Source organism: Gouania willdenowi, chromosome 13 (genome assembly GCF_900634775.1).
Source record: "Gouania willdenowi chromosome 13, fGouWil2.1, whole genome shotgun sequence".
NCBI lineage: Eukaryota > Metazoa > Chordata > Actinopteri > Blenniiformes > Gobiesocidae > Gouania > Gouania willdenowi.
Window position 1 is genome coordinate 16,446,348 of NC_041056.1, and position 61,611 is coordinate 16,507,958.

The 61,611-nt window shown below is 36.8% G+C and overlaps 4 protein-coding genes across 6 annotated transcripts; 2 read left to right on the forward strand and 2 right to left on the reverse strand.

Moving 5' to 3' along the window:
* Positions 1-1,089: 1,089 nt before the first annotated feature.
* fxyd6 (FXYD domain containing ion transport regulator 6) lies at positions 1,090-15,096 on the reverse strand. 2 transcript variants are annotated; one of them, XM_028464846.1, is made up of 8 exons: positions 14,909-15,096; positions 6,355-6,408; positions 5,381-5,404; positions 4,295-4,330; positions 4,086-4,160; positions 3,859-3,895; positions 3,705-3,754; positions 1,090-1,651 (listed from the first exon to the last, which is right to left on the reverse strand). In XM_028464846.1, exons 2-8 carry the CDS (start codon positions 6,401-6,403, stop codon positions 1,614-1,616), a joined length of 309 nt encoding a protein of 102 aa, XP_028320647.1. In that variant the 5' UTR covers positions 6,404-6,408; positions 14,909-15,096; the 3' UTR covers positions 1,090-1,613. The 2 variants fall into 2 exon arrangements, with proteins under 2 accessions (XP_028320647.1, XP_028320648.1); XM_028464847.1 differs by lacking the exon at positions 14,909-15,096 and adding an exon at positions 14,292-14,373.
* Positions 15,097-15,600: 504 nt separating this feature from the next.
* tmprss13a (transmembrane serine protease 13a) lies at positions 15,601-28,009 on the reverse strand. The gene is made up of 13 exons (XM_028464845.1): positions 27,879-28,009; positions 21,536-21,710; positions 21,318-21,425; positions 20,838-21,002; positions 20,460-20,586; positions 20,203-20,298; positions 20,062-20,105; positions 18,648-18,810; positions 18,355-18,527; positions 16,433-16,531; positions 16,085-16,227; positions 15,829-15,981; positions 15,601-15,741 (listed from the first exon to the last, which is right to left on the reverse strand). The coding sequence occupies exons 1-13, from the start codon at positions 27,894-27,896 to the stop codon at positions 15,727-15,729; spliced, it is 1,479 nt and encodes a 492-aa protein (XP_028320646.1). The 5' UTR covers positions 27,897-28,009; the 3' UTR covers positions 15,601-15,726.
* A 3,517-nt stretch (positions 28,010-31,526) lies between these two features.
* On the forward strand, positions 31,527-35,293 carry il10ra (interleukin 10 receptor, alpha). The gene is made up of 7 exons (XM_028465265.1): positions 31,527-32,103; positions 32,386-32,506; positions 32,620-32,789; positions 32,885-33,030; positions 33,639-33,807; positions 33,951-34,069; positions 34,226-35,293. The coding sequence occupies exons 1-7, from the start codon at positions 32,040-32,042 to the stop codon at positions 35,099-35,101; spliced, it is 1,665 nt and encodes a 554-aa protein (XP_028321066.1). The 5' UTR covers positions 31,527-32,039; the 3' UTR covers positions 35,102-35,293.
* Positions 35,294-44,614: 9,321 nt separating this feature from the next.
* On the forward strand, positions 44,615-60,053 carry LOC114475073 (transmembrane protease serine 4-like). 2 transcript variants are annotated; one of them, XM_028465782.1, is made up of 9 exons: positions 44,615-44,702; positions 55,661-55,718; positions 55,808-55,951; positions 56,799-56,951; positions 57,040-57,166; positions 57,266-57,385; positions 58,543-58,586; positions 59,581-59,743; positions 59,840-60,053. In XM_028465782.1, exons 3-9 carry the CDS (start codon positions 55,840-55,842, stop codon positions 60,036-60,038), a joined length of 918 nt encoding a protein of 305 aa, XP_028321583.1. In that variant the 5' UTR covers positions 44,615-44,702; positions 55,661-55,718; positions 55,808-55,839; the 3' UTR covers positions 60,039-60,053. The 2 variants fall into 2 exon arrangements, with proteins under 2 accessions (XP_028321583.1, XP_028321582.1); XM_028465781.1 differs by lacking the exon at positions 44,615-44,702 and adding an exon at positions 47,456-47,854.
* Positions 60,054-61,611: the final 1,558 nt, after the last annotated feature.

The window sequence follows — 61,611 nt, forward strand, 5'->3', positions numbered from 1 at the left end:
GATTTTGCTTATGTACATTTCAAAGTTAAGCTCTTCTCCAATGGACGTACACCCTATTCTATTGGTAAATGAGTCATAAAATATGAATCAGTGAAAAGGTGATGATTACTAGTAATGTTGCCTCAAGCAGGAAGACCTCATTTTGATTTTTTTTTTTTTTTGCCTTCCTGTATTGATTCAACATGTTGTGCTTTTTTGCCTACAGTTCAAAGGCATATGTGTTTGTTAATTGGTAACTGTGGTAAATTGGTAAAAGGTGTAAATGTGTGATAGACTTAGAACACACTCTTAATACATAAAGCATGTTCAGGAATGGGATGTAAATGGGGGAACAATTATTAAAAAAAAAAGTCATTTGGTGTTAAGACATTTTTATTTATTTATTTATGCCAAAGCACAACAGGTTGTTACATAACAAGGCCTCATGCGTAAAATGCACATAGCAGTTGCATTAAAACAGGAAAGGACTTGGGAAGTGTGTGAAAGCCTGACCTGCTCCTTTCATAACTTAACTCTCTCTTAGGTTTGGACTTGCATTTAGATATTAAAATGCAATTCGCCTGACGTGAAATAAAATTTGCTTTTTTTTTCTCAACCTCGCTATTGTGCAGTCACCCAAAACGCGATGATTTAAAAGAAACTGAATGCAATGGTCATTAGAAAGAAGAAGAAGAAGAAGAAGAAGAAGAAGAAGAAGAAGAAGAGAAGAAGAAGAAGAAGAAGAAGAAGAAGAAGAAGAAGAAGAAGAAGAAGAAGAAGAAGAAGAAGAAGAGAGGAAGAGGAAGAAGAAGAAGAAGAAGAAGAAGAAGAAGAAGAAGAATAAGAAGAAGAAGAGGAAATTACTATGGCTTTACAGATTTGTGGCTCTGATGAGTGCGTATGGGGACAGTAATCATAGCCTGCTGGGGACTGGGTAATCCTTATGGAGCCAATGGCGCCTTTTGAAGGCACCACTGGCTCCCATTACCTAAGCTGGTAAAACACTGTGGTAGTAGTAGATACTTGAAAACAGCTAGAAGCTATGGTAGGAAAGACTGTCTTATAGTCGGTTCTTAGAAATAAAATAATCAGAATATACATGTGCATGCAACCAATCATACAAAATAAACATGAACAAAAGGTGTAAATTTAATATGTACTAGTACATACAGTATATACTCCTACACTTATATAAATTATAAATATCTATTTTCTTCACCATATAAACTCTCAATGTGACAAACAGAGAACTACAAAGCAGTAAACAAGTAACATCCTGAAAGCAACAGACAGAAAACACAAAGTAAAACAGATCAATCAATTAAAATAAAATGATTTAAGGGTTTTATAAACGATGAGCGTGTGTCAAAGGTGCTACTGGGTAATACAACAAACTGGAGTGAGAGACAGAATCACATGAAGGCACGGGAATGGACGAGAGGGACTGTCACAGTTGCAGCAAAGGACAAGCACAAGATTCCAGTACAAATCACACGTTTGCACATTCACCTCCCCTCTTACGCTTTTGAATAACCATTAACATTGCCCCATTAATCTCTCAACTATTAGTGTAGCTAAATATGTAATAAATTAGTCAATATTTTAGAAGGCAGTCAGGTCTTGAAGGAAGATTCTCAGTTCTCTGCTGGAGTTTCTTTGTCAGCTGCTGCAGCTAAAAGAGGTCAAGGACAAGAGATTGTGTGAAAACACCAATGTAATAATGTGACATTTAGAATACCCACAGACATTTCTTTCTTTCCTGCCTTTTTAGATCATAATTGTGTTATTGGTTTTTTGGAAATCTTACAGTAAATTTGAGTAAATTACAATTGCTATACAATGGTGGACTGCCGTAGCATTTTCTGATCACCTTAACAATTTTTTTTAAATTATTTTATATTTTTTTACTTGATTAAATAAGCTCATATTAAGTTATGTTGATGGCCAGCAAAAAAAAAAAAAAATAACATTACAGGAAACTGGCAGAAGAGTCTCACTTTAACTTTGTCACAATGGGAAGAGATAAAAGAAGAAATCTTTGCGATGGAAAAAATCACTCACTACATAAGACTGAAATCTGCTAATTTTGATGAGAAATGGAAAAAATGGACAATCTAAAAGACGCAAGTGTGAATTGGAATCTTTGTAATTATAACACCCTGCTGTTCTGTTCTGTTTTGTTTGATATTATTTGTAAATTGCATAAATAAAGAGTAAAAAAAACAAAAACAAGCTCATATAAAGCATAGGACAGGGTACACACTGGAGAGGACATCAGATCAGTCGCAGATTATTATCAAATAACAAAAATAATAATTAAAAAATTAAAATTCTACTGTTTTTCCCTCTTTTTTCCTCTTCTCCTAGATTAGATTAATAAAACCAGCCTTAAGGCCTAAAGTGGTATTGATGTTGCTTTTACCAATCAGATTTAAGTTAGCTCCTTAGTATATTTTTGTCCTTATTTTCATGTCCCTATTGACTAAATGGTTAAAGACTTTACAAGTCAGAGCAAGCTCTATCAAACTCTATCACCGTTTGGAGAAACAGGACTGTTGAAGCTAAAATGAACTATTAACCTTTGTATTCCATTGTTATAGTCATTTTCTGTTTAGTATTTCAGTATATAAACAAATAAGTAGGTACAGCAATATATTCTTATTCATTTCAATACTTAAATATTGAGTTTTTATATCTCATCACTGTAATGCTGATTATTTGGATTGGTTAATTAGTTGTTACATTTATTCTTCAGTACATGATCTTTATGTTATGTAACATCATTACTGACTCAGGGCTATCGAAATTGTGCTAGCCTGAATCAAAAACAAATCGCTTATCATCATTGGCTCCCTACAGCCTGCCGTCCAAGACTGTCTCATCTATCCACCAGGATGTTTGTGCAGAAAGACGCTCCGTCCCCTCGTCCTCCTCTTCCCCACCACCACCTGTAACTTTGTTTTCTGAACCAGATCTACTCAAGGTTGTCACACGTCATCTAACTGTATCAGAATGAAGCGAAAGATTATATTTCAACGTTTTCGTTGGCCTTCCGTCCACCCTCCCTTCCTGCAAGCTACAGGAGGGGCGGGTGAAGCGCCCACAAGCTATGTTCCAGACTTTTTTATTGTGACTGTGTATTGCATGTACGCTGAGGAGGTTTTTTTCCTAGTTCTATACTGTCCTCCCCAATAGGGAATTCAGTTGAGAACCTGCCTTTTCCTCGCTCCTGTCCTCCTGTTTCTCCCACTTTTCATCAAAACTCTTGCCCTTGTGGTGACCCACAGTTCTCCTACCCCTGTCCTCCCATGTTATATGTGATTGTCTTTTCATGTTTCTTGGACGAGATGAAACTGAAATGTAATTTTGTTCTTCTGTTGCTCTGTAGCATGTGCAATGACAAATAAAGTTGATTCTGATTCTGATACTGTTATAATGACCTTTTGCATAATATTGATTATTTTTTAATAGCTGCTGGTAATGTCTGTTATGGATGTTGGTTAATATATTGTGACTTGTGTGTCAAATACAAACACTACATTTTAACTGAAACCTTAAACAACTTGGAACGATATCAAGAAAAATGTCCATCAGGTGATTGAATATTTAAACGACGAGTGAGTGCAGTGTATCAGCTTTCCTCTTGGTGATGTCGGCTCCCATTGGGGAAACTCAATAATAAATATGAGTGAGGAGGTGAGGCAGAGGTGAGACATGTATCTTACCCTTGGAGACAATCGGATTCTCCTCCTGCGCCTCTTGGTCTCCGGGGACCCTTAATAGAGAATACACAGGTTGGCATAGTAACCATAAAATGGTGTGTAACCAATAGGAACTGAAACAGTAATTTTTTTCAGTTGTACGTGAAAAGAAACATACTTGGGTTTCTGATTAATACTGCAGCGACATCGTCGACCTAGAAACATATGAAGTGGTACATATCACCTATCATTATATCATCAGTTATCTGATGATTAAGATGAATTGTAAAGAGAGTATGGAGTTGAAATACATTTTTTTAGTTATGCTTCACTTTATTCTAACAAAGGGCATGTGCACATAATAGAATTATATAGACGTAGACATACAGTGACAAGCTCACTCACTGAGAATTAGAAGAATGCCCAGCGTAAACAACACCACAGCAAGCGCCAACCCTCCAATCCTCAGGCTCTCATAGTCTGTAGAATAAACCAGAGACACAAGAGCAGGAGACAAATTCAATTGTTGCTTGAATGTCAAAATGGCTTTGCTGCTTTTGAGAGAAACCATTACTGTTCTCTCAACCATTCGATATTTTCAGAGAGATACTCACCATAAATAAATGGGTTCTCTTCTTTCTCTTCGCCATCTGTACGAACAGAATAGAAATCACACGTTTAGAGGCACACTGTGAACTGTAAAGTACAATTCTAGGAGCAAATCATTAGAATACCTGTTTTTGTTTTACTAGTAGTATTTTTGAATCCTTCCTTTCATTTTAAAATGTAATTCAGAAATGTAAGAAAAACAAGGTTGATAATTGTCTTGACTGGGCTATAGGTTTACCCCAACACTCCCAACACATCTACTGTACATTTTATCCACTTGCATTTTGAAATGCACTAATAATAATAACTCTATGTTCTAGCAAAAGAAAACTGGTCCAACTAAAGAGCGACCTCACCATCTCATTTCGTTATTGTTTTATAACAAGTACGTCAAACTCATTTTAGTTCAGTCACCAAGAGATCAAATTTCCTGAAAAAAAAGTTGAAACCATAATATATTCTTTCAAAAAAGAAGACAAAATAAAGTTGCTGTAAATATAACCATGGGAAATCTGTGAGCTCCTGCAAATATCAATAGATGTTTCATTGATATTTGAAACATCTATTGATATTGATAGCAAATAACTGAATTATTTGGTATTTTACACAATAATTCATGTTTTCTCTATCATTTTAGGCCAAATTGGATGCTCTAAAGCGCCTGGGTTATCAACTGGTCATTAATTCAACAAACTAAATTTAGTTTTTTAAAAGATAGCTGTTAAAAACACACACATATATAATCTTTTTTAAAACAAAAATCTATATATTTTCCTGTGCAACATGCAATTCACAGCATGCCTGTCACAAGAAAACTTTCTTTCAAAATAAAATAAAAGTCAAACATGAGAGACATTAAGTATTTATTTATTTTTTGACCAGCTGTCCGCGACCCATCCAGTACAGGTCCACGACCCACTTTTGGTCCAAACCCAACAGTTGAGAATTGCTGCTCTAAAGGGTTTGATTTTGCTTTGAGTTTGACTCGGGTTCGATAAAAATCTGCTTAAATGGAAGAGTAATTGTCAGAAATACTACATGAACATTGCGACTACTGGGACTGAAGTTTGACCACAACAAAAGCTCCTCACCTTGTACACTGGGGTCTGCTACAGCTGTAACAGAGGATATGAACAGAGTTTAAAAAAAGTAACAGACACACAGAGAAGACAGATAGGCAGGAAGTTTCATACAGCATTTCTGCACAAAGCAAATCTCACATAACGTATCGGTTATTTTTTTTGTTTATGTTTTTTTTTTTAAATTATAATTCCACAAATGACTTGTGAAAGCTACAAACAAATCCACAATCTTAATACCCTCAGTATCTGTCCTTTTAAATACCTTTACCTTCCCCAACACTGTCCCCTTATGGTTGCATTGTGACGCTGCATGATCAATACCCATGAGTCTAAAAAGCTTTAGTGCAGACGTAAGCAACTGGTGGCCCGTCTATTTTTATGCGGCCCCCAAAGTAAATGTACAAAATTACAACATTGCAGGATAATACAGTAAAAGACAAGAGGAAAAACACAGAAAATACTCCAAAAACACACAATACTACTACAAAAATGAACAAAACGACAACAGCAATACACAAGATTACTTAGGAAATTATACGAAATTACAGAAAATGTCAGCAAAAGTACACAAAAGACAAAAAATACACAAAAAATGGCTCAACAATCCCACAGTACCAACAAACAAGCAAAACGACGACAGAAATACTCAAAAATTACTACAAAACAAAATGCAAAACGGCAGCACAAATACACAATATGACTCCAAAAAACAAATATTTTTAAGGAAAAATAAACAAAAGGACTACAGAAATGCACACATACACAGACTGACAGAAATACACACAAAATGACTATAAAAACTCTAACTATGTTATTTCCTGTATTAATTCTCAGATCCATCAATATTCTAAATGCTGACATGAATGTTGGTCATGTGACCCTCTGATCAAACGAACACATTTTCGTGGCTCCGCTGTGATAAAAGCTGTCTAGCTCTGCATTAGTGTGTGCATATGTGTGCATCATAAGTGGGGGGCACTTACCAGCCACGCATACCAGAAGTGAAGAGAGGAAGAGCAAAATAGTCTCCATGGCAACTGTTGACATAGAGTAATAAAGAAGGAGGTGAGAAAGAAGAAAGAAGAATAAAAAAGAAAGAAATAAAGAAAGAAAGAAAGCCCAAGAGAAAAATCTCTGAAGTTACATAAATCTGACACATTACCAGCTTGCTTTTTAAATTTGGGACACAATAACAGACACACAAACACATCCATTAATAAGGAAAGGTGGATCACACCTTCAAACACAAGCATCAAACCACGGAGATAAAACTAAAGCACCTGCAGTTGTAGCTTTTGTCCTGCTGAGTGATTTCAGTTCTGTGCCATGCATGTTCATTTTTCCTGGCAGAGATTACTTCTTCATCCCTGTGGATATTCCACAACCTTGGCCTATTTTCGGATGAGCCGCTGCTGCACACTCACTCACAAACTCTATCTGATGTAAAAAGTGTTTATAATATTAGGAGATGGCAGATTTTTGGTTTCAAGTGGCAAAGAGTTTTATTTCTTCTTTTGCACAGGTTAAGAAAAAAACAGCCCTTATATCACAATTTCCAACAGTTTGATTTAGCATTTTTCTTAGCAAAGATATGGCGAATGCACAACTACACAATGCATGAAACAGTTTATATTTTGCAGGGGGTATTTTAGGTCAAAACTTGCTACATGAGGCACAAATCCATATTTTGGCCATCTTGACTTGTGTAAACACGTGATTGGTGGGGTTTGAGAACCATAATATCATCAGATAAAAAGTGGTGTAAAAATGGTTGTTTGGAGTCTCTAATCGAATAATAGGAATGAAGGTGTGTGTGTGTGTGTGCTCCGCTTAACGAGTTATCACTGTGATGAACTGGTGACCTGTGGAAGGTGTACCATGTTAGCACTAAGCCAGCACTGTGTAGTGTGCATAGAGAAATGAATGACCAAAGGTTGGTGTGGTGGTGGGTGGCTTTGTTGCACTGTAGCAGTTTGAAAGCATTAATAATACAGCATAGGTCAAGCACTTTAAGTTGCATCAGCATAGAAAGTGCTATGTTGAAAAAGTTGTGCTATTAGTTCCTTGAGCTAGTATATCATAGGTTCAAGTCCTGAAGCCCTTAAGCCTTAACCTACAAATTAATGCATTTGCTTTGTGGATATCAACCAATCGTAATGAAGTGACAGAATCTGACAGTGTGTTTTGCAGTTTCAAGTGGAAATGTTTCCACTTCTGTCATTTGGCACTGCATCACATTTACTCAGTCAGCTTTTATTTCTTTCCGTTTATCGAAATGCTTGGTTTTTATGTCCATTTACTGTTTTTCTATAGCTCTATGAGTGATATAAAGTAAAGTGCACTCATAAAAACTGAATGTTCTTGAACGGCTAGTGGTATCGACTGTAGCATTCCCTTAGAGTTGGAGTTAGCATCCCAGCATGTTATAGATTTGATTTTATGAGCAATCTAAAACCGCAGTACAACTTAAAACCTCAGGAGCAATGAGGGTGTTACCGAGAGGGAAGTGTTTGGTTTTATTAGTGTATTCCGTCCATCTCATAATCTCAAGGTCATTGAATATATCAGTTTCATCATATTTTAGTGATGTAGAATGAAGCACAGTGTTTGAAGAGATGGCCGTTACATTTTCACATTAGGAAAAATACATCTATTTCATCCATTTATTTGGGGTGTTGATTGGTGGAAAGCCTCGAACGCTATCAATGAATCAAGTCGTGGGACCTAATAGATGGTGATTTGCACTCGTACATAGAAGGTGAGAAAGAAAAAGAAAAACAGCAGTCAAATGGGTCATCTATGTTTATACTAGCAAGCATTATGGTAATGTAAGTAAACACAGATGACTATTTTTTGCCCACATTTTCACAAGTCTTGGAGCTGCTTTGCAGAGCTGTAAGACAGGCTGTCATTGCTGGTTTGGCACTCGCATTTTGACACGTTCTCCTTCAAGGACCGTTTTACAGTCTTTGGGCCATTACTTTAAAACATAGACGTTCATTTGCATGTCTTCAAAAGCACATGCTGCCATAGCCAACTACTAGGAACATTTTTATACAGTATATCTCTATTACTTTTTTGTGTTTTGAAAGAAAAATTTCAGCCTCCAATATGTTGCTATACATCTTATTTGTATAAATCAAACATGAGTGTTTCTGGAGTGTATTCCAGACAGTCAGTGTGGTATTTTGGTGCTTAGATTAGTGTTTTTTTTAAGCCTGTACTGGGACACACAAGCATGCAGTGACCTGTAATGGTGTGTTGTGTGCCAAACATTTTACTCCATTTGTCCTGATTGTTTCCTTTGAGTTTCTGTGTGTCATTGCAGGTTCTCTGCTATAAAATGCATTTGGTAAATCGATTACATAACTCTCACATCAGCAGGTGGTGGATAAGAGCTCAGCGACTCTGCTGCTGTGAAATGTTTGGGAGTGTCACATGGCAATGCAACACCCGTATTTTTTTATCAAACTAACTGATGCCACAATTTCTTGATAATTATTACTAAATTGTACTGTTTGCTAAAGCTTTCTGTATTTAGGATTTGTAACACAACATTTTTATGATCGTTTATTATAGGGAATATTGTTTGAGAAACATATGGATGCATGGAATTTGCATTGAGATCCCCTTGTCCACTCCTCCGTACAAAATGTTACCAAAGAATATTCTACTGGCTCTACATGTAGCCTGAGTAATATGGAATTAAGTGCATTAATTCAGCTTTTTCAATTTAAAATGATCAAGACTATCACTAAAAAACTAATAGATAGACTGAGTCATGAATTATGGGCATGGAAGGTCATCAGAAAAGTGTACATTGTTTATTTCCCCACCTGATTTCACTGAGGCAGTTGGGAATGATAATGCAAATCTAAGAGCAACTGTCATTTAGAAAAATTCCTCTGACTCTGGAGGGACCAAAATGATTTGATAAATCCAATTGTTATTAATCGGAATACACAATTTAGACTGAATTTCTTGTGTATCTTTTGAAAGACATGTTCAGGATTTATTTTATATTGTCGTTTTTATTATATATGTATATCAAACCTATGTTTTCTCATTGTATTTGTGTTTACTTCCTAAAATGTTTTGCCTTTGGTAATACAATATTTTTAACAGACAGACAACATAGAGGTACATTATCTTTTTAATAAAGGGAAATACAGCCCCAAACAGGCTGTTTCCTGTAACGAACAGACAGCGTCTGGGTGGCGAGAGGCAAAGGATATGAATAGGATTATTTTAAATTATGAGTGACATTTGTAGTATTAACGGAAGAACCAATAACAAAGTCAGAATTTATGATGAAGGAAATTTGATCAGCGGGAAAGAGCCAGGCAATTACACATCAAACAATAGGTCAATGGAAGCAAGACAATGATGCAGGCACATGGAGCAGAGTCCTCTAAAGTCCCCAGATATTAAACAAATAAGGTTCGAGCTCTGATATGAGATTTGAAGGGAAGGTTCAAAGGTATTATTTAGAAAGAAAATAGGTTCATGAAAGACAAACATAATCAGATGATCAGGGCAGTCCTTTGTGCAAATGGTTCAGGCAGCCACACCCAACTACACACACCAGTGTCCCATGCAGTGATGTGCAGTCAGGGTAGGCAAGGTAGGCAGTGCCTACCCAAGGCTGAATTGATATTTTCAATATTTGTTTTAATTATAATATAATTATAAATTATTTATTTTTCCATTTCCAATAGCCTACAGTACCTATAAGTTTGATGACAACCATTTATGTCCAAAGGCAGCTCTCTACGCTGCCTTTGGATGTAACCATGCTATGCTAAATGCTATACGTACGTTCACAGTGCATTGGTGAATTGATCCCATGTGACCGCTGCTGCTACGTTCTCTCTCGCTCTAGCGAGTGGGCGGGATAACATTACAGACAGGATGACAGCGCAAGAGACAATAGAGAAACTTTTTTTTGAGGAAAAACGACAGCTTTTAAAAGATGGAGACCAACACCTGAGCTACCAGACCTTCAGCAAAGATAAGGTCAGAACATGTTTCATACTTTTCACAGTGAATGATACAAAAGGAAGGATTTGCTTTGTGGATGCTCCTCATTGAGGCTGTTCTGAGTTGTTTTCTCTGTGTTCCTGTGTTTCCAACACAAACAACGGATGTGCTGCGATATATCTTGTTGGGAGAGTATGGAGGCTATATTAAATAATTGTTTATGTTTCTTTAATGGTGTTTTACGATGTTGATTTTGATAGATGGCTAAATGCTTGTTCATGTGGATCTTGTTGGGTTTTTTCTTTCTTATTATGAATTTTATATTTTGATAAGCGCATTGAGATGACTTTGTTGGAAATTGCGCTATACAAATAAAGTTGAATTGAATTGAATTAACACTTGTCAGGAGAAACATATGAAATTGTCATTGGTGGTCTCAGTTTGCAACGTGCCTACCCAACCCTAGAGGTCACGGCACGTCACTGGTCCCATGATATTTCTGTTCTAAGCAAATAACACCTGTCAGTTATTGTTTGAAATAATGCAATATGGTAAAGCTTGTTGCACTAGATATGAATATATTACTGAACATCAACTACGATACTTAGCTTCAAGAAGTGTATTTGTTCCCTTGATAGACTGGCTCCTATGCAGGACACATGACATTAGTGGAGCTTTAAAAGGTTTTGAATGTGTGTTTTCCAAATTCTTTATCTTCACGATAACCAGAGATCAGTTGAAAAGTTTTTTTGTTTTGAAAAGAAATCATACATGTTCCCAACCTATCTAAAGGACAATTAGAGCAGCCCAATGTGCATTTGGACCAATAAAAACTCACACAGAAACAAAAGACAACTGCGTCAATATAGTCCTAATTGACGTTCCTTCCACTTCTGACAAACCTGTTCTTCACCATATTTAGATTTTCGTCTTTCTTTCCTCATGACTTCATGTCTAACAATTAAATCTTGCCATTAGCCTGAATCACATTTTCTTATAACTAGCTTGAATATTTAAACAAGCCTCTTAATATTTTCTGACGTCTAAGACTCAGATTAGTCCTTGGCTTATTTTTAAACTTGACGCTTCTTTATTAATCAAAATGTTGATTTGCAAGAAAAGGCCAAGTGAAGCGAATCTTTGTTGTCATTGAGAGCTATGTTAATAGACACATTTTCTGAAGTTTGACCATGTCTGTGTGTTTTATCCAGTGTCAGTGCGTTCTCATTTCAGGTGTGTAAACAAAGGCAGGTAAGAGCTGTTTGGGACAGATTTCTATTAATCCTTTTGCACTTTTGTTTGTTAATAAATACTTGGTTTATTGTTGTACCCCATCAACGAAACAATTGGGGGCTTGTCCAGGATTTTTCAGTATTTTTTCTCTCTTCTCTCTCTCGATAGTGACTGTCCTGCCTATTTTATAAAGGTTTAGCCCACTTCACCTGAGACAACTTTTCCAGCCAAGCTAGGAAAGTGCCAAGCTCAGCTGTACGAGCAATTCATTCAGGAGCTCAGTTAATATTCTTTTGTTTATTTATTATCTGAGTCAATCCTGGACTTATTTTCTCCCCTGGTGTTTAAAATGTGTTATGGCAAATCAAGTGCCTTCTATCGTGTCTATTGACCTGTTTAGGACTGCCCCAGTGACTGGTGTCTGTTTCAGAGTCAAAGTGACACTTCTGCTTCTCATCACATATTTTGTCCAGATATCTCCATAGTGTTTTTATTTTTTTTGCTCTGCAATTAATCTCCACTTTAGTAATCTGCTTGACATCATATCATGTAATCACAAATAACATCCAAAGGTAAAATACACTTACATTAAAACACTAAAGCTTTCGGTTTACTGCTTAACATTTTTAAGCAGTATTCTCATGTAGGCCAGATTGTTTATTTTAAATGCATGCTTGAAAGTTAGGACAAAAATGTCATACGTGCACTATTAATATAACAACATATGATATTAAAATGTCACAACATGTTAGGTTGAGGGTACAAGTTGAGTGATATTTTGAGGGTAGAGAGAGCTGTAAGTATGAAAGTATGTCCAGAGGTTAATTCAAATAAAAACATAGTTATTGTTTCCATCTTTTTTCTTTTACAAAAAAAAGCGCATTATCATGAGCCCATTTTTGTCTTCTATCGTAGCGTGAGCTCAGTGCATCGTTCCATCCCTCGATGCCAGATCTACATTCTTTACTTTTTTTCATACACAGTATATATGGGGAGTGGTGGCCTAGTGGTTAAGGACGCTGGGCTTGTAATCGGAGGGTTGCCGGTTCAAGCCTCACCGGGGCCGTCACTGTGGGATGTTGAGCAAGTCCCTTAACCCCGAACTGCTCCCCAGGCGCCGCAAAATGGCTGCCGACTGCTCCTCAGGAATGGGTTAAGTGCAGAAGACAAATTCCAATAATGTACTAACATTACATGGCCAATTAAAGGCGAAAGCCCGATTTAATCTTAATCTTTAATCTTAATATAAATCAAACAAGAAGTTTTGCTTATAGACATAAAGTATCAGCCCCAAACTACATGTGTAATCCCCAAATAACAAAGAATTGATATGTAAAAGATTACAGCCCATCGCGGTGATGGAGGCAGTGTAAAGGTTAAGAAAGTAGGCTTATAATCTTTTTCGAATCCAACTTGGGCCATCACTATGGGATGTTGAGTAAGTACCTAACTGCTCGTGTTGTATGTTGCTTGCTAAATGAAATTGTAATATTGTAACCATGCATGCAGCAATTTGGACCTAAAGGCACAGAACAATTTCTGGGAATAAAATGGACGCCTTATAAAGGCCTCCTGAATAGGTTTATTTCTTAAGGTTTTATTTCCGGTCATTTCCGGAAACTGTCGCATGCGCAGTTGCGGGGAGAGAACTAGCTGGGCTACCGCTATTAGCATAGCTCTGAATCAAAATAGAAAGATGTCAACGCAGGAGGTTAACGTGCCCTTAACTCGCATACTCATTTTGCAGAAATGGCAAAAGTCACACAACGACATAATGGCCGCAACATTACTATCGCAAAAGAAAGTTTTCACCAGCGGAGCCATGTTGTTGTAGCAGCATCTCTGCGGCCCATGCTGCTGATGACATCACATTTGTTACCGTGTGATTGGCTAAAACAAATAATGGTGGACAGGCGCTTCGCCCAATCAGCTTCAAGCATTCTGTTCATGTCCCTCCCTGGTTCTGAATGGATTCATCAGACACAGACCCAGATCGATGTGGAGAACTGGAGTTAGAGGGAGGGGCTACACATCAATGTGGCTGTAGCCAGGTTACTAATCAAGATCATTTTTACCATTATTATGATTATCATTTTCAACTAGAAATAAACATTATAAAAAAACCCCATATCTTTAATGCTTTCATATGTTATTTTCCACTCTTCTCAAGTACCCCCTGTAGTGCTATTGCATACCCCTTGGGGGTACACATACCCCCACTTGAGAAACACTGGTCTAGAGACTCCAGTCAACCTAACAGTCATGTTTTTGCATTGTAGGAGGAAGCCAGAGTAGCTATATCCAGAATTAACCCATGCATGCACGGAGAGAACATGCAAACTCTACAAAGAAAGAACGCAAGTTCCTCCCCGGGTTTGAACCCAGGACCTTTTGCTATGAGAGATGTGTAAACCACCACTCCACTGTGTTCTGCACGTGAAAAATAGGTCATCAAAATAGGTCACGACAGCTTTACTCAAAGCAGGGAAGAAAAAAAAACCTATATCTACCATCGTAATTATGACACATTGCAATGGCAACAGTTTAAGTATTTCCATAGTGTCCACTTATCTCCATGGTAACCTTCCGCCTGGACATTCTGGCGCCGGGTAAGGATGGGACTAAAGCTGATGCTAAACAACACGAAGACATTAGTATGTGGAGAGACTGACACTGCATGGGTGTGGCGTTCATCTTTAAAGCCCACCGTGAAATCCAGCTTTGGTTTCGTCCGTCAACCCAAAGCGACGTGTTGCACGAGGTCGTGATATTGTAAACTGCGCGCCTCGTGCGGAGGAGAACACGGACCTTATTAACGCACAGGTAGAGATCATGTTTGACACACACCCCCACTGCTGTTATGCGTGTGCGCACTAATGCAACCTGTGGGTGATCTGATCAGAACACTAGGCATTGACTAGGCATTTATTTTGACATCACACACAGACAATAATAATAACAATAATAATAATAATAATAAGTGATGGAGTCCTTGCAGTCCCAAGGCGCATCACAGTCAATTTAACGCAATCGTTTTTTGTTTTTTTTGACCAATGCATATTATTAAAGACACGCCCTCAATGGCTGCAGAAAAGGCATGTCGTGTTTGTGTGTTTTTTTTTATATTACCCTCAATCCTGTCTACATGCCCTCAACACACATACAAATACACATTCCTAAAAACAGACAATTATGTTTGTTTACGGTTTATTCACGATCAGCAACATAACGTATGTGCACTATATCATCCATTGATCCCATATGTGATCCTCCAAAATTACACATTTTACATGCAGATGTAACAGGTGTGCGCACAAAACTCACCTTATTTTTCCAGCTGTGCGTTGGTAAACAAACTATATCCGCCCACAAAAGTCAGTCAGCCTGTCTCACAAGTGTGTCACGTATATTCATCTGTCAGTGCATGCACATTGCACACATTTACTACAAGAAAGATTAAAAAATAAATAAATAACCGTGGTGATGGAAAAAGATGCGTTTCCTGGCTGCCTTTAGAGCCTCTCTCTCTTTCTCTCTCTCACACACACACACACACAAACACGCCATCACCCCCCCGTCACACCCACTAATTTATCCACTCCATCAGAGTTTTTGCTTCATCTTTATTATAAACAGGCTCAGTGATGAAAAATTGACAAAGGTATGCGTACACACACAATCCATCAAAAACAGTTTTTATAAAAATACCAGTAGTGCTCAGAAATGACCTCTGCTTCCTTCACATGACTATATAAAGTGTCTCATTTTTTTTTTTCTATTGAAAGAAAAATCAACAAAAAGCATAAGATGTGTCATTGACAGAATTTAGGAAACGATTGTCTTCCAATTACATTGTAAACCTAATATTGAGAGGTTGTAAGACAGTAATTAGTCAGTGCATTGATTAACGTTGCATAGATATTGTTTAAAAAAAACAAAAACAAACAAAAAACCTAACAGGTAATAGTACAAGTATGGCTTCAATTCATATTTTTTTTTGATGCTGCTAACTTCCCAATACTTTCTTAATAATCACTCATTCATTGTTTTTTTTTTTTTTTTTTCAGATCACTCCATCTCACAAAAATGCTCCCTAGTGCAGACGACTTCATAAGGAAACACCAGCAAACGATTTGGTGAGATCAAAATTCTTCTCGCTGCAAAAAAGCAAAGAATACGGTAAAAAAAAAAAAAGTGATTAATCTGCTTTAAATGTGAAACTCTCACTGATGCTGATCATGTACCTGCATGGTGCTAGAAATCCAGGGGAGAACACTACTGACTTTGGTATAAACACCAGGCTTGTTTTTGAGGCCACAGCCAGAACCCCAGCTGGTGATCCCTGCCAGAAACCATCGGTTTTCTCCCTCACACACCAACGGCCCACCACTGTCGCCCTGACAAGATACAGTTCAACATTATTTTCATTGCTTTCAGACCAATGCTTCATAAACCATGAATATTTCACAGGCAAATGGAAAACAAATATCCAGCTTATACCTGACAGGAGTCTTTGCCACCTTCCATCTTTCCTGCACAGAGCATGTTCTTGGTCACTTGACCGCTATACGATTTTGGACTGTTGCACTCTCTTGAATCGATGATGTCCACAGTCACCTCAAACAGATCACTGGAGGCAACGGCTAATTTTGAATATAAAAAAGTAATTAGAAATTAATAGAAATAGGAATTAATAGAATTTTTTTTTTTTACAAATAATTACTATTGTAGCAGATCATAATGTCATCATTATATGTCATTTCTAAAACCTGTCAAAGAATAATAAATGTGCTTTGATTTAAAACTGCACCAAACAATTTGTCACGACTGGTAGGTTTTAGTCCTTGCCTTGATTTGCGTCAGTAGTTCCAAAACCTGAGGTCCAGCATTGCATTCCCGGAGCAAATGTCTGGCCAGTTAATGGCAGACATGCAGGTTGAACTTTGTCTGTATTAACAAAAACAGAATGATGAAGTCATGCCACACACCAGGAACACTTTGTGCTAAAAATGAAAGTCATACTGAAACAGCAACGCAGGAAGTTGGGCACACATTTAGACAATGGGATGAGAAAATTTTAACACCAGAAAGACCCAAATTTAGAAGTGAAACTTTCTGGAGTGTTTCACTTTCCCTTTAAATGTCCTGACTACTTTAGAGTGACTATATTTAGCATATCTTATCCTGACTTATTGCATTTATCTTAATCTTAAATGTTTAGCCATAGAGCAGTGGTTCCCAAACTGGGGTACGTGTATACGTGGGGTACACAGATATACTTGTCAGTTTATTTTTTAACATTATAGATTTTTTTTTTTTTTTTTTACATGCACACAGACATTTTCATTGATCAATAGGAATGTGTGGCACAACTCTTTAAAATGCACCAAAAGGTGAAGTTCAAATTCTAAAACGAGCAAAACAAAATCAGAAATAAATTAATAAAAAATGCCTAAATTCAAGGTTAATGTTGGACGAGACACAGGAAAGAGTTTAGACGAGACTTCAGAATCAAATAAATAATGTATAACATGAGCTAAGGGGTACATGGGGCAATAAAGTTTGGGAAACACGGCAATAGAGCATTATTATTAGGATAAGAGGCATCATATTGTAACACAACAAAGGGGCATTGTCATTTCTTTAACGCGCTATTTTATACAAGTTCTGATGAACTACGGCTGGGCCTGCGGAACGTCTCCGCGTTTCTGAGAATTGAGTCAAATGACTCGGTTTCACAGAGTAAAAAAAGGTCTCTGAGAGGCTCTTGACATCCGCTCATAGAATATCCATGTCAAATTACAGCCCGATTCAACGAGCGTTAACAGTGGACATCTCATTTGAAAAATGGGGCCCCCTGGCCCCCCTGGCACATACGGAGTAATGGGCCCCATTCATATATTGGTATGCGTCAATGATTCGGTACCACCAACTGTTATATTAATAATAATATTTGACTAACAAATAAATAAGAAGACGACTTTAATGGAAATTGCCAAAAAAAGGTGGGTGGGTCCCCGGGACTCTCGGGCCCCTAATGAAATTGTGTGAGGCATAATTGTTATCTACGTTGAATTACCTTTGAAACGACATATCACACACTATGTTCCCATAAATTTGGAAAATGACCAGAAATGGGGGGTGGGCCCCCGGGCCCCATTTAAAAAAAAAGGCTCATCATATTAATTCATAGAGTATTCATACCAAACTGCACTCTGATCTAACGAGAACTAACGAAGGAGTAGGCATTTGCTGACGCCCCGTGACACGTACGGGGTAATGGACCCCATTTATATATTGGTATGTGCCAATGATTCGGTACCATCAACCGTCGTAATATTTGACTAGCAAATAAATAAGAAATCGACTTTTGTTTTGTTTTTTTTCTTTTGGGGCCCCAAATCGAAAATCGGGCTCTGAGCGTCTATGCGTACACATCCATAGATTATACCTACCAAATTTCAGCCCAATCCGTTCACGAATAACAGAGGAGTAGCGATTTTAACTAGTGTACACAACAAGAAGAAGAAGAGGAAAAACAACAACAACAAAGTGAGTGGTGTTTGGAGTCCGGTAACCCAGCCTAAAAATGTTTAACATGTCCTAAAAGTTATGAAGCAGAAGCACTAAAGCATTTCACTGCAACTGAAAATAAAATATGCCACTTTGTCCTCATGACGAGAACAAAAAAAATGTTCTCAAAGCAAACTGGTCCCATTGGAACACATGCTCAGATCTGAACTGTCAAACATATCGTTAAAATGACTCACCGTCAAAAGTAACTGAAGAAGTAAGTTTGAGAAGAGCAACATCATGGTCATTAGTCTGGCTGTTGTACTGCTCGCTGATTAGGATCTTCTTGACATAATATGGCTCAGGAAGTGCATCAAGAGACACCACTCCACCATACACTCTCCAGTTATCAACAGAGAGAGACGAGTCACTTTTAGGACAAAGAAAGAAAGCTTTAGTGTGTAGAGGAAGCCATAGCATCTTATCATTGAATCTTTTAATTCATAACTAAGGGCACGCCTTACAATAAACCATGTTTTGTATAAGTTACCTTGGGAAACAGTGGGCGGCCGTCACCACATAATCTGAAGAGATCAATACTCCTCCACAGACGTGGGAACCCCTAAAGTGTAGCGTCACCTGCCAAGGCCACTGTCCTGCTTCAGCTTTGTTGCCCCCGATGATCCGAGATGTGGACTGCTGCCTACCGCAGTCTGGGAATCAGAGACAATGCAATTTAAAGCGCATCTTTACAAAATCTGTCAAATAAGTGCCAACTGGTCTGCCTAGTGTTGAGCGAGAGCGAATGCTATCTGATGGGTAGAAGGTCATATATGCACATAGAAAGAGAAAGCAAGAGATTTTCCCGTTGTTCAATAATGCTCATATTTTGTGCTTTTTTACCCACAGCTAGGGGTGGAGACTGGGACATAAATTCAGCCCTGGCCTTTTCTATCCAGAACAGCCCAATACATAATCAGTAGACACCATGTAGAAGCCATTATTAAGTCAATAATGCTCAACATGTGTCTTTTTATGTCTTAATTTTAATTATTATTCCCCTAGAAAACCTTAAAAGGTGGAAACTTTTTAACCTCTTTTTACCTATTTTCTTTGGCCATTTTGCAACTTCTTTTGTCCTATTTTTGCCCCTTTTCAAAAAGTTCAAACACTTTTTTCAGATTTCAGCTTCCTTTTGCCAATAAACACCCTTTCATTCCCCCTATTTTCGTTAGTTCAATTTGACATTTTAATTACATTTTTGTCCTTTTTTTAATTTTTTGGGCCACTTTTCATCAAAACAAGCTAACTTTTGCCCAATAATCACCACTTGTTTCCTTTTTCCCCCTTCATTTTGCCTTTATTTGTTCCACATTTTTGCCCTTTTTCACTAATGTTTGCCACATTTTGCACATTTAAGCTACTATTTGTCATTACATACCACCTGGGTCCTCTTTATTTGCCCATTTTTTGGCCACTCTTGACTGCTTTTGGCACATTTTAGTCGCTTTTCAATCTTTTCTTGCCACGTTTTTGCCACTTTTGGACCATAATTGGCCACCTGTTAACACATCTGCCTTTACTCACTCGTCGAAAAAAACAAACAAAAAAATGTAGCGTACCGGACCGGCCCACAGGGACAGTGCCCGGTATGCCAGATGGCCAGTTTACCTCTACCCACAGCATATATCAGAGATTTAATATTAGTTTATTTATTTATTTTATTGTTTTTTAGTATTACAAGGAAAATTTGAAAGGAAAAAACATTAGCAGGATGTGCGGATGTTTTTTTTGGATAAAGTTCAGATTTTGAAAGATTTCTAAACAGGAAATTGTCTGATATTGAGGGTTGTTCCCCTGTTACCCTGCAGATGCAGCCTGTATGGGTAAGAGAAGGACTAACATAGAAAGCAGACGAGCTTTGTGTATGACACATGATTGAAGGAACAGATGGAGACTTTTACCAACACACTGCAGGGAGACCGTCTGCTGGTTTGGACAGGAAGAACTGTGCAATGCCACAATCAAGAGAAAAAAAACAAGTCAACACACAACGACACCAATGTCAATGTCTACAAATAGATTTCACACGTACAGATACACACCTGACGTTTACCGAACCCTGGATCAGAGAAGATGGTTCACCCGTCAGTGTTAAACCAGTTGTCTCCTGGGAAACAATTACTTTACTAACAAAAGACCTGGAAATAGGCAGAGAGGTGATTAGGAGGTTGAAAAGGTAAAATTGCACATACATACAGTAATTCACTCTTTTTGCAGCATTCGACACAGAAGCTCAGATAAAAACATTTTATTTGTTTAGTTCTAAAAGTGAACAGATTAAAAGGCATGGTTTATTTACTTTCCAAATCCTAGTTGAGCACAAAGTTGATCGGCATAGCTCTGATTCCAGCCTTGGTAACAAACTGGGAGGAAACGACCATCTTGAGCTGTTTTGACCTGCAGACCAAAGTTCCTACCGAACCTCACTGGAGATAACACAAAAAAGAAACATGCTACACTGTGATGTCAGTGGTCAATTCTACCTGCAAACAATAACTGCATTTAGTAAAAGCTTTAATAAAACAGTGCTTGGCTCTATGCTGACTAAAACATAATTCTTAAGGCTTATAAAGCAGTTCATTAATTTCAGCTCATCATGAAATGCCTTTCGATTTGTTTGAAATGTTGATAGTATTTGGATTGGTAGAATATCTGAGATTTCTACATGTTTACTCACCACAATTTGCTTCGTCTGAGCTCAAGCTGCAGTCCCTTATTGCATCACATTGAACAGTATTGTTGGAACATGTGTCAAAGTCAGGCAAAGGAGCGCTCTCGCTTCCCTGATCCTCACTCTCCTCAAAATAGATGATGGCCACTGTTCCCCTAGTGCCATAACGAACTGTGATTGAGGATAGAATTATGAGAGTTTCATTGGCCTATGTATATTATATTGTTACTTTTGCAAAAAGTCCAAATGCTATCATCGAAAATAATACAGGCTTAAATGACTAACAACATATGCATGGCCATAGAAAATACTACTCAACATGGCTAAGCTCATGTATTTCGGTGAAAAAAAAAAAAAACTCTCCCTTTTGTGTGACATTACTTAAAAGACAGGGAATTGAAGCCCAGTAACCATCAAAACTCATGAGTAAGTCTCAACATATTTTCTGTTTAGCCCATAATAATACATAAATAAATGGCAGCATACTTCCAAGCCAGATCGCAAGTCCTAACAAGGTAAGTAAGGCCAGGGCTGCCAGGGCACCACCATACCACTGGGCATTATTCTGACGGCATCGATTTCTCTTTTGGTGAGCTGGGTACAGAAAAAACATAAACATGCAGTCAACTTTAAAGTTTAATTATCAGACCCGAAATATCCCCAGCAGTGTTTGTAATTATTGTCAGATAAAGGATTTTACTCACGTATGTTGGGCTGTGTCACTTGTGGACCAACCACAGTTGGTGGATACTGTGGAATGTAATTTGGGTGGGACTGGGGTTTCTGGTCGGGTTTATAGCCGTACACAACCTCCTCATAAGACTTGAGGGGGGGCTGGGTGTGTAAATCAAGTGTGTAGTAAGGAGGGGGAGGTGAGTTCTAGGAGAGAATGATAAAGAAAGGGGCAAGTTAATATAGTTCATTTCAGCAGCAAATGAGAGGTAAAATCAAAAGTTTTTTTTTTTTTTAATAATAATAAATTGGAAAATGTAAAGATAATCACATCTGCCACGGAAATAAAGGATTGTATTTAATCCACACAAGCAATTGTTATCCTGTATTTATAGTAGAAACCAGAATAACGACCTAGTATGCAAATGTTCTACCCTGGAAGCTAGTAAAAGAAAATCTTTATTCCTAATGTTTCTATCTGCAATATCTTCTCTGTTGAAAAAGGATTTCATCAATATTTAGATTGTTGTCATTTTAGCCCAAGTGGTAACGGCTAAGAATGAATACAGATACTAAGGTTTGGACTGAAAGGGTTACTACCACGAAGGTCATCTGGAAGAATGAAGTCATTGTGAATGACTCATGATAAAAGTGAGTGCAGACACAGTCTCTTCCTGGTTGGGCAAGTATCTCTGTGAGGCCTGAGGTCTGTGAGGCCTCTGCGGGGTGGGGCGGTTTCTATGGGGGTGTTACAGGCTTCCTCGGATCCCCTCGGGGGCCACCTGCCAAGCTGGTCTGGTGGGTCCTAGGTGGTGCGCTGGCCTCTAATAGCGGCTCTTACATGCACTGATATGGAGATACAGGCGTTCCTGGAGCTTTGGGACAGCTTTTGTTTGGACATTACTTATAAATGTTTGCTATCGGCAAGTACCTCTGTCACACTTAGAGGCACACATCTATTCCTTCTGTTCACTCTTTGTGGTATCTGAACATAATAGTAGCAAAACACTACACCAACAGCTCAACCAAAAAGGCCTCTCTCATCCCTCTTTGTCATGTCCTCCCTAATTCCTTTATCCCTTTTATTTCCCACTGCCCTCTTTTTCTTTCTTTTTTTTTTTTTTTTTTTTACAATTTTCTTCCCACTAAAGTTCAGCTTACCCCTCCTTTTAGGGAGGGCTGGTGACAGTAATAAAATATAATAAAAAATATCCATCGTGCAGTAAAATTAGTTTCAACCTATAGCCCTGATTAATGATTAAATTTGGGATGCCTAGTAATGTTAGTTATTTGCAAAGAGTAAAGAAAGCCTCTGATTCACCTGACAATGTTTAACTTCTAGTGACGGAGAGGGAATTTTAGCTCACCTGTGTTTAGGTTGAGTGAGCAGGACAGCTCCATTTGGATCAAAGACGTCATTTAGGTCAGTGGTTACTTTTTACGGCATGCAAGACTTTGTGTTGCATCTGATCATTTTGTGCAATTAATACCACCCTTGATCAAACATGTGATATGTAGCTTAACTCAGCAGTACAAATAGATATAAAAATTAAAATGAGAAGGTTCTAATGAAAATCAGAGCAACGTGTTGGCTTTGTATGAAGGCAACCAAATGATTTACTCATTGCTGGTTTGCATCTAATTTGTTTGTTATAGGGAGGGTAAAGGTGGTGTGACGTTTCACCTTATATCTTTGCAACCAAACAAACCTGCCTTTGTCTTTATGATATAAAACATTTACAAGTGTCCTATGAAAGTACAAATACAGTACCTATTTTTTAATGTCTTAAGATAAGGCAAGGCAAGGCAGGTTTATTTGTATTGCGCATTTCATACACAAGGCACCTCAATGTGCTTTACATAATCAAAAAGTGCAACAGACAACAGCTCAAAATCAATAAGAACATTAAAGTAAGCAACAAAACATTTAAAACCATCAGTAAAAACATTTAAAATCATCAACAAATATCATCAACAACATGACCAAAAATCTCTCTCTCAATCATATGCAGTAGCGAAAAAAAGTGCCTTTAACTTTGATTTAAAATTGTTCACATTAGATGCTGACTTCAGCTCTGCTGGCAGTTTGTTCTACTTCTCTGCAGCATAACAACTAAAAGCAGCATCACCATGTTTACTGTGAACTCTGGGCTCCACTATCTGACCTGTGTTCATAGATCTGAGAAACCTGCTGGGTTCATACCTGACTAACATCTCACTGATGTATTCTGGACCAAACCCATTCACAGATTTATACACCAGCAGCAGAACTTTAAAGTCTATTCTGAGGCTGACTGGGAGCCAGTGTAAAGACTTTAAAACTGGAGTAATGTGTTCTGACCTCTTTGTTCTGGTTAAGACCCGAGCTGCAGCGTTCTGAAGCAGCTGTAGCTGTTTGATGCTCTTTTGGGGGATTCTTGTCAGAAGACCATTACAATAGTTCAGTCTGCTGGAGATAAAAGCATGGACCAGTTTCTCCTGATCTTTCTTAGTCATTAAACCTTTCACTCTGGAAATGTTCTTTAGGCTGTTTTTGTAATAGATTTGGTCTGACTGCTGAATGTCAAATCTGAGTCAATCAGAACACCAAGGTTTTTGACTTGGTCTTTAGCTTTTAGAGATCAAGACTCAAGATACTCGCTGATAGCAGTCCTCTTTTCCTTGTTACCAAAGACAATCACCTCCATCTTGTCTTGATTTAGTTGAAGGAAGTTTTCAGTCACACAACACCTCAATGGGACCATAGTCATCTGGGTTCAGTGATAGATATAGTTGTGTGTCATCTGCGTAGCTCTGATAATCAACCTTACAGTTCTGTAAAATTTGTCCTAAAGGAAGCATATAAAGGCTAAACAGAAGGGGTCCAAAAAAAGGAGCCCTGAGGAACCCCACAGGACATTGGTAATCTGTCAGATTCAAAGTTTCCAATGCTTCCAAAATAACTTCGCTCCTCCAAGTATGACTTAAACCATTGCATTACTTTTCCATTTAGTCCAACCCATGTTTGCAATCTGTGCAACAAAATTGTACGATCTACAGTGTCAAATGCAGCATTTAGATCCAATAAAATGAAAACAGACACTTTTCCTCAGTGTTCAACCTTATGTCATTGATCACTTTGATAAGAGCAGTTTCTGTGCTGTGATGAGAAAAAAATGTATCAAATATTTTGCTGAACGTGAAGAATTGACTCAGTTGGTTGAAGACCACCTTCTCGATGATCTTGGCCATGAATGTAAGGTTGCCGATTGGTCTATCGTTAGCCAGTATAGACGCATTCACCACTTGTTCCAAATCGAGTGTTTTTGTATCACTCTTCACAACAATAAAAATAATGGTTACTTCATATTGCCTGGACTAGGCCAACAGTTCCTGCATGCTTGTGATAGTGCTCAGCTATCTCACAGCCAGTGGAAACTTAAGACATTTACATTGTCAGAATGTAATGCTACAGAACCTGTTTGAACAGACTTTCTGCTCATCATTCACATGACAATTTAACTTGGTAAGCTTTTTTTCTTTGTAATGAGAATTACATTATACAGAAATCAACAAAATACATTACAGATGGCAATTATAAAAAGTGAATGGTAGTGCTATTATCTTAATAGGACTATTTGCTAGTCCTTATGAGCTCTACTTTGGGGAATGTAGAAGTCCCCCACAGTGTGGGGTTCATACTTTGAGACCTGCTGTTGGACCGATGCTTTTCTGTCTGTTTGTTTGACCTATAATGAACTGAGGTTCGATCAATGAATCTCAACTGGTATTAGCTCCAACACTGCCCTTAGTGCCCTGCCACCCTTTTACTGGATAAGGAGGTGTAGAAAACTATACAGCATCTACTCTGATCAGTAATCTGAACAAACCTGTTCCTAAAGTCAACAGCTTGGATTCAAATGCTCGTGACTAGGGTTAAAGCTGCTTGACCACATAACCCACATTGTTAAAAATATACCTGCATGTCATCCAAAAGTTGTTGTTATAAATCCTCCAATAGGGATTTACTCACAAACAACTATCAAGGGTAGAATATGCAGCTCAAGAGTTTTTGTTTCCACCATAAACAAACGGGTTGTTGCCAAATGATCATGTGAGATCAAACTCCTGAAAAGTTTCGCGCTATGGAGTCCCGAAATGCGAAGACGGTGCCGAAGTGAAATGTTTTTACTTAATTCCTACTGGGATTTCTTGTGTTTTTTGCAAGACAAGACAGTAGCTGTGTTTCCATTACCCTTGGAAATGCGCAAAATCTAAATAGCGCAATAAAACTGGCAATGGAAAAAAAACCTCAAATATCGTTTTTACGCTTTCATAAGGAGGAATTTACCACATTTCAATATTAAAATGTGTAACACTTTTTCCGCAAATACACGTCACAGAACGTGACGTACATGGTCACATGACGTGAGGTACTTGGTCACATGACCACTTCTGTCCGAGAAAACATGTGACGGTACGTGACAGAAGAGAAGACCGGGACATTTCTTAGCGTCATAATTAAAAATTATTACTGGCACATTAGACGTGAAACAACAATGGAATACAGAGTGTTATAAGGAGGTTTGGAGCGTCCATCTTCCTGCTGCAAAGTCTCACAGGATGAGATTTCACAATAGTTACAAGGCTCCTGCCCAAAAAAACATTTCGATAGAAATACGTTCAAAGCGCAATTGATTCGCTTCAAGCCATTTTTGTTCTGATCTGTTTATGAGATAAGAAATTTAGATGTTGAAAAAATGCAATAGAATTAAATAATACAAGGCATAAGCACTATGTACACTTTCACTTGTGGATCACACACGTACAAGACGTAAACACTATGTACAATATGTACACTTTGGCTTGTGGAAAGACAGGTGCAGTTTCAAAAATGTCATTTACCTGGTTAAGCAGCTTTAGGTTAGTGATTCTATTTATCATTCAAAAGCAACACAGAAGAGATGACGAGCTGCCCTTTTAAAATTGTAGGATTCGTTTTGAATGCAGCTTTTCATTTTCAGAGTAACAACATATATCAATTTATTAGTGATGTCCCGATACAACTTTTTCACTTCCAATACGATACCGATATTGCAGCCAATATCAGTATCGATATCAGCATGAATCATACATACTTTTATTACTTATTTTGTAGTGATGTTACTCAAACAGAGAACAATAGTCAGCAACAGTAGGTACAGTATAAGAAAAACTGACCCATTTATTATTAACCAATTGGTTACATACATTTTAACCTTCAACATAATATCTACAGTATTCTACAATTGAATAAATATAATATATATTGGAGATTTTAAATGCAGTCCGATAAAATCCGATATCTGATATCGATATCGGATTGGGACACCCCTACAATTAATATTAAAAAGAAATCCACCTGTGGATAACTGCAGAAAGCATTTAGTGTACATTATAAACATATGTAAAGCGAAGACAGACAACAAGTAGCACAAATTCCCTGAATTGTTTTAGTCGTTGTCAAACAGTAATAGCTCTATCTCAGAGTGCAGCTTTTAAACCAAAAGTGTTAACCTGTCACGATGGCTGTGAATAAGCTGCTTGTGGACTCATTGACAAAAACACATCATAAGACCATTTCCAAAGCTTCCTGATCAGGTTTCAAAAAAACGCCCGAGGGCAGCATCCATCCTGGTAAGACAGCTTAGCACCAGTAGGTGAAGGGATGCAATCATCAGCGTTTCCAATGGAGCCGACATGATCATAGTCCACAAATAGCCATAATAATGGAAAAATACTGGAAACTCAAAAGATCAGGCCCCAACATTTCACAGTGTCACATTAATCATACAGCACAATATAAAGTTAATAACTTGTGGGAGATTGGAGTGCCCTTTAGTGTTGAATAAATTATGTGAGCATATTAGAATACTGTTCATCGATCAAAAATGATCCCTGTGAATAATTTACAGGTTACAGTGAAAATATTTAAACAAATGATAATAAAAATTCTCCATTCGAAGCATCATTTTTAAAAAATTTGAACAGTTGAATAATAATAACAATACAAATTTCTAAATAATTACAGAAGCTTGTATGGGCTGGTAAATGTTTCCCATTTGTTAATCTCAAGGAGGAAAAAAAAAAAAAAAAAAAAACTATTTCATTTAAACAGGAAAGCCTGAAATGGATTCTTCACAGAAACTGAGTCATACTGTCATCAACATGGAAATCCCTACTCTCTGTGAAGCAACACTCACTTCCAAAAGAAAACAAAAACAAAAAAACAACACAAATCACAAAGAAGATAACCAGTAAAAGCTGAGTCTTGACTGAGAAAGCTAAAAAGAGAAACTATGGATATATTATGGAAGAGGAAATGGTTGATTAGCTGGGAAAACACACAGAACTTACCGGGTCAGGCTTTGCCATTGGACTCACAGCTGAGAGCAAGTGGGCGGAGCTTAGTCACATCCAGGTTAGGTAGTCTCTACGCTGGGAAACAGCCTCTAAGCTCCCACACGGTTTATCACTGAACTTCAGCCAAACATTCACAGGTAAATCGTTCCTCCTCCTCCTTTTAGCCTAAGCCCTCCCACATGTAACCACCGTCAGACTTTTAAAGGTGTGTCTACACAACTTCTTGTATGAAGTCACCCAACCGGTTCTGGCTTTAGGAGGACTGTCAAATTATCAGCGTTGAGATGATAGACAAAGTTCACGATACGATACGGTAGACCAGTGATTCTCGATGTTTTCTTGGCTCAGGTGCCCCTTGTCTAACACATTGTGCTCAGAATTCTGTGGAAAAATCAACTATAGAGTATGATGATAGAAAGAACGAGTGATAACACACATTTTACAGAATCTCATTATGTAAATAACTAGAATGAAACAGTATTTAGTGCCTCCTGAATAGATTTATTTCTATTGTCATCTCACGCCAAGACCGACTCTTGTATTTACAGTTCATGTTCTAATCAAGATTATTTCATCATTGTGTGTGTTTTTAGTGTCATTTTGTGTATTTTGTTGTTGTTTTTTCAGTTCCTTTTATTATTCTGTATATTTTTCTCTAATTGTGTGTGTTTTTGTTGTCATGTGGTTAAGTTTCTTATGTCGTTTTCTATGTTTCTCTGTTATTTTTGTGTATCTTGTAGTGATTTTGTGTATTTTCTCTCATTTAGTGTGTCTTTGTTGTTGTTCTGTGTGTTACTGGTAAATTTTTTTGTATGATTATCATTTTTAACCAAAAATAAACATTATATAACCCCATATTTTCAATGCTTTCATTTGTAATTTTTTACAATCTCTCACTCTCAAGTACCCCCGTAAAGCCATTGCGTACCCCTAGGGGCACACGCACCCCAATTTGAAAAACACTATATATATATATATATATATATATATATATATATATATATAATATTCCTGTTGAGTTAAAAATGTCCCAGATTAAGTAGGTAGGTATGTGCAGAGTTAAAGTCAAATAACATAAATAACTCCAAATGTTCGTATTTAAAGTGCAAAAATTGCCACTGCAAATACAAATTATGTAAAACAGAGTGAAAAGTTATGCCAATCCAAAATGTAAATCAAATCATGTCATCGTCATGACATTCTTCAAAAAATCTATCTGTGCATGAACTTTGCTTAACAAGTTTTTATTTAAAAATAAATAAATATATATATATATATAACTAGAATTTGAACTTTTTTCTAAATGTTTTCTAAATTTCTAAAATTAATTTGGGACTTTTTTTGTCCAACTATAATCATTTGGTACATCTTTCTGCACATTTTGGAATATTTGCAAGACAAACGTTGTTTTTAACATCTTTACAGTTTTTACATTCTCATTCAACATGCTTCCAACATCCATTTTGCAGCTCCTCCTCTTACACAGTTTTTTTGTTTTCTCCTCTGCTGTTACTTGAGAACATGTTTCATAGATGTTCTTATCTACTCCAGGCCCATGATCAGAAAATCCTCATTGTTCTCCTGTCTCCCTTTATGTTCTCTCAGTATTTCACATACTCCCCTGATACGTACCTGCATTATTATTTCTGCCAATCCTGCTAGATTGGCTCTATGTTACTTTGACTTTTGTACTAGTATCCCAGAATGTGAGCAAGCAAGCAGTAGTTTTATCTTGGACATACAGTATATAAAACAGCACAGCTAAAATCACATTTTATTTATTTATTTTAGTTGTGCAGTCATTGTTACCACTAGAGGGCGGTGTTGTATTCATTCTTTGCTCATTCACAGAAAAGACACCAAGAACACTTGATCAGAATCAGAATCAGTTTTACTGCCAGTTTTTAGACAAAACAAGGCATTTTACTTGGTGGGTGGTGCAAAAAAAAGTAAAATAAACCAGCAACAGTATAATTATATGAACAATAACATAAACATGGAAACACTTGTGTTTCCACCTCCTGTACGCGCTGCTCTCCTGCATCGCATCTTCACTTTTGGACGTGACATCCAGCGTCACACAGCACCACTGAGCTGATCCCTCTTTTTATTTGAAATGAATGTTTTCGTGCTGATTTCATCAAACTATTCATCAAACACTCACAAGTCTCATAAATGATATATTGAATTGTGAGGTACAGCTCACATGACCAGTGTGTTTGATAAGCGAACAATGCTTTAGTTGTTCGCTGTGATAAATTGACTAAATAACACCAACTTTAACCCTTTACTACTTTTAAGATGATCAAACCACAAAAACCCTTTTAATATATTCTCACTGCTCAGTAACAGATGATGTCACATCCTGTTGGTCTCAGCGGTGGTTTCTATTGGCTGTTTAATCAGAGTAAAAGCTGCAGCGCATGCGCCATGACACCTCTAGTCATTAAATCTGTGATCGATCTCGTGGGACGAGCACTTAAAGCTGATATCCGGAGTTTCTGAGAAATCTATGTTTATGTATCATTCTTTTACTATGGTCTACTGCCGGTGGTCATTTATGTACATTAATATATATAAGTCCTGCCTTTGTTCTATAGACACCTATTCAAATGGGAACGATCGCCGTGTGCGCCCAGCCAATAGGCTTTGACTTCCTGTTTTTGAGACTGTCAATCAAAGTGAATGCGGAACTGTGTACGGAAACAAGGCCACGCTTCACAACAGCAAACAGGTAAATCCGCAATACGCGTGCAGAAAAGTAGAGGCGTGACTTCTGGTAGATTGGCAGAGGCAGTGGGAGGAAGTGAGGCTCTTTAGGGCGGGACATTGAGTTGTTTCTCAGAAACTCAGGATAACAGCTTTAAGCTCAACACCGTCAGCTGATCGGCTCAGCTGGGAAGCTCCAAGCTGAGAAGAGTTTGAAGGAATGGGAAAAGCCAGCGTGGTCAAGGACGGCTTGGGTAAACCAGGTTTAAACCATAGGCCAGGCTTTACTAAGAACACTTTGATGAAATACCGCCCTGGTTAATTCCTGATGCACTAATTCACTTCACAAAAGTCCAATTTATCTTATTTGAGGGATTTAGGTTTTTGAAATGAAAAGAAAATAGTTGCCTGTCACTGTGCTGATTGTAATGCAAGAATCACTTTGGAGTTTGTCCAGCTACCTATAGTGTAGCTGCCATCAGAGTTTTTATCATAAAGGGCGGTTAGTAGTTTTCATATTCAGTTTAGTGGTACATTTCATATTTACACATTCATGTTACAGAGAGATTCAGGGGGAGAGCTTATTTTTTGTTCCGCTTTGTTGTGTTGCTGGGAAAAATATGTAGCTGTGGCACTCCAGAGCAGCACAAGGTGTCTGAGAGATGTGGATAAAACGACAATAAAGGTTGTCATTTAAGAAGAATTCAGTTATTCCCTTGGAGTTGATGCGGCCAATGAGGTATTTTATTTGTGAAATGTGTAATATGTGTGTGTTTTTTCATTAGTTAATTAAAGTTTGTATTTTATTTTCATAGTTCTGACGGCATGGAATGCGACATGTAAAGACGTGTTAATAAATGGCTGTTTAATGCAAACGAAGTAAGTTGAGCCTTGATTGAACTCGGAGGGAGCAACACATAGCCTGAACAATGAATGGATGACCCTCATTGAAAGTCAAATATATGAACTCATGGAAACCAAAAGTTAAAATGGTGCTCTGGTATTTAGTATTTTGATTAAGTTAATTCATAAAAAAAAATCTATCACACATCTGCCTAGAAAGTCAAGGGACCATTTTTGAAACTTCCTTAAACTTCTCTATTCACTATAAACCCGATGAGGACACAGGGTGAGTTAAATGAAACTCAAAAGGGGAACCACCGGCGAGATAGAAACTGAAGAAAAAAATACTTTTTACAACTGCGTCACTGATGTAGATACAACAGGAAGTTCATCATCAGAGGGCAGTGTGTGTAAGGGAAGTTTTGGGGGAAGAAATTCACAATTGCTGTTTCTGTCTGACACAGATGAACACTGGACGATGGCTAAGGAACAGCTGATTTAACAATATTTATCACTTATTAGGAGTTGAATGGAAGACGTTTCTCTGCAGATGACTGCTGGCATCTACAGCTTGGATTGTGACATTTATTTTATGGAACAACGATGAAAATGAAAAGCAAAGCTGTGATTTTGACCTTTTTTATTGCCTTCATGAAACCCCTGTCAGGTAATTAGCCATTTTTATATGCTTACTATTAATAACATTTTGTATACGAGAATAGACTGATCACTATAACATTTATTGTAGACTTAATTTTCAGTTGCAGTCATGTAATTTTCATCAAGTGATTTTCTTCATTAGGTTAAGTATTAATTTAGAATAATACTGTGTTGTTAATGTATGTAACTCTGCCTCTTTAACGTAATGTATTTAATTTTCTTGACTTTTTAAAGGATCTGCTAAAATCGACTTTTGTTGTATTAATTTGTTTGTTGGTCTTTATTCCAGGAGTTATTGCTCTTCAGCCTGACAAACTGGTGGTAAATGTTTTGGAAGGGGAGGTGACAGCAACTTGGAAACGACCTGCGGGTGCCCCTCTGATCTCCAAGTACAATGTACAAATGGCAAAGTGAGTTTTGTTTGCGAAACCCAGTAATAACCCTTGATTTGTCACTCAAAGTTCTCACATGTTCTTGAGATTACCGATACCACCTTGGTGACCAGAGTGTGCTCTGTCCTCAGACTCAGTGAAGAATGGGTTGCTGTGGCGAGCTGCACAAACATCACAAGCACCTCCTGTGACCTCAGCAGCTTTATACACGATTGTCGCGCTGCCTACAAAGTCAGAGTTCAGCTTGTCTTGAAGGGTCAAACTTCTGTGTGGTCAGTCAAGAAAGTTCTTCCAAATACAGGTAATACGTTTGTTTTAAATCTGCTTAACCACCAGCGGTGCATGATATTTAGGAACCAAACTATAAGATGACTCCTTTTCATTTTCTCTACATAGGTGCATTACGGCCTCCCTTCTTCACTTTGAGTTCTACGTCCAGCACTCTAACAGTTTCATTTCATGAAAGACCCATCCTGAAAGAATGCTTTCCTTTCGGCCTGATCTACACTATCATCATGGAGGATGTAGAAAATGAAAATAAGGTAACATCATTTTGTTCAAAGTAAAACACAGGGTCTATACTGACTTTTAACTGGATTTAGCTTAGCACCCTTTGTGGTTGGCCCTGGGTTGAAATATTCCCCCACAGTCTGATCTTATTCATATATATGAATTTCAAGTCCTCGAGTGGCAAAGAAAAGACATATAAACCAACAAACTGTAGAGAAGTAAAGGAACTGAGATACTTAAACCTATATTTAACTGTGCTCGTTTTATTGACATTGGCTGATCCCATTTAACAGTTGCCTGTTCATTTTTGTTACGGTGGGGTGTTGTGAGAGGTGGGACTGCTGAAGGAAGAAACTCAAACACAAAATTTAAAATGTATGACTCATCGCCAAACAACTAATTTTATTAATGTTGTAGCATCCCCAAAGCCAATTATTTCTTAAGAAATTGCTCAGCACAACAAAAGTTATGGGTCGCAGGATGAGCCCTCCAGTTATGCACTTTGATGAACCTTTTCAATAATTAATTGTGGTGAAAGAATAAAAATCAGCTTGCGAGCCTTGTTTTTGACTGGATTGACTGTTACCAACTCAGGTCTGAGGTTGTTTTTATCACACGTCTTGTTCTTTGTATCCCTCAGACTACTACAGCTTACATAAGAGATGACATAGGGGAGGACAAAAGAAGTCAAACCTTTACTTCTCTCCAATGGGGCAAAGAGTATTGTGTTAGCGCTATGGTTGAAGGTGCCGGAGCATTGGAGAGAAGCATTGTCTCCCCCAAACAGTGTCTTCTTCTACCAAAGGAAGGTAAAAAAAAAAATCTTTATGTAACTTTTTTCCTTTTGTTAACATTTAAAAGTTATTTAATGAATGTAACAGTAATATTTCTGTGTAAAAACTGCTTTGTGAGATGTTGTGTCAACTTGTGACTATAATTGTTCTCTTTCCAGAATGGTTAATAACTGCTGAAATATTGGTTTCTGCTGTGGGTGTACTTGGAATCATTGTTCTTATGGTAACCATGCTCTGCTGTTATTTGAGAAGTTCAGCAAAAACCCCAGCTGCACTGGTAAGGATTAACATTTAATTATAGAGGTTTTACAACTTGTGTATTTTTTTGTATTTTTCAGTAGGAAGTAGAAAAAGTAAATACTCTTTGATAGGAAGCATAGATGAAAAATACTGTTGTACCTAATTGAGTTCCTCTTTTCTTATCTTGGTGTAGAAATCTCCTGTAAGTGCATGGCTTCCACTTACTGTTGGTGAAGCTCCTCTGGAGGTAGTGACAGACAAGGGATGGTTCCTGTCAAGTGCGAGAGAAGACGTGAAACATTCTATCAAAGTCCCACGGACCCACATTACAGTGAAAGTACACGGCCAGAGGGCCAGCGTGGATAGTGGGCTGGACATGGAGTCCAACTCTGCATCAGACAATGGAGAAGGTCATTCGCTGAGACAAGAAGACAGTGGGTGTGGGAGTATGGGTGGACTAGAGAGCTCCAACTGCAATCTATTGAAAACCCCCCTGGACAATGTGCAGAGGACTAACAGAATGGAAAGAAGAAGAAAGGATAGTGGTGAAAGCATTGGTTTCCATCCCAATACTATCTCAACGAGCCTGGAAGAGCATGAGAGAAGCTTTCGCATAGAAATTGTTCCTCAGAGTAATTATCACAGACAGAGTCCCTCAGCTGTGCAGGTCAGTGCCTCTGATACCAGAGACAGACTCAATCAAACACATGGAGACTCAACATTAGCCAAAGTGGTCACAGGATACAGAGCAGGGCCACAGTCCTGTATCTGCTCAGGGGCAGGTCAGTGCAGCTGGTGCCACAACAGACGCACACGTGAAGAACAGCAAAAACATATATGTAGTGTGAGTGGAACGCTCGAAGACAAAAATCCAATTCCTGGCTATACAAAAAACCCACATATAGACACTATCCGGATGGAGGACCTGGAAAAAACATTCTTACAATCAAAGGAGACCTTTCCTCTGCTAGCATCTTTGTCCACTCTTCCACTGATGAAATGTGGACAGGACAACAATATGGGGAACGTGTCCCTCTCTCTCTGTGATGTAAAGCTGCAAATTGACTGACTGTAAAAAAAATAGTAGTGTAGTAGTAGCGCAAAACCCAGGGGTGGAGTGAGGGTGTTCTAAGGGTAGGTCAACCGTCGACTCCCATTTTAGTCGACGGTTGTTAAATGAATTAACTAAAACCATGATAAAGCTTTTATTAAGTCAATAATACTACACATGTGGTTCTTTATGTCTTAATTGCAATTATTCCCCCAGAAAACCTCAAAAAGGGGAAACATTTTAACCCTTTTTTTTTTTTTTTACCTTTTTCTTTAGCCATTTTTGCACCTTTTTCCAAGAATTTGACAGGTTTTTGTTTTTTCAGATTTTAGCTTCCTTTTGCCAATAAATGTTACTTTTCCCTTCATTTTTGCAAGTTCTTTATGACACTTTTATTCATTTTTTGTTGATTCTTTAACCATTTTTTTTGCCATTCTGGACCGCTTTTGGCCCAATTTTTCACTCTTTTCTTGCCACGTTGTCACTTTACTCATCGCTGTTAACTCTTTGTTTTTTCTCTCGGAATGGCGCCTTCATCAAATGACTGGCTGTATTTGGCTTGATCACCATTCAATCAATCTTACTGGACCAATACGTTTTCAACAATGAATCCCTCTGTAAAAATTGAGGGGGATGAATTTGTGTTTTTGTCACATCCCCCACAGGTGAGACGCGCATGGCAGAATCATCCTGATATCTGACTTAGAGAGATGCACTTTCCTCTGGTTCATGATCAAAATGTAAAAGAGCTGCTATAGAGAAGCTATAACTTCCTTAAAAGAGATGTAAATGCCTTATTCAGAATAGTTCATGCTCACACATGCAAAAAGTAAGCCATTACCCTTCAGTATTATAAAATGAGGGTCGTCTATTTCCTGCTTGTATATCTATGAAAACTACTGTACTCTGAACAAATGTGAAGATTAAGGAGAAACCGCTTGACAGGAAATATACTTTTGTTGTTCAATACTGAAATATTTACAGTAGTTTAGGTTTAATTGTTTCTTAGTGCCATCTTTGTACAGCCATTTGTTATCACTACGTTGATTTTGAAGCTATTTATTGCATAGTATGAATGTTGATATTTATTTATTGTATCATGGGATTAATAAATGTTTTATTGTATGACTTTAATGCATGGTCATGTTGGTTTTGGTTCAATAAAATCTAAGTAAAGCAAAAACAAGAAAACAAAATAAGGGTTATAGCTGCAAACAAAAACAAAAAAAGCATCACAAATAACTTCTGCTCTTGGGATTTCCATATGCAAATAACTAACAGCAAAAATACAACTCACAAATGTGAATTTCCTCGATGAGTAAACAAAAACAAAAACTTACCTAAGTGGGAAAATCTTCCTTTTGGTTTCATGTGTGGCATAAGAAAGAGAGAAGTAGGGTAACAGTGTGCCAGCTTTACAGACAGATTTTACTATCACATGAGCAACTGTGTTTGGCAATGTTCTACATGCCCATTCATGCTGCTGAAATCCTGTAATCTCGTGATTTTTGGGGAGTTTCTTCTTTTTGAAATGTCTTGACCTGATGTGTGAGTTTTCCATTGTTTTCTTTGAGATTCATATAAGATTAAGAATTCTTGTAAAAACAGGAATAGAAAGATTTCATGAAAAGACCAAAAAAAGAAATAAATAATAATAATGGGCTTTTGCGAACTGCTCTCAATTTTTCCAATTTGCTATTACTAATGCAAAAGTGTTTTCAGAACACTTTGTTTTGATGTTACCTTTACTCTTAATTTAAGTTTCCGTGGTCATTTGATCACTAAGAAAAAATCTCGAACCCTCTAACTAATTAAAACTCCTGGAATATATAATATAATAATGTGAATTCTCCAAAAATGGCAATACCCACATATACATTAAGGGATATTACATGTATTTGAAGGCTAAAACTTCATACAGTATAAATGACTCCAAAGACGTTTGTTACATAAATTAGTCTTTTTTTTTTTAATATATCATCATATTTAGTTTAGTTTTAGTTTTATTTCAAGCACACAATGAAAAAGTTAACAGTATGTACAACATAATACAATAATCCATAGGAAACAGAAAAATTCACCCCTGCTTGAAAATATAAAGTGCTATCATGTGATGGGTTGTGTATCGCTTTAGGAAATGAAGGAAGATCATTAGGGGGACGTGACAGCACAGAGAGAGAGAGATTTAGACATGTACTCAGGACAGGGGGAGCAAACACAACGAAGGTTTAACCCAAACACAGACACTGATAAGAAACCTGTCGCAGTGTGGCAACAAACAAGTTCAACATTAACCTGAAATTCAAACACAAAACAAACTGCTGACCCCCAGGTTATTAAAAGGCCTATGTTGCAAAAGTATTCCACTATGGCAGAAATGATTCTCGTTTTGCCAAATTGTAGAAATCAGTTGATCAGTTGAAAAACCAATGAGTAAAGTTCACCTGAAAACCATAACAGTATCAAAAAGGTAAAAACATTTAAAGTACTCTTATTTAGAAGAAAGCAGAAGTGAGTGGTTTCTGTGGCAGAGCAGAAAAGGTCTTTTTCAACCTCAAAAACGTTTTCCAATGCACAGTGCATTACATCTTCCTGTTTCACTGTACGCATTCAGTTTGAGTTTCTCATAACTAGTGTTCTGAAGAAACAAGAACCCACAAATTATTTGTGCAGACAAATTATATATTTCATTTCTATGTATATATACATTCAAAAGACAACAATACATTGGTATGTACACAATCATATGCAATAATGTGCTTATGGCTCTAATAAAAGGAAGGTGTTTGATTTCAGGCTTTGATCATTAAAGAGGCAGAATCCTGGTTGTCACAGCTAAATGTAAAAGTAATGAAAATGTAATTACTTTAACCAGCAACGATCACAATTTTAGCAGCAAATACCAAGCCTTTAAATAGAGGTATACGCATTTAAATTACACACAGTGTTTAGAAGAGGGACATGACGAGACAATGGTGACATCATAGAGGTAATAACCAGAAAAACATGCACGTGGACGGTTATTTTATGACACTGCTGATGTTGAAAGGAGGAGGAGACTTCTTCACACCCATCTTCCTGTAAGAGATAAAGTAAAAATTTAAAAACTATAAAAAGAGCTTTTCAACAGTGAGTGAAGGCGGTACTTACGTCATCATTTTGTCTTTCAATGATGGCTCTAAAAAAAAAACAAGAGACAATTTTTTTTTTTTAAATGCAATAAGATGCTTTGCTAAATATTGATCTATGAAACTTAAATATTATTCACAGTAACATCATATTAATATCCATTCATGTTGGACTGTTGCTTATTGTTAAACTTATGTTTCAGGAGTTAAACAAAATAAGGAATTCAATCAATCAATCAAGTGTTGGTCAGTTTTTATTTTATTAACTAATGTTTTTTCATCTACTACTTTTTTGTGGCAATAACAAGACTATGACATAAAAAGAAAACTATTTATTCAAATATATAGATATATTTGTTAACTATTAAAAACAAAGTTATAATTTCGTCACATACTGTATTACCAAATCCAATCAGAACCTGCGATCATGAGGTCTTACGTATTGATCACATCAAATCTTTCTGTGTGTATTTACAAACACCGATACCATCCCAAATCAGGTTGATCAATGGAAATGAAATCTGTAATAGAACTGGTCGAATAAAATATTAAAGTAATTTAGTTGACTAAAATTACACTATTATTTATTATTAATACTGTTTTATTATGAAAAATGTTCAATGAATTGCCTCTTTTCACTTTTTATCCTATTTATATATTTATATACTGTGTGTGAATAAAATGTGACTTGAATCGAGGGGGACTGCGGTCCAATTTCGTTGTATGTCGTACTTTGTATGATTATGCAAATGACAATAAAGACTTATCTTATTTTAAATAGTCCTGTTGATTAAATTTTGACTAAAAATAATTTGCATTTTAGTCAAAAGACTATGACTGAAATTAAATCAAAACTTGATGTCAGAATCAAAACTGGTGTTGTTTATCGTGCATTCATTTATTCTTATTCTCATGTATAATTACAATTTTTAATAATCGTATTTAATAATTATGAATAATATACAAACAGAACCTTTTACCTGCTGCTACTATTTTTAGATTATTTTTTTAATTCTGGGATTTTAGTGAAATGTTTTTAACAGCTACTCACTCTTTTTCTTGCAGCAGTTTTTCATGTAGCTTTTACATTTATATTTGCAGCAGAACTGCACAGCGGCCACAGTGAAAAGGAGTCCCAGAATACCAAAGCCCACCGCGACTCCCACTGCTGTCGAGCTCACTTGGCTACCTGCAAACACCGTTGGAGGAAAATTCAATTCAAGCTAAACTATACATTTTCCGACAGCTCGACAAAGCATTAAACAAGCTATAAATAAGCATTGTTGGACTTGTACGAGGCATGCATTACATTGATCTGTCTGCTCAGGCTAACTTCAATCAATAACCCTTTATCGTGAAGGATTTTCTCAGATGAATTACTCTAAAATCAATGTTTGGGAAGTTGCCTTTTCACGCCTTTGGTGGGGTTTTTTTTTCTTTTGTTAGCAGTAATTCAATTGAAGCAAAAAAAAAAAAAAAAAGTGAGGCCAGTTGTTTGAATTTAAATGACACTTTTACTGAGAAAAGCAACACACAGTGGTTGGTTTGGATGTTCCCAGTAAATCTGACTCCAAAAAGTCACAACAAAGCCACAGAAAGCAAAAAAAGCTTATCTACCAGAGTGAACGAAGAAAGAAACCACTGCAAAGAATATATTTCTCAAAAACATATAATTTTATTCATATTTAGCTTGTCATCCTCAATGTAAACTAAAGGGAAATGTTTTGTTTTAGTTGAAAGGCTCTTACCATTATTCCCCATGTCTGGCAGGCCAGGATAACTGTAGTTCTCTGGAGTCTTTTACTTCTCACAGTTGGTTCCTTATATCAGGATCTCTCTCACTCTGTTTATGACATTAAAAAAGTTGTTTTTAATCATTTCAGCTCGCTGTAAAGAGACTAAATAAAGTTCTGCCTCCACCTCGTCTTCTTCACGTAGGTATTATTGAGTGTCTTCATACCAGTCATGTTTTCAAACCGGTCCATCTTCTCCCTTTTAGTCCCGCCTGTTTTACCAGTGTCCCTTTTAGTTCTAAAGGTTGAAACAGAATGGACATTAATATCTCGTCTCTCATCACAATTAATAAATGACGTAATAAACTGACTTTGATTTACTAATTTGTATAATTTGTGTCACAATTGACAGCTGATGTCCATCGACCAGAAGACATGATACATAAGAGCAGGACGCCAACGTGTGCAGGACAACGCACAAAGACTGACAAACACACCCTTTTCTATAATCTGAGACTCAAATAAGACCAAAGGTGGTTGTGTCGGTTTCTGATTGTCTGTCTCTGTGCGTCAGTAAGTATATGATGACCTGCAAAAATGTACTGTAGCTCCCATCGTGGCAACATTCAGAGCAAGTTTTCATCAGCTTAAAGAGTAACTAAAACAAAAGTTTTTAAGTATGAAATAGTGTTGTTGATTGACTATTGTATATCTCCTTTTTTTTTTTTTTAACTTGTCTGCACATGCTGTCAAAGGTCAACACTACAAGAAGTGCAATCTTTTTTTAGACAGCAATGCATTTTATTTTTTTGCTATTTTAATTAAATAAATTGCATTATTTTATTGCATAATTGTGACCATCACCAGCCCTCCCTAAGGAAGGGTAAGAAACACCTTATTAAAGGGAGAATATAAAAAGAGAGGGCAGTGTTACACCTAGGTGGGGGGGGGGGGGGGGGGGGGAGAGCAGGGAGGAGCGATTCAAGGAAGAGAAATGGAAGGGTGGGGAAGAGTTGATTACTGTAAAGTGAGATGTGAAGTTGTAGGCGTGGGGCTTAACTATTTTGGAGTTTTTTGAATCTATTGTATATCTCCTGACATTTTGGTCAAAGTATTTCAATTTGACCAAATTGAAATACACATTTTGTTGTAAAACGTAAAAGTGACTGCCCTCTATGGATTGAAACCTAGCTGTTAAGATTAAATGCTGAGAATTGTTAGTTTGCGAGTTTTAGTGGTTTCTTACATCACAGACCACCAATGTTAGCCCCGCCCCTTCTATAAAAACAAGCACTTATTATAGTATTGAGAAGATAGTTAGTATTTGCTTAGAAGCCCGTCAGCCAAAACCTTGGGATTTAGGAACTCTTTAAAATCGTTCATGTCACCAGCGGATGGGATCGCCATCAGCTACAGGACAGATGGGGGTCTCTTCAATCTACGCCGCCTTCAGGCCAGACGAAGACATCGCTCTACACCATCTTTGAGCTCCAGTATGCAGACAACGCAGCATGCCCACCCACACGGCCATCCTGAGAACTGCCACCTGAAATGGCCTGAGTGGCAGTTCTCGTGACATTAGTGCTGACAGCAGCAACAAACCCGGAAACAACTCAGAAAATAGATGGTGAATGAAGACGTTCCGGCGAAAAAAAAACTAAGAACTGGTGTAAATGCGAGACACGGTTTATCTTCCTAAAGACCATCAGGATGTGACACAGTTACACGTTCTGTTAGATTAATAACTGAGATTTTAACGTCTCTCACAGCGGAAGGAACGACGTAAGTCACCATGAAAAACCAGCCAATCACAAGCGCCACAAATATACATTGTTTTCAAAAAGTGTCAAAAGTTGGAAAGTTTGTAACAAATGTGTCTAATAAGTCTTTAGTGAATACCAGAGAACCACATGAGTGAGCATGAGAATTAAAAGAAAATATGTAATGAAAATAAAATGTAAATGCACAACTTAAAGACAATGTGAAATTAACAGTAAATATGCAAAGTGTTGACTTGTATATAAACTGTAAGTATATTAAATAAACACGTGCTTCATATACACATTTATGTTTTTATTTAGGATGTTTTATAATTTAGGAATTAGGGCTGGGCGATATATCGAGATTCAAGATGTATCGAGTTTTTCTATTTTATACAGAAAACTATAATATTTCATATATCAATATATATATATATATATTATAGTTATTATGTATCAAAATACTAGTTTCAGGAGTCGGTGCTTTTACTTCTCAGAACAGTGTGTAAAGCTCAGTTAGATAGATTTCTGAGTGTCACATATCTGTTTGTTAATAAATGTCCCTGTGTAGCATTTTGCATCAGCAAATTTAAGAATCGTCTTTCTGGTCAGACTTTATTTGATAAAATTATCAAGATTTATATCATATATCACCATTTTGAAAAGATATATTGAGATATGAGTTTTGGTCCATATCGCCCAGCCCTAGTAGAAATGTTCACAGCATTTCAATGTTAATAAAGGTCGACCTACCAGATTCTAATCACATAATTGTATTCAGTAAGTGGTTGACAGGTGGGTATTTTAGATTTCTTGTACACCTATATTAAAATATAAGGGATACTGGAGCTTGGTTGGGCACGTGGGACGGCTGGTAGTGGACGCCAGAAAATTTCCCTTATTTTCAAATCCAAAACTTGACAGGTATGATGAACACACACACAGATATATCCAGGAAAATTAAGTTACTCAATTGTTTTTAAAGAGTTTTTGTTTTTTTAATCGTATTTCATCAAACCCAAGATTAAGACAAGGCAGGTGCACTCTAAATTCTAATTATTTACTACTAAAGTTTTTGTTGTTGAAAAATACACTTTTTTGTATTTTTAACAATAATAATAATAATACAGCTTAACAGTTCTAAAGGCATGACACTAACGACACGATATCAGTTCAATGTGGCGTTCATTTCCTGCCACTTAACAAAACAACAGTGATTCACACAAAGACGTGAGTCAAACCACAGAAAATGAGCTGCAGTTGGAGATCATTCTTTCTTTGCACATCAAACATGTTAAATGCAGGAGTTAATGGCAGTAAATGATCAACAAAAAACAAGTCATTCTAATTGCAAAATACAGTTTGAAATTACATTAAAACTCTCATTGTATTGCAAAAGTATAATTTTATGACATGAAATGTGTAAACATGCTTATCTTCTCAACCCTAAAACTAAGTTCTGATTTTCTTTCTGTTTACATTAGTCAGGAATGAATGGACTAAAAAATTCAATCTAAACCTAAAGCAAAAATGATCATGTTCATATATATGAAACCAAAGGTTTAATGATCATACAGAATTTACACACTTATTTGTGTATTCTGGTGTTTGGGCTTCCATATGTCCGATTCCTGTACATCTTACTGTATCTATTTAGCTCATCTCTGCCTCCCCATGGACATGAAGTGGAAATCATTACCCACACACCAACTTTACTACACAATGCACACGTCCAATAAGTTTCACATGTTTTTTATAAATAGAAACTTTTAGTTCATCTTTTTTTTTTGCTGCCTTTGCACAGCTTGAGGAGATACAAACTCAACCTATGTTTTAGCCATGTGAATAAAAGCACTTCAAGGAAATAAACACAAATACTTTTTCTTAATTAAAGTAATTATCAGCTTCTTTTTTGAAACGTGTTGTTGCATGATGTCTGTCGTAACAATGAAAATGTTCAGGTCATAAAAACAAGGAGGTAAATTACAACAACAAAAAATTGCATGAATACATTTTAATCAATGCATTAAACTAAAATTTAATTATAAGGAAAAAGGTTCAATATTTTAAGTATTTTCAAAATAATTGAGTCTGTTTCGTATGAGAGCATTTTAACAGGTGAGATTAGGCAGGGCAATAAACTATTTTCAGGTGTTTTCTTGGTATGACTCAGTGAAAAAGACATTGAAATAAAGGATGTGAGTGGCATTAATCACAGGTTGTTTTTATATAAAAGCTGGCTGGTCTTACATACAGTAAGTAGGTGGTGTGTTTTACACTTCTGGGCAGACAACTCAAGTTCTCCCTTACGGGAAACACTTTTTTATAACCATACCCGACATAAAACAGCAGTTAAAAAAGCATTAATCTGTTATATTATAAGTCACGCTGATTAATACTCTGCTACTATAAGACGCTGTGAGATGATTTGGATAATAAACAGCTATCCCGATTACTCGTAAAGAAGATGTTTGGTGGGGTTTTCATATGCGTATTGTTTTCAAAAACGGCAGCGCTTTGTGTTATTTATACACCTAAATTCCAATTTAGCTCATGAAAATCAAGAAGCGTGAGGTTATAGTTAACATTAGACGATGGACCACCTTCCTCTTTGTTTGAGTTCCAGGAACATAAAAAAGGTTAACTATTGACAGGGGTCATATCAGGTTTCACAAAATACACACCTGTGTGGACAAAGTGCAGTTTAAGCACCTTAACCTAAGAATTAATTGTATAAGTGTATGAGATAAATCTTTTTGTCTGTCTGGAGTGATGTTGTATATTTGTGTGAGTTTGTGTGTGTGCGAGAGAAAGAGATTGTTTGTTCTCTCAGTGGAGGTCACAGAGGTGGGATAAAGAGACTCGCCCTGCTGAACAATAAAGGTTGAGAAGGAAGCATAAATTGTGAATCCTCAGGTCTCACTACTCCAGGATCTCTCAGTCTGCCTGTTTGCTGTCCAACGTTCATTCGCTTCTGTAAGAAGAATCACAGTGACGGGTGAGCAGAGATTACTGATAATGCTTTGACAAGATTTATTGATAGATTAAATACGTTGTTAAAAGCTGACACTGACGTATGTTGTGTGAAGCATTTTTCCAGCATAAAAACTCTTACGTGAGAATATTAGGAGACGTGTCAATTATTAGGAACTTTGACCCTCGGAAAGCAGTCGAGTTAATAAACTCTGCTTTTCAGTGCCTTTATCATGAGATGTTTAATTGTGGGAAAATGTTTTTGGCTTTTCTATTCTCGTGCTTGTTCGACTTCAACGTTTATCATTCGTGTCATTAAGTTTTTAATCAGAGCAAGATATGAATGTATAAATGGTTGAAGGGTGCAATGCTCTGGAATGGAAACAAATAATTTCATTTGACTGGAAATGTTTGATTTGTTGTGCATTTATTGTGAATATGTAATCCTGTGAACCCGCTAACGTCCAGGAAGTCAATGACCCATAATAATGGCTTATAGGTCAGCGGCAGGCAATGCATTTTAAAGCTCAGTCTTTTCAAATCTGCCTGTCATGATATATCAAACTATAATAATTATTAGGAGGTTGATATTTACCCCCACTGATGATGTGTTGTTGCAATAGTATTAATAGTATAGTATAAATATTATAATTGAAGTGCAGCTGGATGATCAATTATTTGTAATTAAATTCAACCTGACTTGACGTTATGCACAGCCGTGCATGTGGAATAAAAAACACCTAAATTCTTTGGGTGGAGCCTTTAACTGGTTTCTAATTTTTATGTTCACTGAACATAAAGAAGGTGAAATGAATATGTCATGGAATAAGTAAGATTATTCTCTAACTTCATTCAGCATTAGAAAGCCTCAGTTGTGAATTTTGGTTTAGAAAGGTTAAGTTAGCACTTAAAGGGATACTCCACTGTCTTTAACAAGTTTGGCCTAAAATCTTTGAAATGTACTTATTAGAAGACGCTGTATATGCCTACTAAAAGGCATTATTATGCACAATATCTTGTTTTATTTGCCTTTTAAAAATGGGACTACATTACAGTTTGAGAGCTTGTGTTCCGCCATCTTGAAATCACATGATTGATGACGTCACACAGCCCCACTGCCTGTAAACATGTCATTTTTTTTCCCCAAACTGGTTGCTCTAAATATTCAGGAAAAGTCAAGTTGCAGATGTAGACCTCTTTGTTCCTAAAAGAGGATTAAAAACCGAAGAAATTACGTGACCGCGGGGACAACAATTCCAACTTGTGCGATTTTGTATAGCAGACAATGAAGCAGAGAAGAAGAGCTCTCCTAAGAGATCGTTACTCTGCCATAAACAGTGTGCTGCCGGTGCTCTGATGACTGAAGTTAGCGAGTAAATCACGAACTGTTGGAGGAAGGACTCCCACCCAAAAGGACTTCTATCCTCAGGGTTTGTGTGGTCTTCAACAGTCCGTTATCTAAAAATCAGGTTGAACTGCTTCACTTCATAGAAAACAATGGAATGTTTACATGCAGTGGAGATGTGCAACATCACCAATCACGTGATTTAAAGATGAAGAAACACATGCTCTTAAAATGTAAAGTAGTCGGATTTTAAAATGAATTTGGTGCTTATAACGCGGTGTGTTATAATTTGAATATCATGGAAAAGTTGTTTAATTTCCACATTTCCATTCAAAAAGTTAAACTTTCATAGATTATAGATTCAAGGCCCACAATTTAAACGATTCAAGTATTTATTTGTTTATTTTTACATAATTTGGGCTTCGAGCTCATAAAATCCACGAAAACGGGTGAGGAACAGAACCCAGGTTGCTTGAGGTCCAGTGTGTGAAATATCCACAGTCAGTTGGGCTGTGGGCTGCAATCTTCTGTTCTGTTCCTCACCAGTCTTCCTCCAAACCTTTGGATCTGGATTCTTGAATGAAAGACACACTTTACTTTCATCTGAAAAGAGGACCATGGACCATTGGCCAACAGTCCAGTCCTTCTTCTCCTCTATTTTTCTGCAAAAACTGAAAAGTAAATGGTGATTTCTTCACAGTATTCTAATTTTTTGAAATCCTGTTTTCGTAGGTTTTATGAGCTGGAAGCCCAAATTAGGTAAAAAAAAATAAACAAAAAATACTTGAAATTGTTTAAATTGTGGGCCCTGAATCTATAATCTATGAAAGTTTCACTTTTTGAATGGAATTATGGAACTTCAACAACTTTTCCATGATGCTCTAATTGTAAGGGTTTGTATATATTTGAATAAGCCATTTTAAAGATTTTAGGCCAAACTTGTTAAAATGTGGAAGAGATCCCTTTAAAAAGTTGAAATGATAGATATCACTGAGCATTGTTATTAATGTTAGATTAGCAGTAGGGCATCAGGTTCTTCTCTGATCCTGACGTAGCCCTGAGTGACTCATTGTTTGTCGGATAGTCTTTGAGTGTTACCAACTGACTTCTCATTAGACTGTCAAAACAGGTGTGACCACCGAGACCTGAGGGTGTAACACTGAACAGTAAACACACGCACACGCGCACACACCACCACTTTAGACTTCATGCTATGCCTATCACTAAGTGTGTGATTCAAACTCGCGGTTCATAAAATCTTTCTTACTTTTTTTTAAATCAATGCAGAAGATGTACAGATCTGAGCAAGGGTGAAGTTTTGTGCGATAACAAAAAGTAACACCACGTTTGTATCCAAAGCCGTACATCCACCCACCTACTGATGTGTGGGAGGAGATACAAAAACGAAGGAAGGCACAGGTAGGAATCACAGTCAGCAAAAGAAGAAGCAGGTTTCCGGGTTCAGGTTACATTGAATACTTTTGTTTAGTCAGCAGGGCTTGGTCATTAAGAGCAGCTGATTGAATCTACGTGCTTTGGTGACACAAAGCCACAAACAGGAGCTTTTTTACTGCAGCCTTAGGGTTTTAAGAGGGGGCACGTTAGGCAGATTCAGTTACTGTGGAAGAAAGGAGGAGGGAGTGCAAAAGGAGAGGGAAAAATACTGAATCTGGTTTGGGATTTTAAACCAGAGAAGCAGGAACAGCAGTTGAGAAGGACAGGGGACGGACAGGTCTTTGGGAGACTCCCACCTCATGTGAGGGAGGGCAGCGTTTACTGTACGCCGTAAGCTGCATCTAGGTTTTACAAGAAAAGGCAACTACACAATGTGGGTAAGTGCAACTTGTAGTACAGTGTAAACATTATTAATAAAGGTGAGTACTGTTTTCTAGAAGAGTCATTTTGTACTGGAGTTATTCAGAGATCAACACAGCTTTGTACTCCATAAGAATATATAGTGTGTGTCCATGTGGTGCCATCTGCTCCGTCAGACTCTGTTCTTGTAACTATCAACTATCTAATAAAAATGGAAAAACATATATGTTGGTACAGGATCTCCAGATGTTTAGTTGCAGTGTCAATGAAAAGGATTGGATTGAAGTAAATAAAACAGCATCACAGTTGGTGATGTTTAAGTTTGCACAACAGTCCTTGTGTTCTCCACCTGTGTTCATGGTATTTCTTTGGATGCTTTCCAATAACAATCCAATGAAATTCAATATCATGAAAGTGAAGCTGACTAAATATTTACAATACTTTAATTTGACTGTGGGATTGAAGGTGTGCTTATAATTATCTGTCTTTGTCTAGCGCCGCCCTGGACAGAATATAGATATATAATCCAGATCAGGATAAGCAGGTACAGAAGAAAGGTGATTAAAATTATCACGAGTCCTTTTTTGTCTAACACATAAATTTGGTATTTTAAGCATTGAACACAAAATACAGTGTGAAATTTTTATTACTACCATCATTATAATTGCTTTATATTTTATGTATAATGATTATGTCTTCACATATGGATTTAACTGCACACTTTGATATAAACCATGAGGAGGACATTGGTCATTAGGAGTGTGTATTGCCTGGCATCTGGCGATACAATTTGTATCCCGATACATAGGCCACGATATATCCCAATATTAAAGTATAAGGCGATTATTGTGATTTTCTTATATATATATATATATATATATATATATGACTGAAGAAACAACTAATCTGTAAATGTGTACACCTTCATAAGAACATTATGTATGATATATATTTTATTTTGCATATTTTACACTCTAAACATGTCATGTGCCAACACCTTAAAATAAAAAATAACATACAATCTGCCTGTGGCTTTTAAACCAACTTTTACTTTAGTTCAACATGACTTTAGTGCAACTTAACTGAGGTATATATGCTTATAATAATAAATAAATGCATTAAATTAGTACTTTCTTGTTAGATTTTATTGAAAAAACACAAGCTGGTCAACATGCCCAGGTTTTAGTGCACTTCTTTGTGCAGTTACAATGTCTCCTGCAGTGGAAAAGACTTTTCTGGTAAAATAAAGATTAAAAAAATAATAATAATATATATATATTAAAAAAAAAAGTCGATATGGATGCATTTAGAATCGATCGGGGAATCGCGCAACGTAATATCGCAATACATCGCAGAATCATTTTTTTTTTCCAACACCCCTACTGGTCTAGATCTCTTTCACTGATTTCAAACAAATTCAGTACCACAGCGCACACTGTTCTGAATCCAACAAAGCAGAGAAGCATGGGTGTAACCTGTTGCAACAAAAGGATAACCGTGTCAAAGCATCTATACGAAAAGACTGACACAGTTTACCACAATAGTGGATTTCACATAAGTCGGTTGTTAAACGTATCAGGAGTAAGATGTGTGCGGCGTAAAAAAACCCCTGTTTTTACAGATTTGAAACCGTAATATGCTCGTGACATGTATCAATATGAAAGGGATTTTAATAAGGAGGTGTGACAGAGTAGATTCAAGAATGTGCTTGTCCAACATGACTTTAATTAAAAATCTTTCAGGTTTCCCAGGTTTTAAAAGCCTGCTTTGTTTAACCTTTGAAGTCTATAGTTTTTCTAATAATGCATTCTGACCTCGACTTTAGCAGATTTTTGTCTAAACTGAATGAATGGATGAAGACATCACAATAACATATAATAATGTTTTATTGTACAGTTTTCATCTCCACAATATTGTTAGTATTTTTTTGTGATATCATGATTGTTCATAGAAAGCATCAGATCTTAATGTTTCTACTGTATATATGGGTTTCACAGTAATCCAAACGTAAATAAGATTCTATAAATAAAGCGCATCTATATGTTGCCTTCTTTACTTATGTTATTTTTGTAAATCATATAAAGCCACTTGCACATCAATAAATCATGGAAATGTATTAATCAGATAAGGAAAGTTTATTCATTGACCTTTTTGTGAAGTACAACCAATCATTTAAGTAAAAAAAAAAAGCTGAGGTATTTATTTCTATATATTTATACAGCTAATTCATTACAGGTTTTCGGTTTCAAAATAGATTTAAATTTAAACATTAGCAGCAGAGGATTTTTTTTTTTTTTTGATAAAAATGAACTTTCGAAAAAGATTGTAAAAAACAAAACAAAAAACAGAAGGAATCAAATATAGAAGCAGTGTTGCACAGATTTAAAAATGAATCAAAAGAAATGGGGAAGTGTGGAGAAAGAGATGTGGGGAAAAAACAATATGCTATATTTTTCCCGGCCCTGATGACCTCAAAAAGTACCCTCAGGGCGAGGGGTATAAACTTTCTTTTTTTTTTTTTAACAAACTAATAACATTGAAGGCCATGTTACACAGAAACCACATCATCCCTCATTACATAAGTACATATGTAAAGAGTAAATATTGAACAACAGTGGTTGTGCTGAAACCCCTCTATCGTGTTACACTAAAAGTGCTGTAAGGCTTAGTGCACAGAAGTGTAACATTCCTCTCTTTGACGTAAAGAAGAAACTTTGGAAAACGTGACACAGCAAAGAGCAGTGGCAGGATCTGTGACATTTTCAGCCTCTGTTCTATATGTTGGGCATGAAAGGAGTCTTATATAAGAGTGTAACAAAAAGTACATATGAGCTTTATCGCCTCAAAGCCAATTCACATCAGGATAGTGAGCCTTCCACCCCCCCCCCCAAAAAAAGGAAGAAAAAACCTGCTCTGCTGCATTCTTTGTTCCTCTGCCTGTACCTACACTGTGTATTTCAGTGTTATGGCAACAGAATTCAACTTAAAAAAAAAAAAGCAAAATGCACTTTTCTAAAATCCCCATTGTGACTAAATTCTTCAAAGGTAAATAGAGAAAATATTTCACTTACTATGCTTTCTTTTTGAATTCTCAAATTACATTGTAAATACTGCAATGGATATTTTACAAATGAACCAAAGTGATATGTAATTAATACACTGTACATGCTGTACATCTGTAGTACAGTCAATGCAAAACCGTTGGATTACACAAAGGAAGAACAGCAGGCAAATGAAAGTGCTCATCCAATGAGTAACCATATACCATGTGCTGAAATCCTCTCATTGGCCAATCAGCAGCCTTATTGATGTGATACTTGAGCTATACGGCTACATGACGAACCTTGGGGGGAAATAACAGTACATATTTACACCATCTGCCAACTACACTATATACTGTAATATATATATATATATATATATATATATCTTTAAGACAAATCTATATATCTTGTACAAAAAGTTGACACTTTTTGTACAAGATATATAGATTTGTCTTAAATATTAGTTTTTTACCTATTAGATATTCTAGTACAGTGCCCGTCAGAAGAATGTATTCATATAGTGGGAGCTTAAGTAGAGTTGTCAATTATGGCCAAATGAGTATGTGTTTGAAGGTTGGATGTACAAAGAGGTGTATATACTCTGTACTCTGTAGTGTTATAAAGGAGTTTATTTGCGAGTGTAATTTCCCTGGTTGAATTCTATGGGACATGCGCATGATAAATGTGTTTGTAGTTTTTTTTTTTTTACTCATTTTTGTGCTTTTTTTGGTCTAATTACTGTTTCTTGTTGCCATTGTAGTATGATTCTGGAGTTATTTTGTGTATTTTTGGTGTAGTTTTGTGCATTTCTGTTGTAGTTTTGTGTATTTTTGAATAAATATTTCTTTGTGTATTTGACTAATTTTCATATTTTTGTTGTCGTTTGGTGTACTTTGCTGTAATGTATTATCTATTGTGTATTATTGCTGTTTAATGTGTTTTTGGAGTCATTTTGTGTTTTTGTGTTGTCGTTTACGTCGCGGTCATATTAGCATTTTGGTAGTCATTTTGTATGTTGTTTGATTGTGGTTTCACACATGTATTATTGCTGTTTAATGAGTGTTTGGAGTCAGCTTGTGTATTTTTTGTAAAGGGATGTTTTAGTTGTCATTTTGTGTATCTTTGTTGTTTTGAACAGGTTTGAACTGTTGTTTGAGACTCTTGTTCCGGGGGGGGCAGCAAAAAAAAAAACATTTATATAGGGAACGACTAGAGTTGCGCTTCACAAATACCGAATGAAAACAAATGTACCAATCTACCTGTTTTTATAATTTCTCATTTCTGTAACATAAGTTCTGAAAGCTGTATTATGGACCTGCCAAAATGAATCCAAAATGCAGCTTCAAATGTTCAGCATCAACATCCTGTAACGTAAAGTTGGTCAAATTAATTACATCTTTTTTTTTTTTTTTAAATTTAATTTATATATATATATTTTTATTTGATTTATTATTTTTAATATTAATAATAATATTGCTTGTTTGTGTTTTCAGTTAAAATGTTCAAAACCTTTAATAAAAACAATTGAAAAAAAGAAAAAAGAAAAATTAAGCACATTACTTGCGATATCCTACATAATATATGATACAAACCTCGATACATGATGTGCTGTAATATGGGAGACACACTTGCTGGCAGTTGTAATTCACTAAGTTAGACACAGGTAGGATAAGTATAAAAGGATTAAAAGCATTTAAAACATTGGTCCTCGAAGGCCAGACTTGATTTCATGACCCACCTATAGAATTTATAGGACTTCTAAATAGAGGTGTGGGTATATCTTTATGACTGGATGAGCGAGTGTGATATAAATTTATAAATAAAGCATTTAAAAGTCCAAAAACATAGATTATGGCATTAAAAGTCTCTAAAACTTAACTCCACCTCCGCTGAATGTCTATTCGACGTCCTCCAGTGGCCGGTGGATGCCGGTTTTGTTGCGGGGAAGGCGGGCGAGTAGATTAGCACAACAGCCGCTCAATCCACCGCTTTGTATCCAGACAAGCACGCACTGAGCGCGGTGTTAGGTCGTTCGCTGTTTCAGTCATCTTGTTTTCTCTCGGTGCAACACTACAAACAACAGACTTTTGAGTCTACGAGCATCCGCGGTGTCCGCCATGTTGTAAACGAAGCATTGCGCTGCTACGGGAAGCAGGAGAGTCAAATGTCAACGACTGCTAAAACTTTTTTACGTAATTTTTATTTTGTGAACCTTTGAATTTTGTATCGCCGTTTTTATCACTTCCTAGTCACTGTGTTTTTGGCACTTAAAATATTTGTATATTATGTACATTATATTAAGAATTAATTTTTTTCGAATGAACTTACTGGGGTAAGTAAAATACGCAAACTTCCGCGTATTTTACTTTTTCTCTTTCATTGAAAATTAGTTTTTTGATTAAAGTGAATGTGTTTTTAGATTTAATTATTATTTTTTGATTGAAGTAACTCTTTTGGTTTAAACAAAATTAACTAATAAAATGAAATAACATGCTTACGATTGTAATTAAAAAAAAAAAAAAAAAAAAAATATCTATATATAATATATATATATATATTAATAATATATATATATATATATATATATATCTATATATATATAATATATAATTTCTGCCGTATTCTAAACTTGGATTTGTGGGGGTTTGTTTCTGAATGTGAGCTTTTAATCTGAAAATACAAAGGAAGTTAGTTTGGGCAGTAGAAATGATGTAAACAGTCGGACACGTGGTGGTACTTCGGTTTCCTGCTTTTGACACATTACATGGTGCTTTTACGAGGTTTTTTTTTTTTTGCTTTACGAGGTTTACAGCTTCCTCTCGTTTTTTTTTAGTGCTCACACATACTATATGGAGTTTATTTCAGTTTACATGCCTCCTAGAAACTTACCACGGGTAAGTGGTATTTGAATTTTACAATAAGCACAGTTCATTCAAATGTTTGAAATACAAAAAAAAATGCTTTTTAGATGTATTTCCTTTTTTAAATGTCTCCGATAAATTGTTCATTATTTTTTTTTTTTTTGTCTTTTGTTCATTTTTTTTCTTTTCTGCTGTTACAGATTTAAAACTGACTGAAGAGACCTTTTTCCTGTATATATATATATACTACTCAAACTAGTCAAAGAAATGTTTTATTCACATATTTGCATTTCTATCTGAACATCATGTGACAAGCTACTTTTTCATTAACATACAAATATAACGTAATTTTGAGTTATTCAGTTGACATAGAAACAGGCTGGGGCTCTAGGTTTTGTTTTGTTAAACAAAAATCTTTCAACGTTTTAAGTAAGTAAACCCTTTTTTTATACAGTATTTATCCTGCTGGAGGTTGTTATAAAGTGAAGGTAAAAATGCTATATTGAATATATAAATAATATATAATGATGATTGCATAGACACTCAAAGCACTTTGCATTGCATTATTCTTTCACTCCACACTCGGTGGTGGAAAGCTACTATTGTAGCCACAGCTGCCATGGGGCAGACTAACAGAAGCGACCAACATTTACACACACACACACACACGTTCATACTAGGCAATGTGGTAGAAGAGTCTTGGCTAAAAGGACACATTGACAGATACCACTAGAGGTGTGTTTTTCAACCTAGGGGTCAGGACCCCCATGTGGGGTCACCTGAAATGTCTAGTAATTGGTTAAAAAAAAAAAAAAAAAAAAAACATAATAAAAAAAAATACATAAATATATGTATTTCAAATAATTATCATATACTTAAGCATTCTCAAATATGAATCTATTTAAAATAAAATGCAGTAAAAAAATATCTGAGGTGGCACACTTGTCACTTTGTGTGCTAATCCTGGCTACTCTGTATTTGTAACACACTTTAATAAACATGATCAAAAACTAAATTTAGAAAAAAAATGTCTCTGGGGTCGCCGGACATTTATGATATCAAATTGGAGTCACGACCCCAAAAAGGTTGGGAACCACTGCACTGGAGTAACTGCCGCCCCACTGTGAGTCTGCACTTGCATGCATGATGTGCTCTGGGTGTTTCCTCCCACTGTCCAAAAACATATATGTTCGGGCCATTTACATGTTGAATATGTGTATTTGTGCATGAAATTGTCTTTGTGTTAGAACTCTAATAGAGTAGTCACTAGTGTTCAGACCTGCAGACTCCTAGAGTGAGTTTGAATCCCACTCCATCCTAGTCATTGCAGTTGTGTCCTTGGGAAATGCTCTATACCCACATTGCCTGGTATGAAAAACACTGTATAAATCCAAACTATAAACTAAATTTACAGCTTTTCAAATCTGGTGCACTTGTTCCTCACTGTACTCGACTGGATTGCATTGTTATGACCTTGCTTGTGGGGGTTGAAGATCACCCATTTGCATGCTGTCTCTCATGTATCAGTTTCAATAGAAGCCTTACAGGGTCCCAACAGTTCCAGTCACACCACTCATCCCAGTATACTTAACCATATCCATTGTCCCAGACTTCATTAGTTTAGCACATTCACCTCATAATGGAAACCGCCTGCAGCAGATGGAGACGCACATTGGTGTAATGTGACATTTAATAGTAGCACACTGTGTCCCGTGTGTTAACAGTTGGCAAATGTTTGACTCCTCCCCTTAAAATGCACTGTACTGTACACCTGTTTCAAACATTGCTTTGTTGGTTATAGGATGGAGAGATGCTGTTTTTACCCCTATGACGCAATTAAAAGCTGAATTGTTCTTGGAATAATGCTGCATTGCATTATGGGCTTTAAACATCTGTTGTTCTTGTTCTCTACCCACAGACAGCAGTTCAGCTGCCAGAGGAAAGCTCTACGCCATTAAATCCAGCCAGACAGACGCGTAAGTTATTCTCAGGGGTGTTTTTAATGTTTGTCTTTCTTACTATTTTAATTTCCCTCTATTTGTCCCGCTCGTGTTTTTTACTGCAGCGGTTCCACGACCAGGTCGTCACAGAAGGCCCATGACGGCTTCAAGGACTGAAAAGGACAAAGCCTCAAAGAGGAAGAAAGTGTTGTTAAGTTTGCTAACAGTTCTGGTCTTTCTGGGTATACTGGCCACCGCAGGATACTTCAGTGAGTCACAAATCCTGTCCAAAGCTCTTAGCTATCACGGGCCTGTACTACAAAGCCTGATAGATATATCCTGGATTTATCTCTGTTAGCGGGCTTCGCCTAACCAAACATTCTCTGTCAGAGAGAAGCTGGCCTACGAAGCACGAAATTAACTCGCTACGTTAAGCCAGGTGATTTCAGTCTGCCTACGTGCGCGCTCTTGTGACAGGGGCGGAGAATACAGCGTCAGACCAATCACAATCAGGGATAAACTATAGAGCAATTTAAGTCTCAACTGAGGAGTAATTCTTTAAAAATATGAAGAATTAAAATCAATTATTGAAACCAAAGTTAAAAAAAAAAACAGCAAGGAATGAATGCACGGATTGATGAGTGTTAATGCTAAGTTAAGTCTGAAAGCGCCTGACGCACGCAGGCTTTATCATCTGGCTAATGTAGGTCAGTCCATCAGATATAAATCTATATGTTTCCTGTAGAATGTCATCGGTAAATTTATTCTCTCTGTCAGCGTCACATCAGATCCACACAGCGACGTGTTCACAGAACGATGCACGTTTTACTGGGCAGGTCGTTTTCTAATAGAGCTGATTGGTCAGGAGGTGGGGCTTCAGTACTCGCTCAGAACCTAGCCAGAACAAAACCTTGTCCCGACCAGGTTAGGTGTTCAGCCTGAGTTACCATGGTGATTTAGCCCCGTAAGAAGTTAGCCACTATCATAGGACAGCACACACCAATTAAGAGGAAATCTTCAGCTTCATAGTACCGGCCCACTCTTCATATATCCATCAACTTGTGATGTTTACCTGTCATGGCCTTAATCCTTAGTGTATGATTCTTTTCCTTCCAGTTAAGAAGCTGATCGACAGCAAATACTTCTTTTGTAAACGCTCTGTGAAGTTTATCCCGCTCGATCAAACGTGTGACGGGAAGGATGACTGCGCTGGGGGAGAGGATGAGATTACATGTGTGTCAAGTTTTGTGGAAAATGCGACTTTTCCAGGTAAAAGCAAAAAAAAAAAAACTTGATTCTATTTTGCTTTTGTCATGAGCACAAAACAAAGCCTGAAAGCGGAATCCTTCCCTTACAGTTCGGCTGACATCAGATAAGCTTGTTCTTCAAGTGTACGATCAAAACGCCGGTTGGAGGAGTGTTTGTAGTGACGACTGGACCGCCCAACACACACAGACTGCATGTAAACAACTGGGATACACATTGTACGTTTACATCCAAGTTGGAGATAAATCTGCTCATTATTACCTTTTTTTTTTGTTTTTTTGCTTATTTGATGTTTGACTTTTCTCTGCTTTTGACAGTAAACCTAGCAGCTCTAAAGTCCACGTTAGCACTTTAACCACTTTGCTGAAAAGTGGACCGTTCACAGCAGTGAGACCCAGGACTACGAGCACACCATTAAACAAGGCTACAATAGATCGGTGAGCATGGCAACCTCACACTTCATGACTAAATCATTTTTATTTTAGTTTATAAATGATTCTAAAGAGGAAATTGTAGAGGAAGATGAAACAAAATGGCGTCCCATCATTTACAAAGTTAGGATTGTGTCCTCTGGAAGGTTTTCTCATCATTAAATGTAAAATAGAATTAAAAAGCTGTAGAAATAGGAACTCTTAGATCCATTTGCAAGTACGGAAATAAAGTGTTGAATCACTGTCTCTTGCATATGGTTGAATGTACAGTATATGTTTATCCAAATTCAATACAATTATTCTTTAATTCCAAGGCAAGACAAGGCAAATGTATTTATCTATTGTAGAGTGCATTTCATAAACAAGGCAAGTCAATGTGGTTTACATGATTTAAAAAAAGCAACAGAAAAATTTGACAGTTTAAAATTCAATAAAAACATTTAAAATCAGCAGTAAAAACTTTAAATGAACAATTATATGATTAAAAATATCCCTCTCAGTCATACTCTGTAGAGAAAAAGAGATCTTTTATCTTGGATTTCAAAATGTTCACATTGGATGCTGACTTCAGCTTCAACCAACTTTAAATTTGTACCTAAACATTTACTATTGTCACAATTTAAATATTCTTTTAGGTATTTTTTTTCCCTAATTATTCTGATCAGCTGGACTTTAAACAGTTAAATTCATTTGTTTTTCTGTTTGCTTTGTTGTTTTTGAAATCACGCAAAATAAATGAGTACACATATTTACATTTGGACAAACCTTCTTATATGGAATTTCAATGGGAAAGTGTGTTTAAACCTTTGACTGTCTGTGTGCTGTATATACGTATGTTAGAGAGCCACTTGCCACCATGAAGGGGGACAAGTACCATACTCTATACTCTATTTAGTTTTGTATTATGTTTGCTGTGAAATACTTCTTTCTCACGAGGGTTTTGTGATTTCCTTTTAAATATGAATACATAAACTGACCTGTAAACCTCAGCAATTTAGATTTTTGTCTCTTTTTGTAGTAAACAAAACTAAAAGGAGTTTCATTGACGGAAAGCAGAACTGAAACAGAGACTAGCTGAAAGGAGTTTCAGTCAACTGATCTGTTTGTGTGACTCATACGTGTTTATCAATGTGTTTTATAACTATTTTATTCTCCCCCTACAGAAAAGTATGCAAAGATGGATCAGTGGTGTCTCTGTCCTGCTCAGGTTAGCATATGTTTTTCTGTCTGACAACAGCCAACCGCTGTCACCTACACAGGGTTGTGTTTTTACAAAGGCAGCCTCCATGAGCTTTGGGCTGGAGCAGACTGATGACGTGTTTGTTTAGGGAGTTATTTTCTCACAGGTTCATACATGTCTGCACTACGCAACGGGGATCATGTGCCAGTGTATGTGCCTTAACACAACAAAAAAAATATGAGACAATGTTTTTAGAGTAAATTCATTGTTTGATAAAGATGCTAGGCCGGATAAATGTGTAGAAAATGAAATAAAAAAAAAAAAAAAAGGTTACAAAATGTTGATAAACCAGTTGAAATGGAAAGAAACCGAGCCTCTAAAGCAACGATTCTCAACTGGTGGGTTGTGACCCAAAAATGGGTCGTGGACCTGTATTGGGTGGGTCATAGACAGCTGGTTAAAAATTCAATTCAGTTCATTTCAACTTTATCTATATAGCGCAAATTACAAGAAAGTAATCTCAAAGCGCTTAACAAAAAACAAAATGTAAGAAAGAAAGAACCCAACAAGATCTACATGAACAAGCATTTAGTGACAGTGGGAAGAAAAAACTCCCCAATTTTTTATAGGAAGAAATCTCCAGCAGAACCAGGTTCAGAGGTGGCAGCCATCAGCTTCGACTGGTTGGGGTTAGTGGACAGAAGGAAGAACAGAATAGGATTCCAGACTAGTATAAATAAATAAATACTTAGTGTCTCTCATGATGGACTTTTATTTTAAAATAAACTTTTTTTTTTTGACAGGCACGTTGCACAGGAAAATATATAGATTTATGTTTTAAAAAAGATTTATATGTGTGTTTTCAACAGCTTTTTTTTGAAAATTATTCTAAAAAAAGTGGGTTCGAGATTTAATGGCCGTGGCTAAATGTGGGTCCCAGGGTAGGACCAGTTGAGAACCACTGCTCTAAAGGTTTTTAGTCATCTCAGTGGATGTAATTCTATCTAGCTTTGTTTTTCAGACTGTGGACGAGTGGGTTCCCAGGACCGCATAGTCGGAGGTACAGACGCTCTCATCGAGGACTGGCCATGGCAGGTCAGCCTGCAGCAAGGTGGTCAGCACACATGTGGAGGATCACTGGTGTCCCCAAACTGGGTGGTTACTGCAGCTCACTGCTTTGTTGGGTAACTATACTGGTCACGTCTCTACCTCATTAAAAAAAATCTACTCACATTTAACACATCTCACTTTTTCTTCATCTCCTTTTCTGGGTCCTGCAGCAGTAAGAAAGAGTTGAGCAGGTGGAGAGTCGTGTCAGGGAAGACCCACATGAGCGCGGTTGGAGGTTCCTATGTGGACAGGGTTATACTGAATGGAAACTACGACGCTGCCAAAAATGACTACGACATAGCCATGATGAGACTCAGCAGTCCAATCACAGTTGGAGGTTCGAGACTCACCCACAGTCATTGTACTTGATCGTTTGACTCATTTTCATGTATTTTTTAAACATGCAAAAAATATTCAAATACATTTAATATGACATTTTAACAAAATACATAGGACGAGAACACACAAAAATGTTTCTTTCATTTTCAAAAAGCAGCTGGAAGTAGTATTGTTTTAAAAACCACCCCTTCTTCTTAAAAAACGTAACATTATTTAGGGCTTTAAGTTCACTTTTATGTGATTGTTATGCCACTCAAACATTTACAGCCATTACAAAACAAAGTAACAGTGGTTACCAGAAGTTATTAAAAAAAACATCAAAAAGTGCAATTTAACCAAAAATAGAATATATGTTAGTAGGTATTATTGAAAAATTATAAATAAATGAATAAATCCCTTTTAAAATCAATGTACAGTATTGTTAAGAACTTATGTTTTACACTAACTAGAAGTGGGTTTCCTCTGTTTTCTCATTTCAGAACATTTCATTTCATTTATTTATTTATTTGGATTGGGACATTACATATCAATGTGTCAGCAAACAGCATCAACATAAATATGCTGGAGTTAGCACAATAGCTACATTTTATCCGCTGTCCAAAGGCATGTAAACGGGATATAACATCCAGTGTGAACAATAACATTTAACATGCAGTTAACAGGGATTTGGGGAAAATTAAGGCCCTTAAAAAGTATTAGAAAAGTCTTAATCGCGATTTCATGAGGTATTAAATTTTATTGGTATTCAACCTTTGATCCGGTTGCATACTCTGGGCTAGATCACCTCGGGGCAACGCGTGTACATTTGCGACGTCACGTGACAATGAATGTTCCGGCCAAAAACAGACGAGAAGAAACAAAAATGGGAAAGTGCAAGTTTTTTGATTCCTAGCTCAAGATGCCCAAATTCAAAGATTGGATGAAGCCAGTCGAGAATAACAACCGTTAAGCCTATCGCACACTTTGTAAGAAAAGATTAGCGTAGCATCGATGGGCTTAAATGCAGTTGAAGTCAAAGAGCTGAAGAAAAGGATCAAAATCCTCTATGAAGTGTACAACACACTTCAAATTGATGCAGACCATCTTGCTGAGCAAGCAGAAGGAAAATCTGGGTCATTACTGGCCCAATTTATCACCAAGTCCAACACTTAGCGCCGAAAGCACAAAGAAAAGCTCAAAGAGCTGATTGAAAGCAAATCACACAATCTCAGGCACATGTCCTAAATTTTGATCATGTTGTAATAGGTTCTTGTTTTCTGCCAGTTGGCCTTGAATAACTGCTGTTACGTGTTGTGACCTGAGGGGAATGTCAATAAACCTGCCTTTAGTTTAATTTATTCTTTCAGGTTTTATTCCTTCTACGTTTACCTCATTTCTGTTAAATTACAAACTACAACTGTTAAAGATGTGTTGCTAACAACAGCTTAAAGTGGTGATGAGGTCAAAAAAAAGTCTTAAAAAGTAAAATTAACCTCAGGATTCCAGCATATACCCTTAAGCAACATGGCACAATGAGAGACATTAAACTGACTGATGACAGAAAACATGATACCACATATACTATTTACAATAACATCAAAAATAAAGCACAACATCGATATAT

Excerpts from the sequence above, each read along its gene's own strand:
- fxyd6 (XM_028464846.1), bottom strand. The coding sequence starts at position 6,403 with ATGGAGACTATTTTGCTCTTCCTCTCTTCACTTCTGGTATGCGTGGCT. Across the intron at positions 4,161-4,294 it reads AGAGAACCCATTTATTTATG|ACTATGAGAGCCTGAGGATT; the intron begins GTGAGTATCTCT and ends TTTATTCTACAG. Across the intron at positions 3,755-3,858 it reads AGTATTAATCAGAAACCCAA|GGTCCCCGGAGACCAAGAGG; the intron begins GTATGTTTCTTT and ends TTCTCTATTAAG.
- tmprss13a (XM_028464845.1), bottom strand. Across the intron at positions 20,587-20,837 it reads CTCAGACGAAGCAAATTGTG|TGAGGTTCGGTAGGAACTTT; the intron begins GTGAGTAAACAT and ends TGTTATCTCCAG. Across the intron at positions 20,299-20,459 it reads GCTCAACTAGGATTTGGAAA|GTCTTTTGTTAGTAAAGTAA; the intron begins GTAAATAAACCA and ends GCCTATTTCCAG.
- il10ra (XM_028465265.1), top strand. The coding sequence starts at position 32,040 with ATGAAAATGAAAAGCAAAGCTGTGATTTTGACCTTTTTTATTGCCTTC. Across the intron at positions 32,507-32,619 it reads TACAATGTACAAATGGCAAA|ACTCAGTGAAGAATGGGTTG; the intron begins GTGAGTTTTGTT and ends CTCTGTCCTCAG. Across the intron at positions 34,070-34,225 it reads CAAAAACCCCAGCTGCACTG|AAATCTCCTGTAAGTGCATG; the intron begins GTAAGGATTAAC and ends ATCTTGGTGTAG.
- LOC114475073 (XM_028465781.1), top strand. Across the intron at positions 55,719-55,807 it reads AAATCCAGCCAGACAGACGC|CGGTTCCACGACCAGGTCGT; the intron begins GTAAGTTATTCT and ends TTTTTACTGCAG. Across the intron at positions 59,744-59,839 it reads GCAGCTCACTGCTTTGTTGG|CAGTAAGAAAGAGTTGAGCA; the intron begins GTAACTATACTG and ends TGGGTCCTGCAG.